This window comes from Heptranchias perlo, unplaced genomic scaffold (assembly GCF_035084215.1).
Source record: "Heptranchias perlo isolate sHepPer1 unplaced genomic scaffold, sHepPer1.hap1 HAP1_SCAFFOLD_261, whole genome shotgun sequence".
In the NCBI taxonomy this organism is placed as follows: Eukaryota; Metazoa; Chordata; class Chondrichthyes; order Hexanchiformes; family Hexanchidae; genus Heptranchias; species Heptranchias perlo.
The window spans coordinates 361168-433256 of NW_027139273.1; positions in this window are offsets into that span (position 1 = coordinate 361168).

Consider the following 72089-nt stretch of genomic DNA (forward strand, 5'->3'; position numbering starts at 1 on the left):
AGCCTGACATCTGTAGTGGGTATGTTGTTAGAGGGTATTCTGAGGGACAGGATCTACAGGCATTTGGAGAGGCAGGGACTGATTAGGAACAGTCAGCATGGTTTTGTGAGAGGAAAATCATGTCTCACGAATTTGATTGAGTTTTTTGAAGGGGTAACCAAGAAGATAGATGAGGGCTGTGCAGTAGATAAAGCAGCCCGCTTGATTGGCACCCCATCCACCACCCTAAACATTCACTCCCTTCACCACCGGCGCACTGTGGCTGCAGTGTGTACCATCCACAGGATGAACTGCAGCAACTCGCCAAGGCTTCTTCGACAGCACCTCCCAAACCCGCGACCTCTACCACCAAGAAGGACAAGGGCAGCAGGCGCATGGGAACAACACCACCTGCACGTTCCCCTCCAAGTCACACACCATCCCGACTTGGAAATATATCGCCGTTCCTTCATTGTCGCTGGGTCAAAATCCTGGAACTCCCTAACAGCACTGTGGGAGAACCGTCACCACACGGACTGCAGCGGTTCAAGAAGGTGGCTCACCACCACCTTCTCAAGGGCAATTAGGGATGGGCAATAAATGCCGGCCTTGCCAGCGACGCCCACATCCCGTGAACGAATAAAAAAAATTTTAAAAAAAGACGTGGTCTACATGGACTTCAGCAAAGCCTTTGACAAGGTACCGCATGGTAGGTTGTTACATAAGGTTAAATCTCATGGGATCCAAGGTGAGGTAGCCAATTGGATACAAAATTGGCTTGACGACAGAAGACAGAGGGTGGTTGTAGAGGGTTGTTTTTCAAACTGGATGACTGTGTCCAGCGGTGTGCCTCAGGGATCGGTGCTGGGTCCGCTGTTATTTGTTATTTATATTAATGATTTGGATGAGAATTTAGGAGGCATGGTTAGTAAGTTTGCAGATGACACCAAGATTGGTGGCATTGTGGACAGTGAAGAAGGTTATCTAGGATTGCAACGGGATCTTGATAAATTGGGCCAGTGGGCCGATGAATGGCAGATGGAGTTTAATTTAGATAAATGTGAGGTGATGCATTTTGGTAGATCGAATCGGGCCAGGACCTACTCCGTTAATGGTAGGGCGTTGGGGAGAGTTATAGAACAAAGAGATCTAGGAGTACAGGTTCATAGCTCCTTGAAAGTGGAGTCACAGGTGGATAGGGTGGTGAAGAAGGCATTCAGCATGCTTGGTTTCATTGGTCAGAACATTGAATGCAGGAGTTGGGATGTCTTGTTGAAGTTGTACAGGGCATTGGTGAGGCCACACTTGGAATACTGTGTACAGTTCTGGTCACCCTATTATAGAAAGGATATTATTAAACTAGAAAGAGTGCAGAAAAGATTTACTAGGATGCTACCGGGACTTGATGGTTTGACTTACAGGGAGAGGTTAGACAGACTGGGACTTTTTTCCCTGGAGAGTAGGAGGTTAAGGGGTGATCTTATAGAAGTCTATAAAATAATGAGGGGCATAGATAAGGTAGATAGTCAAAATCTTTTCCCAAAGGTAGGGGAGTCTATAACAAGGGGGCATAGATTTAAGGTGAGAGGGGAGAGATACAAATGGGTCCAGAGGGGCAATTTTTTCACTCAAAGGGTGGTGAGTGTCTGGAACGAGCTGCCAGAGGCAGTAGTAGAGGCGGGTACAATTTTGTCTTTTAAAAAGCATTTGGACAGTTACATGGGTAAGATGAGTATAGAGGGATATGGGCCAAGTGCAGGCAATTGGGACTAGCTTAGTGGTATAAACTGGGCGACATGGACATGTTGGGCCGAAGGGCCTGTTTCCATGTTGTAACTTCTATGATTCTATGATACTGTGTTACTATTATACTATACTATGTTACTTTGATGCTGTGTTACTCTGTTAATGACACTGTGTTACTATGATGCTATGTTATTATGATACTATACTGTTACTATGATACTGTGTTACTGTGATACTGTGTTACTATGATACTATACTATGTTACGATGATACTGTGTTACTATGATACTATACTATGTTACTGGGCTAGTAATCCAGAGGCCTGGACTAAAATCCAGAGTCATGAGTTCAAATCCCGCCACGGCAGCTGGCGAATTTAAATTCAATTAATTAATTAAATTCAATTAATTAAATAAAAATCTGGAATGAAAATACTAGTATCAGTAATGATGGCCATGAAACTACCGGATTGTCATAAAAACCCATCTGGTTCACTAATGTCCTTCAGGGAAGGAAGCCTGCCGTCCTTACCTGGTCTGGCCTATATGTGACTCCAGACCCACAGCAATGTGGTTGATTCTTAATTGCCCTCTGAAATGGCCCAGCAAGCCACTCAGTTGTAAAATCTCGCTACGAAAAGTCATAATAAGAATAAAACCGGACAGACCACCCGGCATCGGACCACTAGGCACCGGACACGACAACGGCAAAACACCAAGCCCAGTCGACCCTGCAAGGTCCTCCTTACTAACATCTGGGGACTTGTGCCAAAATTGGGAGAGCTGTCCCACAGACTAGTCAAGCAACAGCCTGACATAGCCATACTCACAGAATCATATCTTTCAGCCAACGTCCCAGACTCTTCCATCACCATCCCTGGGAATGTCCTGTCCCACCGGCAGGACAGACCCACCAGAGGTGGCGGTACAGTGATATACAGTCAGGAGGGAGTGGCCCTGGGAGTCCTCAACATTGACTCTGGACCCCATGAAATCTCATGGCATCAGGTCAAACATGGGCAAGGAAACCTCCTGCTGATTACCACCTACCGTCCTCCCTCAGCTGATGAATCAGTCCTCCTCCATGTTGAGCACCACTTGGAGGAAGCACTGAGGGTAGCAAGGGCACAAAATGTACTCTGGGTGGGGGACTTCAATGTCCATCACCAAGAGTGGCTCGGTAGCACCACTACTGACCGAGCTGGCCGAGTCCTGAAGGACATAGCTGCTAGACTGGGCCTGCGGCAGGTGGTGAGCGAACCAACACGAGGGAAAAACTTACTTGACCTCGTCCTCACCAATCTACCTGTCGCAAATGCATCTGTCCATGACAGTATTGGTAGGAGTGACCACCGCACAGTCCTCGTGGAGATGAAGTCCCATCTTCGCACTGAGGACACCATCCAACGTGTTGTGTGGCACTACCACCGTGCTAAATGGGATAGATTCAGAACAGATCTAGCAGCTCAAAACTGGGCATCCATGAGGCGCTGTGGGCCATCAGCAGCAGCAGAATTGTATTCCAGCACAATCTGTAACCTCATGGCCCGGCATATTCCTCACTCTACCATTACCAACAAGCCAGGGGATCAACCCTGGTTCAATGAGGAGTGTAGAAGAGCATGCCAGGAGCAGCACCAGGCGTACCTAAAAATGAGGTGCCAACCTGGTGAAGCTACAACTCAGGACTACATGCATGCTAAACAGCGGAAGCAACATGCTATAGACAGAGCTAAGCGATTCCACAACCAACGGATCAGATCAAAGCTCTGCAGTCCTGCCACATCCAGTCGTGAATGGTGATGGACAATGAAACAACTAACGGGAGGAGGAGGCTCTGCAAACATCCCCATTCTCAATGATGGCGGAGTCCAGCACGTGAGTGCAAAAGACAAGGCTGAAGCATTTGCAACCATCTTCAGCCAGAAGTGCCGAGTGGATAATCCATCTCAGCCTCCTCCCGATATCCCCACCATCACGGAAGCCAGTCTTCGGCCAATTCGTTTCACTCCATGTGATATCAAGAAACGGCTGAGTGCACTGGATACAGCAAAGGCTATGGGCCCCGACAACATCCCAGCTGTAGTGCTGAAGACTTGTGCTCCAGAACTAGCTGCGCCTCGAGCCAAGCTGTTCCAGTACAGCTACAACACTGGCATCTACCCGACAATGTGGAAAATTGCCCAGGTATGTCCTGTCCACAAAAAGCAGGACAAATCCAATCCGGCCAATTACCGCCCCATCAGTCTACTCTCAATCATCAGCAAAGTGATGGAAGGTGTCATCGACAGTGCTATCAAGCGGCACTTACTCACCAATAACCTGCTCACCGATTCTCAGTTTGGGTTCCGCCAGAACCACTCGGCTCCAGACCTCATTACAGCCTTGTCCAAACATGGACAAAAGAGCTGAATTCCAGAGGTGAGGTGAGAGTGACTGCCCTTGACATCAAGGCAGCATTTGACCGAGTGTGGCACCAAGGAGCCCCAGTAAAATTGAAGTCCATGGGAATCAGGGGGAAAACTCTCCAGTGGCTGGAGTCATACCTAGCACAAAGGAAGATGGTAGTGGTTGTTGGAGGCCAATCATCTCAGCCCCAGTGCATTGCTGCAGGAGTTCCTCAAGGCAGTGTCCTAGGCCCAACCATCTTCAGCTGCTTCATCAATGACCTTCCCTCCATCATAAGGTCAGAAATGGGGATGTTCGCTGATGACTGCACAGTGTTCAGTTCCATTCGCAACCCCTCAGATAATGAAGCAGTCCGAGCCTGCATGCAGCAAGACCTGGACAACATCCAGGCTTGGGCTCATAAGTGGCAAGTAACATTCGCTCCAGTTAAGTGCCAGGCAATGACCATCTCCAACAAGAGAGAGTCTAACCACCTCCCCTTGACATTCAACGGCATTACCATCGCCGAATCCCCTACCATCAACATCCTGGGGGTCACCATTGACCAGACACTTAACTGGACCAGCCATATAAATACTGTGGCTACGAGAGCAGGTCAGAGGCTGGGTATTCTGCGGCGAGTGACTCACCTCCTGACTCCCCAAAGCCTTTCCACCATCTACAAGGCACAAGTCAGGAGTGTGATGGAATACTCTCTACTTGCCTGGATGAGTGCAGCTCCAACAACACTCAAGAAGCTCGACACCATCCAAGATAAAGCAGCCCGCTTGATTGGCACCCCATCCACCACCCTAAACATTCACTCCCTTCACCACTGGCGCACTGTGGCTGCAGTGTGTACCATCCACAGGATGCACTGCAGCAACTCGCCAAGGCTTCTTCGACAGCACCTCCCAAACCCGCGACCTCTACCACCTAGAAGGACAAGAGCAGCAGGCGCATGGGAACAACACCACCTGCACGTTCCCCTCCAAGTCACACACCATCCCGACTTGGAAATATATCACCGTTCCTTCATCGTCGCTGGGTCAAAATCCTGGAACTCCCTTCCTAACAGCACTGTGGGAGAACCTTCACCACACGGACTGCAGCGGTTCAAGAAGGCGGCTCACCACCACCTTCTCGAGGGCAATTAGGGATGGGCAATAAATGCCGGCCTCGCCAGCGACGCCCACATCCCATGAACGAATAAAAAGAATGATACTATACTATACTGTTGCTATGATACTGTGTTACTATGATACTGTGATGCTATACTATGTTATTATGATACTGTGTTGCTATGATACTATACTATGTTACTATGAAACCATACTATGTTACTATGATTGTGTGTTACTATGATACTATGCTGTTACTATGATACTGTGTTTCTATGATACTATACTGTGTTACTATGATACTATGTTACTCTGATACTATACTGTTACTATGATACTATGTTACTATGCTACTATATGATGTTAATATGATACTATACTATACTGTGTTACTATACTACGTTACTATGATACTGTGTTACTTTGATACTATGATACTGTACAATGTAACTATGATACTATACTGTGTTACTATGATACTATATGATGTTGCTATGATACTATACTATGATACTATACTATGATACTATACTGTGATACTATACTATGTTACTATACTATGATACTATACTATGTTACTATACTGTGTTACTATAATACTATACGATGTTACTATGTTACTGTGTTACTATGATACTTTTCCTTTCTGTCTCTTTTTTCTCGTAATTCAATCTATCTTTCCTCTCTTTCTGTACCTGATTTGACATTGAATTCACCCCCTTGAATTCACTTTCCTGCTCAGTCCTTCCGCTGTTTATTTTCTAAACCTTAAATCTGATTGGTTAAGGAGATACCCAGTTACATGCCCTGTTCACTCAGGTCCCAGATGCCCTGTTTCCCTCGCTGCCCCGTTGCCAGCTCACACTTTCAACAACTTTGTGGGCAAAAATGTTTTGAGCTGAAGGTGTAGGGGCAAGTCTAACAAACGACAGATGCCATTAAATGCCCTGCTACAGCAAAATCTGGCCCACAGTATTCAGCATGGGGATGCAGCTAAGGGTAGCATTCCAGGGACAGGACTGCACCAACCTCTCAACATGATCATCAACTGCTCTGTCAATGTCCAATTGTCTGCCCACCAACAAGAACATTCTGCATACAAATGTACATTATCCAGCGACTACCCACAATCTAAATATCTTAAAGGAATCATGGGCCTTTAACCACAGGATCAGGATAAGGGAAACTTAGTTCATGACACAATTACACAACCCCTGTAGACCTCAGTAAAGAGCGTGAACTCATCAGGCAGATATCTGAGCTCCTTTAACAGCAATTCAATGGGTGCTGTACACCATGCCCTGGGGGAGCTGCATGCCACATAGTACAGCCACAGGAAGGGGGATAGACTTGGCTGTGTATAGGGAGCTGTCACAAGCCAAGAGAGGGGAGGAGAACAAGACGACGGTGATGGTGAGCCACCAGAAACAGAAGAAAGTGCAGAAAGAGGCATGGTTTCATCAGGTTGTCACTGGTCAGGTCAGGCATGCAAAGCACCTCGCAGCATTAATATCATAAAGGCTTAAACCTTCCTGTTGCATTCCCTGTGCCTACTTTTTTAAAACCATTTCTTATCATTGTTCTTATATTTTAAAGATAAAGTCACAAACAAACCAATGCCTACAAAGTTTCAGTTCCATGTTATTTTTATTTCTGGTAACTGTTTAAGGTGACACTGTCCTTTATCCTGGTGAAATGTGTTTGAATGCACCGTGATCTTTGGAGTGAACTACTCTTATCACAAGGAGCAGGTGTGAAGGCTTCCTCAGAGGTCTCCTTAGGACTTTCTTCTGACTGCTGTACCCCAGAAATAGCACCGTCCTGCCCCCGCCGGGGGGAGAGGGGAGAGTGTCTGTACCCCAGAAATAGCACCGTCCTGCCCCCGCCGGGGGGAGAGGGGACAGTGTCTGTACCCCAGAAATAGCACCGTCCTGCCCCCGCCGGGGGGAGAGGGGACAGTGTCTGTACCCCAGAAATAGCACCGTCCTGCCCCCGCCGGGGGGAGAGGGGACAGTGTCTGTACCCCAGAAATAGCACCGTCCTGCCCCCGCCGGGGGGAGAGGGGACAGTGTCTGTACCCCAGAAATAGCACCGTCCTGCCCCCGCCGGGAGAGAAGGGACAGTGTCTGTACCCCAGAAATAGCACCGTCCTGCCCCCGCCGGGGGGAGAGGGGACAGTGTCTGTACCCCAGAAATAGCACCGTCCTGCCCCCGCCGGGGGGAGAGGGGATAGTGTCTGTACCCCAGAAATAGCACCGTCCTGCCCCCGCCGGGGAGAGAAGGGACAGTGTCTGTACCCCAGAAATAGCACCGTCCTGCCCCCGCCGGGGGGAGAGGGGAGAGTGTCTGTACCCCAGAAATAGCACCGTCCTGCCCCCGCCGGGGGGAGAGGGGACAGTGTCTGTACCCCAGAAATAGCACCGTCCTGCCCCCGCCGGAAGAGAGGGGACAGTGTCTGTACCCCAGAAATAGCACCGTCCTGCCCCCGCCGGGGGGAGAGGGGAGAGTGTCTGTACCCCAGAAATAGCACCGTCCTGCCCCCGCCGGGGGGAGAGGGGAGAGTGTCTGTACCCCAGAAAAAGCACCGTCCTGCCCCCGCCGGGGGGAGAGGGGAGAGTGTCTGTACCCCAGAAAACAAGGTCTTCTAATATAGTAGCACTCCTGATGCATATCTGACGGTGTTCTGACAGTGCATCAACAACAGCAGTTCTTAAAGGGCTGCTGGGCATTGCTAAAGCTGTCCTGCCACTGAAGGAGAAATGGCTACAGCAACAAAGCGAAGGAAAACTCCACCCTATTACGTTCTTTGCTTTTTATTCATCATTTTCTTACTCATTCACTATCCCCATACAGACACACAGTGGGATGCTGCAGCATACCTCACTGGAATATCTTGCCATACAAGCTGTCTTAAGGGGTCTTTTTACTGCCATCACAGATGTCCTTGTTCGATCCTCTAGCTGTCCAGTCTCAAGCGAGGAGCTCACAGCACCTCGGTACAGGGATGACATAAAAAAGGAAATAAGGAAAGCAAAGAGAGGGCATGAAAAAATATTAGCTAGTAAGATTAAAGAAAACCCAAAGATGTTTTATCAGTACATTAAGAACAAGAGGATAGCTAAGGAAAGGGTGGGACCTATCAGGGATGATAAGGGTAACTTGTGTGTAGAAGCAGAGGATGTGGGTAGGGTTTTAAATGAATATTTTGTCTCCGTATTCACAAAGGAAAGGGATGATCCGAATGTAGTAGTTAAAGAGGAGAGGTGTGAAATATTGGATAAGGTAAACATAACGAGAGAGGAAGTACTGGAGAGACTGGAATCCTTGAAAGTTGATAAGTCACCAGGGCCGGATGGATTGTTTCCTGGACTATTGAAGAAAGCCAGGGAGGAAATAGCGGATGCTCTGAGGATCATTTTCCAATCCTCACTAGATACAGGGGAGGTACCGGAGGACTGGAAGACTGCAAACGTAGTACCATTGTTTAAAAAGGGTACGAGGGAAAGGCCAAACAATTATAGGCCGGTCAGTCTTAACTCGATGGTGGGCAAACTATTAGAATCAATTCTGAGAGATGGGATAAACTGTCATTTGGAAAGGCATGGTTTAATCAGGGATAGTCAGCATGGATTTGTTCAGGGAAGGTCATGCCTTACAAATCTGATTGAATTCTTTGAGGAAGTGACGAGGAGGATTGATGAGGGTAGTGCAGTGGATGTTGTCTACATGGATTTTAGTAAGGCATTTGACAAGGTCCCACATGGCAGACTGGTCAGAAAGGTAAAAGCCCATGGGATACAGGGAAATGTGGCGAATTGGATCCAAAATTGGCTCAGTAACAGGAAACAAAGGGTAAAAGTCGATGGATATCTTTGCGAATGGAAATCCATTTCCAGTGATGTGCCACAGGGCTCAGTGTTGGGTCCCTTGCTGTTTGTGGTATATATTAATGATTTGGACTTGAATGTAGGGGGCATGATTGGCAAATTTGCAGACAACACAAGAATTGGCCGTGTAGTTGGTAGTGAAGAGGATAGCTGTAGACTCCAAGAAGATATCAATGGGTTGGTGGAGTGGGCGGAAAAGTGGCAAATGGAGTTCAACCCGGAAAAGTGTGAGGTAACGTACTTAGGGAGGGCAAACAGTAAAAGGGAATATGCAGTAAACGGAAATATATTGAGAGGGGTCGAGGAAGTGAGAGACCTTGGAGTGCATGTGCACAGGTCCCTGAAGGTGGCAGTACAGGTAGATAAGGTTGTGAAGAAGGCATACGGAATGCTCTCCGTTGTTAGCCGAGGTAGAGAATACAAAAGCAGGGATGTAATGATGGAACTGTATAAAATGCTGGTAAGGCCACAGCTGGAGTATTGTGCGCAGTTCTGGTCACCACATTACACGAAGGATGTAATTGCTCTGGAGAGAGTGCAGAGAAGATTTACAAGAATGTTGCCAGGGCTTGAAAATTGCAGCTACGAGGAGAGATTGGATAGGCTAGGGTTGTTTTCCTTGGAACAGAGGAGGCTGAGGGGTGACTGGATTGAGGTACAACAAAGGCTATGGGCCCCGACAATATCCCGGCTGTAGTGCAAAAGACTTGTGCTTCAGAACGAGCTGCGCCTCTAGCCAAGCTGTTCCAGTACAGCTACAACACTGGCATCTTCCGACAATGTGGAAAATTGCCCAGGTATGTCCTGTCCACAAAAAGCAGGACAAATCCAAACCGGCCCATTACTGCCCCATCAGTCTACTCTCAATCATCAGCAAAGTGATGGAAGGTGTCGTCGACAGTGCTATCAAGCGGCACTTACTCACCAATAACCTGCTCACCGATGCTCAGTTTGGGTTCCGCCAGGACCACTCGGCTCCAGACCTCATTACAGCCTTGGTCCAAACATGGACAAAAGAGCTGAATTCCAGAGGTGAGGTGAGAGTGACTGCCCTTGACATCAAGGCAGCATTTGACCGAGTGTGGCACCAAGGAGCCCTAGTAAAATTGAAGTCAATGGGAATCAGGAGGAAAACTCTCCAGTGGCTGGAGTCATACCTCGCACAAAGGAAGATGGTAGTGGTTGTTGGAGGCCAATCATCTCAGCCCCAGGACATTGCTGCAGGAGTTCCTCAGGGCAGTGTCCTAGGCCCAACCATCTTCAGCTGCTTCATCAATGACCTTCCTTCCATCATAAGGTCAGAAATGGGGATGTTCGTTGATTATCTAGGATTGCAACGGGATCTTGATCAATTGGGCCAGTGGGCCGATGAATGGCAGATGGAGTTTAATTTAGATAAATGTGAGGTGATGCATTTTGGTAGATCGAATCGGGCCAGGACCTACTCCGTTAATGGTAGGGCGTTGGGGAGAGTTATAGAACAAAGAGATCTAGGAGTACAGATTCATAGCTCCTTGAAAGTGGAGTCACAGGTGGATAGGGTGGTGAAGAAGGCATTCGGCATGCTTGGTTTCATTGGTCAGAACATTGAATGCAGGAGTTGGGATGTCTTGTTGAAGTTGTACAGGGCATTGGTGAGGCCACACTTGGAGTACTGTGTACAGTTCTGGTCACCCTACGGGGGCAGGACGGTGCTATTTCTGGGGTACAGACACTGTCCCCTCTCTACCGGGACTTGATGGTTTGACTTACAGGGAGAGGTTAGACAGACTGGGACTTTTTTCCCTGGAGAGTAGGAGGTTAAGGGGTGATCTTATAGAAGTCTATAAAATAATGAGGGGCATAGATAAGGTCGATAGTCAAAATCTTTTCCCAAAGGTAGGGGAGTCTATAACGAGGGGGCATAGATTTAAGGTGAGAGGGGAGAGATACAAAAGGGTCCAGAGGGGCAATTTTTTCACTCAAAGGGTGGTGAGTGTCTGGAACGAGCTGCCAGAGGCAGTAGTAGAGGCGGGTACAATTTTGTCTTTTAAAAAGCATTTGGACAGTTACATGGGTAAGATGGGTATAGAGGGATATGGGCCAAGTGCAGGCAATTGGGACTAGCTTAGTGGTATAAACTGGGCGACATGGACATGTTGGGCCGAAGGGCCTGTTTCCATGTTGTAACTTCTATGATTCTATGATTCTATGATTCCAAGTGTTCAGTTCCATTCACAACTCCTCAGATAATGAAGCAGTCCGTGCCCACATGCAGCAAGACCTGGACAACATCCAGGCTTGGGTTGAAAAGTGGCAAGTAACAGGCAATGACGATCTCCAACAAGAGAGAACCTTACCACCTCCCCTTGATATTCAACGGCATTACCATCGCCGAATCTCCCACCATCAACATCCTGGGGGTCACCACTGACCAGAAACTTAACTGGACCAGCCATATAAATACTGTGGCGACAAGAGCAGGTCAGAGGCTGGGTATTCTGCAGCGAGTGACTCACCTCCTGACTCCCCAAAGCCTTTCCACCATCCACAAGGCATAAGTCAGGAGTGTGATGGAATACTCTCCACTTGCCTGTATGAGTGCAGCTCCAACAACACTCAAGAAGCTCGACACCATCCAGGACAAAGCAGCCCACTTGATTTGCACCCCATCCACCACCCAAAACATTCACTCCCTTCACCACCGGCGCACCGTGGCTGCAGTGTGTACCATCCACAGGATGTACTGCAGAAGCTCGCCAAGGCTTCATTGACAGCACTTCCCGAACCCGTGACCTCTACCACCGAGAAGGACAAGGGCAGCAGGCACATGGGAACAACACCACCTGCACGTTCCCCTCCAAGTCACACACCATCCCGACTTGGAAATATATCGCCGTTCCTTCATCGTCGCTGGGTCAAAATCCTGGAACTCCCTTCCATTTACTGCTCATCCCTAATTGCCCTTGAGAAGGTGGTGGTGAGCCGCCTTCTTGAACCGCTGCAGTCCGTGTGGTGACGGTTCTCCCACAGTGCTGTTCAGTCGGGAGTTCCAGGATTTTGACCCAGCGACGACTAAGGAACGGCGATATATTTCCAAGTCGGGATGGTGCGTGATTTGGAGGGGAAGTGGCTTTGGGATTGGGGCCCACATTATCACATATGTGCCTTCAATAATGCCCTGCACTTTGAGGAATGCAGACAGAGAGTTCAAGTACAGGACTCTTTAGTAAAGTAATGAAAACACCACATCTGTCACCTGCATGATGCATCAGGGCATTGCTAATTGGCACATATTACAGACATCACCTTCGTTCGCTTGGAAAGAACCAGTGGCAAAAAAAACTGACAGCAGCATTCACCTTGGCAGCACTGTCCTTGAGATCTTTTCAATGTCTGGCTCCTGGACCTGCACAGTTTGCTCATGATCTCCTTCATTTCCTTTTGTCACAAAATACTGCAGCTGGACTGGCCCAGTGCCACACTGGTTCAGGCCCCATTCCAAAGACATGAGCACAAGATCAGTGCTGTGCTGCGGGAGTGCTGCACTGTCGGAGGTGCCGTCTTTTGGGTGAGATGTTAAATCGAGGCCCGTCTGTCTGAGTCCCACAGCATTATTCAAAGAAGAGCAGGGGAGTTCTCCCCGGTGCCCTGGCTAATAGTTATCCCTCAGCCAACATCACTAAAACAGGTTATCTGGTCATTGTTTCAGTGCTGTTTGTGAGAGCTTGCTGTGCGCAAATTAGCTGCTGCATTTCCTACATTACAACAGTGACTACACTTAGAATCATCGAATGAATCATAGAATCATAGAATCATAGAAGTTTACAACATGGAAACAGGCCCTTTGGCCCAACATGTCCATGTCGCCCAGTTTATACCACTAAGCTAGTCCCAATTGCCTGCACTTGGCCCATATCCCTCTATACCCATCTTACCCATGTAACTGTCCAAATGCTTTTTAAAAGACAAAATTGTACCCGCCTCTACTACTGCCTCTGGCAGCTCGTTCCAGACACTCACCACCCTTTGAGTGAAAAAATTGCCCCTCTGGACCCTTTTGTATCTCTCCCCTCTCACCTTAAATCTATGCCCCCTCGTTATAGACTCCCCTACCTTTGGGAAAAGATTTTGACTATCGACCTTATCTATGCCCCTCATTATTTTATAGACTTCGATAAGATCACCCCTTCTGAAAGTTCCTGTCTAATACCATCAAAATTGGCCTTTCCCCAATTTAGAATTTTAACTTTTGGGCCAGACCTATCCTTCTCCATAGCTATCTTAAAACTAATGGAATTATGATCACTGGTCCCAAAGTGATCCCTCACTAACACTTCTGTCACCTGCCCTTCCTTATTTCCCAAGAGGAGGTCAAGTTTTGCCCCCTCTCTAGTCGGGCCATCCACATACTGAATGAGAAATTCCTCCTGAATACACTCAACAAATTTCTCTCCATCCAAGCCCCTAATGCTATGGCTGTCCCAGTCAATGTTGGGAAAGTTAAAGTCCCCTACTATTACCACCCTATTTTTCTTGCAGCTGTCTGTAATCTCCTTACATATTTGCTCCTCAATTTCCCGTTGACTATTTGGGGGTCTGTAGTACAATCCTATCAAAGTGATCTCTCCCTTCTTATTTTTCAGTTCTACCCATATGGACTCAGTGGGCGAACCCTCGGATATATCCCCTCTCACTACTGCCGTGATGTTCTCCCTAATCAAGAACGCAACTCCCCCTCCTCTCTTACCTCCTGCTCTATCTTTCCTATAGCATCTGTACCCTGGAACATTGAGCTGCCAGTCCTGCCCCTCCCTTAGCCATGTTTCAGTAATAGCTATAACATCCCAGTCCCATGTACCCATCCATGCCCTGAGTTCATCTGCCTTGCCCATCAGACTTCTTGCATTGAAATAAATGCAGTTTAATCTAGACTTCCCTTGGTCTTTGCCCTGCTTTCTCAGACCATCTGTCCGGTCATGTTCTGTACACTCTCCCTTACTGCCTTTTGTTTCTGTCACCACTTTATTTCCCACTGACTTCCTGCATCGGTTCCCATCCCCCTGCCACATTAGTTTAAACCCTCCCGAACAGCACTGGCAAACACTCCCCCTAGGACATTGGTTCCAGTCCTGCCCAGATGCAGACCGTCCAATTTGTACTGGTCCCACCTCCCCCAGAACCGGTTCCAATGGCCCAGGAATTTGAATCCCTCCAGCTTGCACCATCTCTCAAGCCACGTATTCATCTTAGCTATCCTGTCATTCCTACTCTGACTAACCCGTGGCACTGGTAGCAATCCTGAGATTACTATCTTTGAGGTCCTACTCTTTAGTTTAACTCCTAACTCCCTAAATTCAGCTTGTAGGACCTCATCCTGTTTTTTACCTATATCGTTGGTGCCTATATGCACCACGACAACTGGCTGTTCACCCTCCCCCTCCAGAATGTCCTGCAGCCGCTCCGAGACATCCTTGACCCTTGCACCAGGGAGGCAACATACCATCCTGGAGTCTCGGTTGCGTCCGCAGAAACGCCTGTCTATTCCCCTTACAATCGAGTCCCCTATCACTATAGCTCTGCCACTCTTTTTCCTGCCCTCCTGTGCAGCAGAGCCAGCCACGGTGCCATGAACCTGGCCACTGCCACCTTCCCCTGGTGAGCCATCTCCCCCAACAGTATCCAAAACGGTATACCTGTTTTGGAGGGAGATGACCGCAGGGGACCCCTGCACTGCCTTCCTACTCTTCCTCTGTCTGTTGGTCACCCATTCACTATCTCCCTCAGTAATTTTTATCTGCGGTGTGACCAACTCACTGAACGTGCTATCCACGACTTTCTCAGCATCGCGGATGCTCCAAAGTGAGTCCATCCGCAGCTCCAGAGCCGTCAAGCGGTCAAACAATAGCTGCAGCTGGACACACTTCCCGCAGGTGAAGGAATCAGGGATACAGGAAGGAGCCCTGAATTCCCACATCCCACAAGAGGAACATGACACGGCGCTGGGATCTCCTGCCATGACTTAACCCTTAAATTAGCTTAAGAACAACTACAATGTCAAGAGAAAAAAAAAGGAAAGAAAAAAACTACTTACCACTCCCTTTAAGGAGTTTACTCCTTTAAATTGTTCTCAATTTAGAGAATGTTAACTACACTGGGGACCTTGATTCACTAAAAAATAAACGCTACTTCCTATAAGACCTGCAGACCTTCCCTTTCCTTTTACTTCAGTTACTGTAGATAAGGAGAAATACTCACCTGAACCTACTCACCAATCAGGTGCCTCCCCTGTGTCGCGTCCCGATCTGATTCCTGACGTCACTTCGAACTCGGTCGCAGCTCCACTCGGCTCCTCTCAGCGCTCTGAAATCCCGCCTTTTGGTTACAGCACAGGAGGCCATTTGGCCCATCAAGTCTGTGCCGGCTCTTTGTAAAAGCAATCCAGTTAGTCCCATTCTCCCGCTCTTTCCACATAGCCCTGCAAATTTTTTCCCTTCAAGTATTTATCTAATTCCTTTTTGAATCCTTTTGATAGGGCTTTAAACTAAGAAGGGGAGAGGAGGGGGGGTGGTGGGGAAGGGGTCAGGTGAGGGAAATTTAGAAATCTAAAGAGAAAAGTCAAGGCAACAGAGCAGTGTAGTGATTTCGGTAAAGGTAAGCTGAGTGTGAGAGGAAGGGACAGAGAGTTTAACAGAAATAGTGCATCAATGAATGAGGTCAAAGCAGGGAATAATGGTAAAAAGTTCAAATTAAAGGCTCTTTATCTGAATGCACGGACCATTTGTAACAAGATAGATCAATTAATGGCACAAATAAAGATAAATGGGTTTGATCCAATAGCCATTACAGAGATGTGGTTGCAAATGACCAAGGTTGGGAACTAAATATTCCAGGGTACTTGACATTCCAAAAAGACAGGCAGAATGGAAAAAGAGGGGGTGTAGTCTTGATAATGAAGGACGACATAAAGACAGTGGTGAGAAAGAGTCTTGGCTCAGAAGATCAGAAAGTAGAATCAATATGGGTGAAGATAAGAAATAACAAGAGGCAGAAAACACTGGTGGGAGTAGTTTATAGGCCCCCTAATAGTAGCTATACCGTTGGACAGAGTATTAATCAAGAAATAAGAGGAGCTTGTAGCAAAGGTAATGCAGTAATCATGGGGGACTTTAATCTTCATATAGACTGGGCAATTCAAATTGGCAAAGGTAGTCTGGAGGACAAGTTCATGGAATGCATTTGAGACAGTTTCCTAGAGCAATACGCCATGGAACCAACCAGGGAACAGGCTATTTTAGATCTTGTCTTGTGTAATGAGATAGGGTTAATTAGTAATCTCACAGTAAAGGATCCTCTGGGGAAGAGTGATCATAATATGGTAGAATTTCACATTGAGTTTGAGAGTGACATACTTAAGTCTGACATTGGAGTCTTAAATTTAAATAAAGCCAATTACATAGGTATGAGGGGTGAGTTGGCTAAGGTAGATTAGGAAATTAGATTAAAAGGTATGACTGTAGATAAGTAGTGGCAAACATTTAAAGAAATATTTCAGAATTCTTAATGAATATACATTCCATTGAGAAATAAACACTCAACAGGAAAAGCGATCCACCCATGGCTAACTAAAGAAGTTAATGATAGTATTAGATTAAAAGAGGCTTATAATGTTACCAAGAAGTGTAGTAAGCCTGGGGATTGGGAGAGTTTTAGAAACCAGCAAAGGATGACCAAAAAATTGATTGAGGGAGAAAATAGAATGAGAGTAAACTAGCAAGAAATATAAAAACAGATTGTAAGAGCTTCTACAAATGTGTAAAAAGAAAGAGTAGTGAAGGTAAAGTTTGGTCCCTTAGGGACTGAGACAGGAGAAATTATAATGGGGAATAAGGAAATGGCAGAGATGTTAAACAAATATTTTGTACCTGTCTTCACAGTAAAAGACACAAATAGCATATAAAAAAATAGTGGGGAACCAAGTTCAAATGAGAGTGAGAAACTTAAAACAATTAATATCAGTAGAAAAAAAGTACTAGACAAACTAAAAGCCGACAAATCCCCTGGACCTGATGGCCTACATCCTCAGGTTCTAAAAGAGGTGGCTGCAGAGACAGTGGATGCATTGGTTGTGATCTTCCAAAATTCTCTAGATTCTAGAACGGTCTCCGTGGATTGGAAAGTAGCAAAAGTAACACCGCTATTCAAGAAAGGAGGGAGAGAGAAAACAGGGAACTACAGGCCAGTTAGCCTGACATCAGTCTTCAGGAAAATGCTGGAATCCATTAAGTGGTAACAGGGCACTTAGAAAATCATAATATGATTAGGCGGAGTCAACATGGTTTTATGAAATGGAGATCGTGTTCAACAAATTCATTAGAGTTTTTTTGAGGATGTAACTAGCAGGGCAGATAAAGGGGAACCAGTGGATGTAGTATATTCGAATTTTCAAAAGGCATTCAATAAGATGCCACATAAAAGATTGCTAAGCAAGATAAGGGCTCATGGGATCGGGGGTAATATATTAACATGGATTGAGAATTGATTAACGGACAGAAAGCAGACAGTAGGGATAAACGGGTCATTCTCAGGTTGTCAGGCTGTAACTAATGGGGTGCCACAAGGATCAGTGCTTGGGCCTCAGCTATTTACAATCTACATTAATGATTCAGATGAAGGGACCAAGTGTAATGTATCCAGGTTTGCTGACAATACAAAGGAATGTGGGAAAGTAAGCTGAGAGCAGGACACAGATTCTGCAAAAGGATTGACAGGTTAAGTGAGTGGGCAAGAAGGTGGCAGATGGAGTATAATGTGGGGAAAGTGTGAGGTTATTCACTTTGGTAGGAAGAATAGAAAAACAGAATATTTTTTAAATGGCAAGAAACTAATAAATGTTGGTATTCAGAGACATCTGGATGTCCTCGTACAAGAAACACACAAAGTTAACATGCAGGTACAGCAAGAAATTAGGAAGGCAATAAAAATAGAAAATGCTGGAGAAGCTCAGCAAGTCAGGCAGCATCTGTGGAGAAAGAAACAAAGAATGACTTTCTGAGCTTCTCCAGCATTTTCTGTTTTTATTCAGATTTCCAGCATCCACAGTATTTTACTTTTCAATTAGGAAGGCAAATGGCATGCTGACCTTTATTGCAAGAGGGTTGGAGTATAAGAGTAGGGAAGTCTTACCACAAATGTACAGGGCTTTGGTGAGACCTCACCTGGAGTACTGCAAATAGTTTTGGTCTCCTTATCTAAGGAAGGATATACTTGCCTTAGAGGTGGTGTAACAAAGGTTCACTAGATTAATTCCTGGGATGAGAGGGTTGTCCTATGAGGAGAGGTTGAGTAGAATGGGCCGATACTCTCTGGAGTTTAGAAGAATGAGAGGTGATCTCATCGAAACATATAAGATTCTGAGAGGGCTTGACAGGGTAGATGCTGAGAGATTGTTTCCCCTGGCTGGAGAGTCTAGAACTAGAGGGCATAGTCGCAGGATGAGGGGTCGGCCATTTAAGACTGAGATGAGGAAGAATTTCTTCACTCAGAGGGTTGTGATTCTTTGGAATTCTCCACCCCAGAAGGATGTGGATGCTCAGTCGTTGACCATATTCATGTCTGCGATGGATGGATTTTTGGGCTCTAGGAGAATCAAGGGATTGAATGGCGGAGAAGGCTTGAGGGGCCGTATGGCCTACTCCTGCTCCTATTTCTTATGTTCTTCAGTCATGATTGAATCTGCCTCCACCATCCCCCCGGGCAGTGCATTCCAGATCCTAACCACTCGCTGGGGAAAAAAGTTTTTCCTCATGTCACCTTTTGCCAATTACCTTAAATCTTTGTCATCTGGCTCTTTACCCTTCCGCCAATGGGAACAGTTTCTCTCTCTATATTCTTTCTAGACCCTTCGTGATTTTGAATACTTCTATCAAATTTCCTCTCAACTGTCTCTGTTCCAAGGAGAACAACCCCAGCTTCTCCAGTCTATCCACGTAACTAAAGTCCCTCATCCCTGGAATCATTCTGGTAAATCTTTTCTGCACCCTCTCTAAGGCCTTCACATCTTTCCTAAAGTGCGGTGCCCAGAACTGGACACAATACTCCAGTTGTGGTTGAACCAGTGTTTTATAAAGGTTCATCATGACTTCCTTGCTTTTGTACTCTATGCCTCTATTTATAAAGCCCAGGATCCCGTATGCTTTTTTAACCGCTTTCTCAACCTACCCTGCCACTTTCAACGACCTGTGCGCATATACCCCCAGATCTCTCTGTTCCTTCACCCCTTTTAGAGTTGTGCCCTCTAGTTTATATTGCATCTCCTCATTCTTCCTACTGAAATGTATCACTTCGCATTTTTCTGCGTTAAATTTCATCTGCCACATGTCCGCCCATTCCACCAGCCTGTCTATATCCTCTTGAAGTCCATCACTATCCTCCTTACTGGGGATCTGGGGATTTGAGGATTGAGATGCATGGCTAACAAAAGAAATTAAGGATAGTATTAGATCCAAAGAGGAGTCATATAAAGTTTCCAGAAAAAGTAGCAAGCCTGAGGATTGGGAGCAGTTTAGAATTCAGCAAAAAAGGACCAAGAGATTGATTAAGAGGGGAAAAATAGAGTATGAGAGTAAACTTGCAAGGAACATAAATTTGGACTGTGAAAGCTCCTACAGGTATGTAAAAAGAAAAAGATCACTGAAGACAATTGTAGGTCCTTACAGTCAGAAACAGGAGCATTTATAATGGGGAACAAGGAAATGGCAGAGCAATTAAACAAATACTTTGGTTCTGTCTTCACGGAAGAGGATACAAATAACTTCCCAGAAATGCGAGGGAACCAAGGGTCTAGTGAGAAGGAGGAATTAAAGGAAATTAGTATTAGTAAAAAATAGTGCTGGGGAAATTAATGGGACTGAAAGCCGATAAATCCCCAGGGCCTGATAATCTGCATCCCAGAGTACTAAAAGAGGTAGCCATGGAAATAGTGGATGCATTAGTTGTCATCTTCCAAAATTCTATAGATTATGGAACAGTTCCTGCAGATTGGAGGGTGGCAAATGTAACCCCACTATTTAAAAAAGGAGGGAGAGAAAAAACAGGGAACCACAGACCAGTTAGTCTGACATCAGTAGTGGGGAAAATGCTAGAGTCTATTATAAAGGATGTGATAACAGGACACTTAGAAAATATCAACGGGATTAGACAAAGTCAACATGGATTTATGAAAGGGAAATCGTGTTTGACAAACCTACTGGAGTTTTTTGAGGATGTAACTGGTAGAATAGATAAGGGAGAACCAGTGGATGTGGTTTTCTTGGATTTTCAGAAGGCCTTTGATAAAGTCCCGCATAAGAGGTTAGTGTGCAAAATTAAAGCACGTGGGATTGGGGGGAATATACTGGCATGGATTGAAAATTGGTTAACAGACAGGAAACAGAGAGTCTTTTTCAGGATGGCAGGCAGTGACTAGTGGGGTACCGCAGGGATCAGTGCTTGGGCCCCAGTTATTCACAATATATATCAGTGATTTGGATGAGAGAACCAAATGTAATATTTCCAAGTTTGCTTACGACACAAAACTAGGTGGGATTGTGAGTTGTGAGGAGGATGCAAAGAGGCTTCAAGACGATTTAGACAAGTTGAGTGAGTGGGCAAATACATGGTAGATGCAGTATAATGTGGATAAATGTGAAGTTATCCACTTTGGAAGGAAAAACAGAAAGGCAGAGTATTATTTAAATGGTGATAGGTTGGGAAATGTTGATGTACAAAGGGACCTGGGTGTCCTTCTACACCAGTCACTGAAAGCAAACATGCAGGTGCAGCAACCAGTTAGGAAGGCAAATGGTATGTTGGCTTTCATTGCAAGAGGATTTGAGTACAGGAGCAAGGATGTCTTACTGCAGTTATACAGGGCCTTGGTGAGACCACACCTGGAGTATTGTGTCCAATTTTGGTCTCCTTACCTAAGAAAGGATATACTTGCCATAGAGGGAGTGCAGCGAAGGTTCACCAGACTGATTCCTGGGATGGCAGGACTGTCGTACGAGGTGAGATTGGGTCGACTCGGCCTGTATTCACTCAAGTTTAGAAGAATGAGAGGGGATCTCATTAAAACTTATAAAATTCTGACAGGGCTAGACAGACTGGATGCATCGAGGATATTTCCCCTGGCTGGGGGGTCCAGAACGAGGGGTCACAGTCTCAGGATACGGGGTAGGACATTTAGGACTGAGATGAGGAGAAATTTCTTCACTCAGAGGGTGGTGAACCTGTGGAATTCTCTACCACAGAGGCTGTGGAGGCCAAGTCACTGAATATATTGAAGAAGGAGCTAGATAGATTTCTAGACACAAAAGGCATCAAGGGGGATGGGGAGAGAGTGAGAATATGGTGTTGAGATAGAGGGTCAGCCATGATCATATTGAATGGCCTACTCCTGTTCCTATTTTTTTCTCTATGGAAGATTATGACCAGTACCTCTGCAATTTCCACCCTTACTTCCCTCAGCAACCTGGGATGCATCCCATCCGGACCGGGTGACTTATCTACTTTAAGTACAGCCAGTCTTTCAAGTAACTCCTCTTTATCAATTGTTTGCCCATCCAGTATCTCAACTAGCCCCTCTTTTACTGAGACTCTGGCAGCATCTTCTTCCTTGGTAAAGACAGATGCAAAGTACTCATTTAGTACCACAGCCATGTCCTCTGCCTCCATGAGTAGATCTCCTTTTTGGTCCCTAATCGGCCCCACCCCTCCTCTTACTACCTGTTTACTGTTTATATGTAGAAGACTTTTGGATTCCATTCAAAAGTACTTCATTGGCTGTAAAGCACTTTGAGGTGGTGAAATGCAAGTCTTTCTTTCTTCTGCTGCAGATGTGTTGTGACTGGGTCTTCAGTTGAGTGCTAACTGTAACATCCCACACTCAGTCTCGCTGTAAACACACAGAGTAGACTGTGTGCATTAAAAACCAGGAGGAAAAATATTAACTTTCATTGAATGTATTCTTTGTGCATTGAGTTATTGATCCCCCTTCCCTCGTGACCATGCCTTGAAGTGATGGGAAGGTTTGTGTGCTCCTGTGACCCTGAGAGCTACACTGGTGGGAGTGGAACCGGTCGGGCCACCCAAGCCAGACAGGTGGAAAGGTCGGAGCAGTGCACTGCCTTCCTGGTAGGGGTGAGACAGGCTAATGACCTGTCCATGGAAAAAAACCTTTAATTACAGAAATAACCCAGAGACAAGATGAGTCTATTACAGACTGACAAATATAAACATCAACTGTGGGAAACGGCTGGATTGCTGGATATGAGGGGAGATGATATCGGAGTCCAATATCCTACTCTGTTCAGACAGGAGTGGAAGGCTCATGTGTCACTATGCACTGGAGACTTAAAGTAACTAACAAACTAATTCACCCCAGTGTGTTCCATATCAGACGAGGGGGCTTCCTGGAAGAAGCCCACATCAACCCACTGCTTCTTCAGAAAGGAATCTGTATTTCTCTTTGTAGAATGATTAATACCAACCATTTGAAAGGGACCATTGGGTCAGAGAAGGGGAACCACCAGCAGTGTGACAGAGGTGTTCTCTCTGCCTCGTACCCCCAGATTCCCAGCTCTGAACACCATAACACGGATATTGGAGATAGGTCCAGCTGCTGCCAGCCTGCAGTGTGACTCCTAAAGTCACACGGGCCTCCCAATACTGTAATTCCCTCCAACACAGGCATCAATATTTACAAAGAATTACGTAAAAACAGGCCATAGCTTCCTCCTCGCCATATGCCTTTGCCTACTTCTGAACTTTACGGTTACGCAGCCCCTCTGTATAACTGGGAGTAATGAGACCACATAGACTGACCTGAGGTTCATGGACAGACAATACTTTTGCTGTTTTTCACTGCTGAGCTTCATCGGGTCCAGGCAGCAATAGCGGTGTGTGCAGTTTCCACAGCAGAACTGGAAGAATGAGCAGTCAAAGCCAGTGTGCCACAAACAGTCATTGCCTGCAGACACTGTGTGAGAAAGCAGAGGACAGGGATAAAATAACAGAGAAACAGAAAAGAAAGACAATCAAAGGTTTCAGCAATCTTCACTTCAGACAAAATCCTAATGTCTAAAAAAAACACAACTTTCTTTACTTGGAAAGAGTTGATTTTTGACTATTGGGTGAAAGTAAGAAAGTGATATTAAATATCTCGACTTTCAGAAAGTATTTAATAAGGTTCCCAACAGACGAACTGTGACTGAAGTAACAGCTCGTGAGATGTGAGATGAACAGCTGGATAATGGGACACAGAGAATAACAATCGGAATAGTTCCAATTGGGCAGCAATGCCAGATAGGTCCAGGTGTTCCTGATGTTCAGGATACTCAGTAATAGAACAATAGAAAAGATATAGCACAGAAGGGGGCCATTCGGCCCATCGTGTCCGCGCCGTCTTGAAGAACAACCAGGTGCCCATTCTAATCCCACCTTCCAGCACCCGGTCCGGAGCCCTGCAGCTTACAGCACTTTAGGTGCTGGTCCAGGTACTTTTTAAAAGAGTTGAGGGTCCCTGCCTCTACCACCAAGTCGGGCAGCGAATTCCATACACCCACCACCTCTGGGTAAAAAAGATTTTCCTCATGTCCCCTCTAATCCTTAATTATGATATATTAATAATGATCTTGGAAAAGTTATTGCCAGTGGAATGTTTCAGCCAGTGAATGAGAAAAAGCTGTGAGGGAAAGGACAGTCCAAGAAGACTGCTATCATTCAAAGGTTTTTACAAAAACACAATGCACATGCAGCTGAATGAGAACTGGCATTTATTAAGAAATGGTAATACATATTGATCCTAAAATAGCAAACTGTGGTTATAAGGAGGAGTAAGGTGTTCAGATAATGGTATTTATCTATCTATTATTAATAATCTTGTCCATAGCATATTCCTCGTATCCACAAATGTTACTTCTTGTAACACTTTTTATGTCAACATTTATAATTAGAAAGCTGTATGTAAACATTTTATAATGGATAAAACAGCAAAGTGATGGAAGGTGTCGTCGACAGTGCAATCAAGCGGCACTTATTCACCAATAACCTGCTCACTGATGCTCAGTTTGGGTTCCGCCAGGACCACTCGGCTCCAGACCTCATTACAGCCTTGGTCTAAACATGGACAAGAGAGCTGAATTCCAGAGGTGAGGTGAGAGTGACTGCCTTTGACATCAAGGCAGCATTTGACCGAGTGTGGCACCAAGGAGCCCTAGTAAAATTGAAGTCAAAGGGAATCAGGGGGAAAACTCTCCAGTGGCTGGAGTCATACCTAGCACAAAGGAAGATGGTAGTGGTTGTTGGAGGCCAATCATCTCAACCCCAGGACATTGCTGCAGTAGTTCCTCAGGGCAATGTCCTAGGCCTAACCATCTTCAACTGCTTCATCAATGACCTTCCCTCCATCATAAGGTCAGAAATGGGGATGTTCGTTGATGACTGCACAGTGTTCAGTTCCATTCGCAACCCCTCAGATAATGAAGCAGTCTGAGCCCGCATGCAGCAAGACCTGGACAGCTTACAGACTTAGGCTGATAAGTGGCAAGTAACATTCACACCAGACATGTGCCAGGTAATGACCATCTCCAACAAGAGAGAGTCTAACCACCTCCCCTTGACATTCAACGGCATTACCATCGCCGAATCCCCCACCATCAACATCCTGGGGGTCGCCATTGACCACAAACTTAACTGGACCAGCCATATAAATACTGTGGCTACAAGAGCAGGTCAGAGGCTGGGTATTCTGCAGCAAGAGACTCACCCCCTGACTCCCCAAAGCCTTTCCACCATCTACAAGGCACAAGTCAGGAGTGTGATGGAATACTCTCCACTTGCCTGGATGAGTGCAGCTCCAACAACACTCAAGAAGCTCGACACCATCCAGGACAAACCACCACCCTAAACATTCACTCCCTTCACCACTGGCGCACTGTGGCTGCAGTGTGTACCATCCACAGGATGCACTGCAGCAACTCGCCAAGGCTTCTTTGACAGCACCTCCCAAACCCATGACCTCTATCACCTAGAAGGACAAGAGCAGCAGGCACATGGGAACAACACCACCTGCACGTTCCCCTCCAAGTCACACACCATCCCGACTTGGAAATATATCGCCGTTCCTTCATTGTCGCTGGGTCAAAATCCTGGAACTCCCTTCCTAACAGCACTGTGGGAGAACCGTCACCACACGGACTGCAGCGGTTCAAGAAGGCGGCTCACCACCACCTTCTCAAGGGCAATTAGGGATGGGCAATAAATGCCGGCCTCGCCAGCGACACCCACATCCCATGAACGAATTTTTTAAAAATATGTAAACAGTTGCCTGTCATGCTTTGATCAGGAACCAATCAAATCACTCAAAATACTTTTGAGACAAAACTTCATCATTTTTTCCTCAGTAACTGAAATTTCTTCCGTCCAAAAGTAAGTTTTTAATAAAAAAATGTTTAATGTGTTATTTCAAATAGTATGATCAATTTTACCCGTGGAATGTCTTTTGCGTTTTTAATACTTTCATTCAAGGTTTTACTTCAAGGCCTCAGCCTATCCCAAAAGCCTGACCTTCAAATAGATATTCTCATCTCTCAACAGTTGGAAAGTTTCTACGGTATGTGTGGATTCTGGTCATGTAATCTGTGCCTCCAGATAATGCAAGCATTTGAGAGTTCCTTTGATTTTTCCAAAAGACTTTAAAAGAAACAGTTTGAATTTTCATGGCTTTATTTCAGGCACGTGATTTAACACATGCTGATTTCTATTCTGAATGACACGTTACTAACAGCAGTGATCGTGATTTCTTTGTTGACAGGAAGAAAAGAAAACAGATGGTTCATAAAATTATTTTTTAGCCACTCACCTCTTTATTTTGGTTGTATAAGTGGTTAAAAAAAATTCTCCTTTGAACCATTTATGAGGCTTAAGAAAATTTCTATGTTTAAACATTTAGAAACTGCAGAACGAATGAACTTTTGACCACTCAGTCCCATTCCCCCGCTCTTTCCCTGTAGCCCTGCAAATTTTTCCCTTCAAGTATTTATCCAATTCCTTTTTGAAAGCCACGATTGAATCTGCCTCCACCGCCCTTTCAGGCAACGCATTCCAGATCATAACCACTCGCTGCGTAAAAAAGTTTTTCCTTATGTTATCTTTGGTTCTTTTGCCAATCACCTTAAATCTGTGTCCTCTGGTTCTTGACCCTCTGCCAATCGGAACAGTTGCTCTTTATTTACTTTATGTAAACCTTTCATTGTTTTGAACATTTCTATCAAATCTCCTCTCAACCTTCTCTGTTCTGAGAACAACCCCAGCTTCTCCAGTCTATCCACATAACTGAAGTCCCTCATCCCTGGAATCATTCTCGTAAATCTTTTCTGCACCCTCTCGAAGGCCTTCACATCCCATAAAAAGGCGGGATTTCAGAGCGCCGAGAAGAGCAGAGGGAGGGGATCGGAGCAGAGGGAGGGGATCGGAGCAGAGGGAGCGGATCGGAGCAGAGGGAGGGGATCGGAGCAGAGGGAGCGGATCGGAGCAGAGGGAGCGGATCGGAGCAGAGGGAGCGGATCGGAGCAGAGGGAGGGGATCGGAGCAGAGGGAGCGGATCAGAGCAGAGGGAGGGGATCGGAGCAGAGGGAGGGGATCGGAGCAGAGGGAGGGGATCGGAGCAGAGGGAGCGGATCAGAGCAGAGGGAGGGGATCGGAGCAGAGGGAGCGGATCGGAGCAGAGGGAGCGGATCGGAGCAGAGGGAGCGGATCGGAGCAGAGGGAGCGGATCGGAGCAGAGGGAGCGGATCGGAGCAGAGGGAGCGGATCGGAGCAGAGGGAGGGAATCGGATCAGAGGGAGGGGATCGGATCAGAGGGAGGGGATCGGGTCAGAGGGAGGGGATCGGATCAGAGGGAGCGGATCGGGTCAGAGGGAGGGGATCGGAGCAGAGGGAGGGGATCGGAGCAGAGGGAGGGGATCGGAGCAGAGGGAGCGGATCGGATCAGAGGGAGCGGATCGGAGCAGAGGGAGCGGATCGGAGCAGAGGGAGGGGATCGGGTCAGAGGGAGGGGATCGGAGCAGAGGGAGCGGATCGGAGCAGAGGGAGGGGATCGGAGCAGAGGGAGGGGATCGGAGCAGAGGGAGCGGATCGGATCAGAGGGAGGGGATCGGAGCAGAGGGAGGGGATCGGGTCAGAGGGAGGGGATCGGAGCAGAGGGAGGGGATCGGAGCAGAGGGAGGGGATCGGGTCAGAGGGAGCGGATCGGAGCAGAGGGAGGGGATCGGAGCAGAGGGAGCGGATCGGAGCAGAGGGAGCGGATCGGAGCAGAGGGAGGGGATCGGAGCAGAGGGAGGGGATCGGAGCAGAGGGAGGGGATCGGAGCAGAGGGAGGGGATCGGAGCAGAGGGAGGGGATCGGAGCAGAGGGAGGGGATCGGAGCAGAGGGAGCGGATCGGAGCAGAGGGAGGGGATCGGAGCAGAGGGAGCGGATCGGAGCAGAGGGAGGGGATCGGAGCAGAGGGAGGGGATCGGATCAGAGGGAGGGGATCGGAGCAGAGGGAGGGGATCGGATCAGAGGGAGGGGATCGGAGCAGAGGGAGGGGATCGGAGCAGAGGGAGCGGATCGGAGCAGAGGGAGCGGATCGGAGCAGAGGGAGGGGATCGGAGCAGAGGGAGGGGATCGGAGCAGAGGGAGGGGATCGGGTCAGAGGGAGGGGATCGGGTCAGAGGGAGGGGATCGGAGCAGAGGGAGGGGATCGGAGCAGAGGGAGGGGATCGGGTCAGAGGGAGGGGATCGGGTCAGAGGGAGGGGATCGGAGCAGAGGGAGGGGATCGGAGCAGAGGGAGGGGATCGGAGCAGAGGGAGGGGATCGGAGCAGAGGGAGGGGATCGGAGCAGAGGGAGGGGATCGGAGCAGAGGGAGGGGATCGGAGCAGAGGGAGGGGATCGGAGCAGAGGGAGGGGATCGGAGCAGAGGGAGGGGATCGGAGCAGAGGGAGCGGATCGGAGCAGAGGGAGGGGATCGGAGCAGAGGGAGGGGATCGGAGCAGAGGGAGCGGATCGGAGCAGAGGGAGCGGATCGGAGCAGAGGGAGGGGATCGGAGCAGAGGGAGGGGATCGGAGCAGAGGGAGCGGATCGGAGCAGAGGGAGGGGATCGGAGCAGAGGGAGGGGATCGGAGCAGAGGGAGGGGATCGGAGCAGAGGGAGGGGATCGGAGCAGAGGGAGCGGATCGGAGCAGAGGGAGCGGATCGGAGCAGAGGGAGCGGATCGGAGCAGAGGGAGGGGATCGGAGCAGAGGGAGCGGATCGGAGCAGAGGGAGGGGATCGGGTCAGAGGGAGGGGATCGGAGCAGAGGGAGGGGATCGGAGCAGAGGGAGGGGATCGGGTCAGAGGGAGGGGATCGGAGCAGAGGGAGCGGATCGGAGCAGAGGGAGCGGATCGGAGCAGAGGGAGGGGATCGGAGCAGAGGGAGCGGATCGGAGCAGAGGGAGCGGATCGGAGCAGAGGGAGGGGATCGGGTCAGAGGGAGGGGATCGGGTCAGAGGGAGGGGATCGGAGCAGAGGGAGGGGATCGGAGCAGAGGGAGGGGATCGGGTCAGAGGGAGGGGATCGGAGCAGAGGGAGCGGATCGGAGCAGAGGGAGTGGGGGCCTTCAGGCGACAGCTGCGACAGAGTTCGAAGTGACGTCAGGAATCAGAAAGGGACGCGACACAGGGGAGGCACCTGATTGGTAAGTAGGTTAAGGTCAGTATTTCTACTATTCAACAGTAACTAAAGTAAAAAGAAAGGCAAGGTCTGCAGGTCTTATAGCAAGTAGTGTTTCTTAGTGAATCAAGGTCCCTGGCGTAGTTAACATTCTCTAAATTAAGAGTAATTTAAAGGAGTAAACTCTTTAAAGGGAGTAACGAACGAGCTTAATCTAAAGCAAGTGATGGAAGCAGAGCTCGCACCCGTGATATGTGGGAAGTCATGGACACTACCGGTGTCCCTGGCGACTATGTGTGCAGGAAGTGTGCCCACATGCAGCTACTGGCCAACCGTATTTCGGAGCTGGAGCTGCGGGTGGATTCACTGTGGAGCATCTGCGATGCTGAGACTATCGTGGATAGCACGTTCAGTGAGGTGGTCACACCGCAGGTAAAGATTACGCAGGCAGAAAGGAAATGGGTGACCGCCAGGCAGAGTAAAAGGACTAGGCAGGTAGAGCAGGAGTCCCCTGGGGCCATCTCCCTCTCAAACAGATATACCGCTTTGGATACTGTTGGGGAAGATGGCTTATCAGGGGAAAGCAGCAAACGCCAAGTTCGAGGCACCACGGGTGGCTCTGCTGCACAGGAGGGGAGGAAGAAGAGTGGCAGGGCTATAGTGATAGAGGATTCGATTGTAAGGGGAACAGATAGGTGTTTCTGCGGCTGTAAACGTGACTCCAGGATGGTATGTTGCCTCCCTGGTGCTAGGGTCAAGGATGTCACGGAGTGGCTGCAGGACATTCTGGAGGGGAAGGGTGAACAGCCAGTAGTCGTGGTCCATATCGGTACCAACGATATAGGTTAAAAAAAAAGGGATGAGGTCCTGCAAGGTGAATTTAAGGAGTTAGGAGATAAATTAAAAAGCAGGACCTCAAAAGGTTGTGATCTCAGGATTACTACCAGTGCCACGTGCGAGTGAGTATAGGAACAGGAGAATAGACAGGATGAATGCGTGGCTGCAGGGATGGTGTTGGAGGGAGGGATTTAGATTCCTGGGACATTGGGACCGGTTCTGGGGAAGGTGGGACCTGGACAAGCGGGACGGGTTACACCCGAGCAGGACCGGGACCAATGTCCTCGCGGGGGTGTTTGCTAGTGCTGTTGGGGAAGGTTTAAACTAGAGTGGCAGGGGGATGGGAACCTGAGCGGGGAGTCAGAGGAGGGGGAAACAAGGATAGAAACAAAAGACAGAAAGGGAAGAAGCAATAGTGGAAGGCAGAGAAAAGAAGGGTGAGAAACAAATAGGGCCAGAGTGCAAAATAAAACTAAGACTAGCAATCTTAAAAAGACAAGTCTAAAGGCATTGTGTCTTAATGCGCGGAGCATTCGCAATAAGCTCGATGAATTAACAGTGCAGATAGATATTAATGAGTATGATATAGTTGCGATTACGATCCACAGAAGGCAGTGGAGGCAGAGTCATTAGATGTATTCAAGAAGGAGATAGATATATTTCTTAATGCTAAAAGGATCAAGGGATATGGGGAAAAAGTGGGAACAGGGTACTGAGTTAGACGATCAGCCATGATCATTTTGAATGGCGGAGCAGGCCCGAAGGGCCGAACGGCCTACTCTTGCTCCTATTTTCTATGTTTCTATGGAGACATGGCTGCAGGGTGACCAAGGATGGGAACTGAACATCCAGGGGTATTCAATATTTAGGAAGGACAGGCAAAAAGGGAAAGGAGGTGGGGTAGCATTGTTAGTAAAGGAGGAAATCAATGCAATAGTGAGGAAGGATATTGGCTCGGAAAATCACGATGTGGAATCTGTATGGGTGGAGCTAAGAGACACCAAGGGGCAGAAAACATTGGTGGGGGTTGTCTATAGGCCCCCAAACAGTAATGGAGATGTCGGGGAGGGCAATAAACAGGAAATTAGAGACGCATGCAAGAAGGGTACAACTATAATCATGGGTGACTTTAATCTACATATAGATTGGTCAAACCAAATTAGCAATAATACTGTGGGGGAGGAATTCCTGGAGTGTGTACGTGATGGTTTTCTAGACCAATACGTTGAGGAACCAACGAGAGAACAGGCGATCCTAGACTGGGTATTGTGCAATGAGAAAGGATTAATTCACAATCTTGTTGTGCGGGGTCCCTTAGGGAAGAGCGACCATAACATGATAGAATTCCTCATTAAGATGGAGAGTGAAGTACTTGAATCCGAAACTAGGGTCCTGAATCTAAATAAAGGAAATTACGAACGTCTGAGGTGTGAGTTGGCTATGATAGATTGGGGAACTTTACTAAAAGGGATGACGGTGGATAGGCAATGGCTAATATTTAAAGAACGTGTGCAGGAATTACAACAATTATTCATTCCTGTCTGGCGCAAAAATAAAACAGGAAAGGTGGCTCAACCATGGCTTACAAAAGAAATTAAGGATAGTATTAGATCCAAAGAGGAGACATATAAAATTGCCAGAAAAAGCGGCAAGCCTGAGGATTGGGAGCAGTTCAGAATTCAGCAAAGGAGGACAAAGAGATTGATAAAGAGGGGGAAAATAGAGTATGAGAGTAAACTAGCAGGGAACATAAAAACTGACTGTAAAAGCTTCTATAAATATGTCAAGAGAAAAAGATTAGTGAAGACAAATGTAGGTTCCTTACAGTCAGAAATGGGGGAAATTATAATGGGGAACAAAGAAATGGCAGAACAATTAAACACATACTTTGGTTCTGTCTTCACAATGGAGGACACAAATAACCTGCCAGAAATGTTAGGGAACCAAGGGTCCAGTGAGAGGGAGCAACTGAAGGAAATCAGTATTAATAAATAAATAGCGCTAGGGAAATTAATGGGGCTAAAGGCTGACAAATCCCCAGGGCCTGATAATCTACATCCCAGAGTACTAAAGGAAGTGGCCCTGGAAATAGTGGATGCATTGGTGATCATCTTCCAAAATTCTATAGACTCTGGGACTGTTCCTGCAGATTGGAGGGTGGCAAATGTAACCCCACTACTTAAAAGACGAGGGAGAGAAAAAACAGGGAATTACAGACCGGTTAGCCTAACATCAGTAGTGGGGAAAATGCTAGAGTCTATTATAAAAGATGTGATAACAGAACACTTGGAAGGCATTAACGGGATTGGACCAAGTCAGCATGGGTTTATGAAAGGGAAATCATGCTTAACAAATCTACTGGAGTTTTTTGAGGATATAACTAGTAGAATAGATCAGGGAGAACCAGTGGATGTGATGTATTTGGATTTTCAGAAGGCTTTTGATAAGGTCCCACACAAGAGGTTAGTGTGCAAAATTAAAACACATGGGATTGGGGGGAATATACTGGCATGGATTGAGAATTGGTTGACAGGCAGGAAACAGAGAGTAGGAATAAACGGGTCTTTTTCCGGGTGGCAGGCAGTGACTAGTGGGGTACCGCAGGGATCAGTGCTTGGGCCCCAGCTATTCACAATATATATCAATGATTTGGATGAGGGAACTAAATGTAACATTTCCAAGTTTGCAGATGACACAAAGCTGGGGTGGAATGTGAGCTGTGAGGAGGATGCAAAGAGGCTCCAATGTGATTTAGACAAGTTGGGTGAGTGGGCAAGAACATGGCAGATGCAGTATAATGTGGATAAATGTGAGGTTATCCACTTTGGTTGTAAAAACACAAAGGCAGATTATTATCTGAATGGTGATAGATTGGGAAAAGGGGAGGTGCAACGAGACCTGGGTGTCCTTGTACACCAGTCGCTGAAAGCGAGCATTCAGGTGCAGCAAGCAGTTAGGAAGGCGAATGGTATGTTGGCCTTCATTGCAAGAGGATTTGAGTACAGGAGCAGGGATGTCTTTCTGCAGTTATACAGGGCCTTGGTGAGACCACATCTGGAGTATTGTGTGCAGTTTTGGTCTCCTTATCTGAGGAAGGATATCCTTGCCATGGAGGGAGTGCAATCAAGGTTTACCAGACTGATTCCTGGGATGGCAGGACTGATGTATGAGGAGAGATTGGGTCGACTAGGACGATATTCACTCGAGTTTAGAAGAATGAGAGGTGATTTCATCGAAACATATAAAATTCTAACAGGACTAGACAGACTAGATGCAGGGAGGATGTTCCCGACGGCTGGGGAGTCCAGAACCAGGGGTCAGAGTCTCAGGATACGGGGTATGCCATTTAGAACCGAGATGAGGAGAAATTTCTTCACTCAGAGGGTGGTAAACCTGTGGAATTCTCTACCACAGAAGGCAGTGGAGGCCAAGTCATTAGATGTATTCAAGAAGGAGATAGATATATTTCTTAATGCTAAAGGGATCAAGGGATATGGGGAAAAAGCAGGAAGAAGGTACTGAGTTAGACAATCAACCATGATCATTTTGAATGCCGGAGCAGTCCCGAAGGGCCGAATGGCCTACTCTTGCTCCTATTTTCTATGTTTCTATGTTTCACATCTTTCCTAAAGTGCAGTGTCCAGAATTGGACACAATACTCCAGCTGTAGCCGAACCAGTGTTTTATAAAGGTTCATCATGACTTCCTTGCTTTTGTACTCTATGCTTCTATGTATAAAGCCCAGGATCCTGTATGCTTTTTTAACCTCTTTCTCAACCTATCCTGTCACTTTCAATGATTTGTGCACATATACCCCCAGATCTCTCTGTTTTGGACACTCTTTAGAATTGTACCATTTAGTTTATATTGCTTCGCCTCATTCTTCCTGCCAAAATATATCACTTCACATTTTTCTGAGTTAAATTTCATCTGCCATGTATCTGCCCATTCCACCAGCCTGTGTCTCTCCTCTTGAAGTCTATCACTATCCTCCTCACTGTTCACTACACTTCCAAGTTTTGTGTCATCTGTAAATTTTGAAATTGTGCCCTGTACACCGAAGTCCAAGTCATTAATATATATCAAGAAAAGCAGTGGTCCCAGCACCGACCCCTGGGGAACACCACTGTACACCTCCCTCCAGTCCGAAAAACAACCATTCACCACTACTCTCTGTTTCCTGTCACTTAGCTAATTATGTATCCATGCTGCCACTGCCCCTTTTATCTAATGGGCTTCAATTTTGCTGACAAGCCTATTATGTGGCACTTTATCAAACACCTTTTGGAAGTCCAGATACACAACATCAACCACATTGCCCTCATCGACCCTCTCTGTTACCTCATCAAGAAACTTAATCAAGTTAGTTAAACTCGATTTGCCTTTAACAAATCCGTGCTGGCTTTCCTTTATTAATTCATATTTGTACAAGTGATTATTAACTTTATCCCGGATTATCGTTTCTAAAAGCTTCCCCACCACCGAGGTTAAACTGACTGGCCTTTCGTTGCCGGGTTTACCCTTACGCCCTTTTTCAAAAAAGGGTGTAAATTTTTTTTTTATTCATTCATTCATGGGATGTGGGCGTCGCTGGCGAGGCCGGCATTTATTGCCCATCCCTAATTGCCCTTGAGAAGGTGGTAGTGAGCCGCCTTCTTGAACCGCTGCAGTCCGTGTGCTGAAGGTTCTCCCACAGTGCTGTTAGGTAGGGAGTTCCAGGATTTTGACCCAGCGACGATGAAGGAACGGCGATATATTTCCAAGTCGGGATGGTGTGTGACTTGGAGGGGAACGTGCAGGTGGTGTAGTTCCCATGTGCCTGCTGCTCTTGTCCTTCTAGGTGGTAGAGGTCGCGGGTTTGGGAGGTGCTGTCGATGAAGCCTTGGCAAGTTGCTGCAGTGCATCCTGTGGATGGTGCACACTGCAGTCACTGTGCGCCGGTGGTGAAGGGAGTGAATGTAAATAATATAAGACCATCAGAGATAGGAGCAGGAGTAGGCCATTCGGCCCCTCGAGCCTGCTCCTCCATTTAATGAGATCGTGGCTGATCTGATTTTTACCTCAACTCCACTTCCCATCTTTTCCCCATATCCTTTGACTCCCTCGCTGATCAAAAATTTGTCTAACTCAACCTTGAACGTATTCAATGACTCAGCTCCACAGCTTTTTGGGGTAAAGAATTCCAAAGATATGGGTTGCCAATCAAGCGGGCTGCTTTGTCCTGGACGGTGTCGAGCTTCTTGAATGTTGTTGGAGCTGCACTCATCCAGGCAAGTGGAGAGTATTCCATCACACTCCTGACTTGTGCCTTGTAGATGGTGGAAAGGCTTTGGGGAGTCAGGAGGTGAGTCACTCGCCGCAGAATACCCAGCCTCTGACCTGCTCTTGTAGCCACAGTATTTATGTGGCTGGTCCAGTTAAGTTTCTAGTCAATGGTGACCCCCAGGATGTTGATGGTGGGGGATTCGGCGATGGTAATGCCGTTGAATGTCAAGGGGAGGTGGTTAGATTCTCTCTTGTTGGAGATGGTCATTGCCTGGCACTTGTGTGGCATGAATGTTACTTGTCACTTATCAGCCCAAGCCTGGATGTTGTCCAGGTCTTGCTGCATGCGGGCTCGGACTGCTTCATTATCTGAGGGGTTGCAAAGGAACTGAACACTGCAATCATCAGCGAACATCCCCATTTCTGACCTTATGATGGAGGGAAAATCATTGATAAAGCAGCTGAAGATGGTTGGGCCTAGGACACTGCCCCGAGGAACTCCTGCAGCGATATCCTGGGGCTGAGATGATTGGCCTCCAACAACCTCTACCATCTTCCCTTGTGCTAGGTATGACTCCAGCCACTGGAGAGTTTTCCCCCTGATTCCCATTGACTTCAATTTTACTAGGGCTCCTTGGTGCCACACTCGGTCAAATGCTGCCTTGATGTCAAGGGCAGTTACTCACACCTCACCTCTGGAATTCAGCTCTTTTGTCCATGTTTGGACTAAGGCATTTATTATTTATATGACTATAGAAGACTTTTGGATTCCCCTTTACGTTGGTTGCCAGTCTATTCTCATACTCTCTCTTTGCCCCCCTTATTTCCTTTTTCACTTCTCTGTACTTTCTATATTCTGCCTGGTTCTCACTTGTATTAACAACCTGACATCTGTCATTCGGCCCCTTTTCTCCTTCATCTTACTCTGTATCACCAGGGAGCTCTGGCTTTAGTTGCCCTACCTTTCTCCCTCGTGGACTGTACCCAAACCATCTCCTCTTTAAAGGCCGCCCATTGTTCAATTACAGTCTTACCTGCCAGTCTTTGATTCCAATTTACCCGGGCCAGATCCGATCTCAACCCACTAAAATTGGCCCTCCTCCAATTAAGTATCTTTACTCTAGATTGCTCCTTGTCCTTTTCCATAACTAATCTAAACCTTATGATACTATGATCACTGTTCCCTAAATGTTCCCCCACTGACACTTGCTCCACTTGACCCACCTCATTCCCCAGAACCAGATCCACCAATGCCTCCTTCCTCGTTGGGCCGGAAATGTACTGATCAAGGAAGTTCCCCTGAACACACTTCAGAAATTCCTCCCCCTCTTTGCCCCTTATATTATTACTATCCCAGTCTATATTGGGATAGTTGAAGTCCCCCATTATCACTGCTCTATGATTCTTGCACCTCTCTGAAATTTCCCTGCAAATTTGTTCCTCTATCTCCTTCCCACTAGTTGGTGGCCTATAGAATACACCCAGTAGTGTAATGGCACCTCCATCGTTTCTTAACTCTAACCAAATAGATTCTGTCCTTGACCCCTCCAGGACATCCTTTCTCTCCAGCACTGCAATATTCTCCTGAATCAATACTGCAACCCCCTCCCCCTCCTTTTTTTCCTTCCCTATCTTTCCTGTATCCCGGAATATTTAGTACCCAATCCTGCCCTTTTTTGAGCCTGGTCTCCGTTATCGCCACCACATCATAATCCCATGTGACTATTTGCGTCTGCAGCTCACCGACCTTATTCACCAGGCTTCGTGTGTTTACAACATGCACTGTAAACCTAGCTTAGACCTTCTCGTATTCTCTCTCAGTCTGACCCCACCTATTTCTTGCTCTAGTGCTATCTGTCTCTCCTGATCCTTTGTGCACCTTGTTTCTCCTTTCCATTGCTACATCCTGGTGCCCACCCCCCTGTCAATTAGTTTAAACCCCGCCTCCCCCACAGCACGAGTGAACCTCCCCGTGAGGACATTGGTCCCGGCCCTGTTGAGGTGCAACCTGTCCGGCCTGTACAGGTCCCACCTCCCCCAGAACCGGTCCCAATGCCCCAGGAATCTTAAGTCCTCCTTCTTACACCAAGGGCTTGATTTGCAAAGGGCGGCAGGATGGTAGCTTGTGTGGGGGGGGGGGTCAATGGGCGCGCGGGTAACCTGACTAATAAAATCTTACCATTTCCCACGCTATCGCTAGTTAATTGGTGGCCCTTAACGTGGCTTCCGGGTTTGCCGTCCGAAAGCTGCGCAGTGGGCTGACTGCCCACTCCCATGACAGGCTGTCGGCTGGAGTGTCTGTATTTAAAGGGCCATTGCTCCAAACACTTTTGCTGCAGCAAATACCAAAAAACACAATGGAGCAGCCCAAGGGCAAGGCGGCTCCAAGGTTATAGTCCAACTGTTTTATTTGAAAATCACAAGCTTTCGGAGGCTTTCTCCTTCGTCAGGTGAGTGTGGGATTCGGATTCCATGGAAGGTTACCGCATTTATAGTCAGAGAACAATACCTGGTGATTACAGATAATCTTTCCAACTGCCCGTTGTCAAGGCAATCAAAGTGTTCAGACAGAGAGATGTTACCTACAGGACCACCGAATACACAAACGGCCAGAACAAAAGACAGAGAGAGAGAGAGAAACATCCGAAAGGAAGAGAGACAGAGAATGACCCATTGTATTAAAAACAGATAACTTTTTTTCGCTGGTGGGGTTACTTGTAGCGTGACATGAACCCAAGATCCCGGTTGAGGCCGTCCTCATGGGTGCGGAACTTGGCTATCAATTTCTGCTCGACGATTTTGCGTTGTCGTGTGTCTCGAAGGCCGCCTTGGAGAACGCTTACCCGAAGATCGGTGGCTGAATGTCCTTGACTGCTGAAGTGTTTCCCGACTGGGAGGGAACCCTCCTGTCTGGCGATTGTTGCGCGGTGTCCGTTCATCCGTTGTCGCAGTGTCTGCATGGTCTCGCCAATGTACCATGCTCCGGGGCATCCTTTCCTGCAACGTATGAGGTAGACAACGTTGGCCAAGTCACAGGTGTATGAACCATGTACCTGGTGGGTGGTGTCCTCTCGTGTGATGGTGGTATCTGTGTCGATGATCTGGCATGTCTTGCAGAGGTTACCGCGGCAGGGTTGTGTGGTGTCGTGGACGCTGTTCTCCTGAAGGCTGGGTAATTTGCTGCGAACGATGGTCTGTTTGAGGTTGGGTGGCTGTTTGAAGGCGAGGAGAACATGGCATAGTTTCTCCGCTCTGGGGAAGTACTGGACGATGAAGGGTACTCTGTTGGTTGCGTCCCGTGTTAGTCTTCTGAGGAGGTCTATGCGATTTTTCGCTGTGGCCCGTCGGAACTATCAATCGACGAGTTGTGCGTCATATCCCGTTCTTACGAGGGCGTCTTTCAGCGTCTGTAGGTGTCCATCGCGTTCCTCCTCGTCTGAGCAGACCCTGTGTATTCGCAGGGCCTGTCCATAGGGGATGGCCTCTTTGACGTGGTTAGGGTGGAAGCTGGAGAAGTGGAGCATTGTGAGATTGTCCGTGGGCTTGCGGTAGAGTGAGGTGCTGAGGTGCCCGTCTTTGATGGAGATTCGTGTGTCCAAGAAAGAAACCGATTCTGAGGAGTAGTCCATGGTGAGCTTGATGGTGGGATGGAACTTGTTGATGTTATCGTGTAGTCTTTTCAGTGATTCTTCGCCATGGGTCCATAGAAAGAAAATGTCGTCGATGTATCTGGTGTATAGCGTTGGTTGGAGGTCCTGTGCAGTGAAGAAGTCGTGCTCGAACTTGTGCATGAAAATGTTGGCGTATTGGGGTGCGAATTTGTGTTGGGCTGTTCCGTGTGTTTGGGTAAAGAACTGGTTGTCGAAGGTGAAGACATTGTGATCCAGGATGAAGCGGATGAGTTGTAGGATGGCAATTGCAGCAAGTTGAGTTATAATTGCAGCAAGACCTCCTCACTCTTATACTCCAACCCCCTTGCAATAAAGGCTAACATAACATTTGCCTTCCTAACTGCTTGCTGTACCTGCATGTTAACTTTCTGTGATTCATGTACAAGGACACCCAAATGCCTCTAAATACCAACATTTCTTAGTCTCTCAACCTTTTAAAAAATATTCTGCTTTTCTATTCTTCCTACCAAAGTGAATAATCTCACATTTCCCCACATTATACTCCATCTGCCACTTTCTTGCCCACTCACTTAACCTGTCAATCCCTTTCCAGACTCTTTGTGTCCTCCTCACAGCTTACTTTCCCACCTAGCTTTGTATCATCAGCAAACTTGGATACATTACACTCGGTCCCTTCATCTAAGTCATTAATGTAGATTGTAAATAGCTGAGGCCCAAGCACTGATCCTTGTGGCACCCCACTAGTTACAGCCTGACAACCTGAGAATGACCCGTTTATCCCTACTCTCTGTTTTCTGTCCGTTTACCAATCCTCAATCCATGCTAATATATTACCCCAACCCCATGAGCTCTTGTGTAACAACCTCTTGTGTGGCACCTTATCGAATGCCTATTGAAAATCTAAATATACTACATCCACTGGTTCCCCTTTACCTGCCCTGCTAGTTACACCCTCAAAAAACTCTAATAGATTTGTCAAACACGATTTCCCTTTCGTAAATCCATGTTGACTCCGCCTAATCATATTCTGATTTTCTAAGTGCCCTGTTACTACAGCCTCAATAATAGATTCTAGCATTTTCCTGACGACTGATGTCAGGCTGACTGGCCTGTAATTCCCTGTTTTCTCTCACCCTCCTTTTTTGAATAGCAGGATTACATTCGCTACCTTCCAATCCACTGGGACCGTTGTAGAATCTAGAGAATTCTGGAAGATCACAACCAATGCATCCACTGTCTCTGCAGCCACCTCTTTTAGAACCCGAGGATGTAGGCCATCCGGTCCAGGGGATTTGTCGGCTTTTAGTCCCATTAATTTCTCCAGTTGTTTCTCTTTACTGATATTAATTGCTTTAAGTTCCTCACTCTCCCTAGACCCTTTGGTTCCCCATTATTTCCTGTATTTTTTTTTGTGTCTTCTACTGTGAAGACAGATACAAAATATTTGTTCAAAGTCTCTGCCATTTCCTTATTCCCCATTATAATTTCTCCTGTCTCAGCCTCTAAGGGACCCACATTTACTTTTGCTACGCTCTTCCTTTTTTACACACTTGTAGAAGCTCTTACAGTCCATTTCTATATTTCTTGCTAGTTTACTCGCAGATTCTATTTTCTCCCTCTTTATCAATTTGTTGGTCATCCTTTGCTGATTTCTAAAACCCTCCTAATCTTCAGGCTTACTACTCTTTTAGGCAACATTGTTAGCCTCGTCTTTTAATCTAATACTATCCTTAACTTCTCTAATATAATACTATAAATCTAAAACTCACTTTCACAGCCACATCTCTTTCCTCAGCTACTGTCTCCAGCTCCGACTGATTCCATGTGGTTTCCAACTTAAATTCCACCCTTCATGTTTTGGATCCACCCGTGATTACAGATATCTCCGTGATATTCAGCGTTCCTCGAACCACTGCTCTCGTCACTTCCCGCGATCCAAGCTCACGCCATGCGCTGCCACATGCACGCTCTGGACCGCGCTCTCCAGCAGCACCGACTCGCTCTATGTCCTGGTCCACAGTTCCACTTCATCGTTCGCCTCATCCCGCACTTCAACAAAAAACTTTACTTCTTCCTTTCAGGTGTCAGGGACCGCAAGCTTCAACAGCTCTTAGATCCCAACGCCCCTCCTGATCCTTCTTCCCCATCACTTTCCTCTGACTCCATCCTTCCCTCCTATCTCACCCCTTGTCATGTTTTCACCATCCCCTCTGACCTCGAACCATCAGTCCTCAGCAAAGGCCTTAGCTCCATCCCCTTACACCCCTACTTCAAAGAGTTTCAAGCTGGACACGATGTCGAGCTCTTCTTCCGTTGCCTTTGCCTCTGCGCCCACTTCTTTGGCCAGGAGTCTTCTCCCCACCCGTCTTCAGAATTCTCATTCCACCTGGCCTCCCTCTGGTCTCTTATCTTCTCTTGATCTTTTCATTGGGAACTGCCGGCGTGACATCAGCTGTCTCAATTTCTCTACTCCCCTCACCCACTCTAACCTCCCTCCCACTGAACTCACAGCACTCTGTTCTCTCAGATCCAACCCTGACTTTGTCATTAAACCTGCTGACAAGGGCAGCGCTGTTGTTGTGTGGCGAACAGACCTCTACATTGCAGAGCCTGAAGGCCAACTCTCCAACGCCTCTTCCGACCTCCCCCTGGACAATGACCCCACTGCCGAACATCAAGCGATAATTTCCCAGACCATCACTGACCTCATCTCCTCTGGAGATCTTCCCTCCACGGCCTCCAACCTCATCGTCCCCCAGCCCCGCACAGCCCGCTTCGACCTTTCAAAGTTCTCTAGATTCAGGAACTGTCCCTCTGGATTGGAAAATTGCACATGTTACTCCGCTTTTTAAGAAAGGAGAGAGAGGGAAACCAGGGAATTATAGACCAGTTAGCCGAACATCTGTTGTGGGGAAAATGCTGGAGTCTATAATTAAGGATAGGGTGACTGAACACCTCGAGAATTTTCAGTTAATCAGAGAGAGCCAGCATGGATTTGTGAAAGGTAGGTCGTGCCTGACAAACCTGATTGAATTTTTTGAAGAGGTGACAAAAGTAGTGGACAGGGGAATGTCAATGGATGTTATTTATATGGACTTCCAGAAGGTCTCACAGAAGAGACTGTCAGCTAAGATAGAAGCCCATGGAATCGAGGGAAAAGTACGGGCTTGGTTAGGAAGTTGGCTGAGCGAAAGGTGACAGAGAGTAGGGATAATGGGAAGGTACTCACATTGGCAGGATGTGACTAGTGGAGTCCCGCAGGGATCTGTCTTGGGGCCTCAATTATTCACAATATTTATTAACGACTTACATGAAGGCATAGAAAGTCTCATATCTAAGTTTGCCGATGACACAAAGATTGGTGGCACTGTAAGCAGTGTAGATGAAAACATAAAATTACAAAGGGATAGTGATAGAAAACATTGAAAAAACATAGAAAATAGGAGCAAGAGTAGGCCATTCGGCCCTTCGGGACTGCTCCGCCATTCAAAATGATCATGGCTGATCGTCTAACTCAGTACCCTGTTTCCGCTTTTTCCCCATATCCCTTGATTCTTTTAGCATTAAAAAATATGTCTATCTCCTTCTTGAATATATCTAATGACTTGGCCTCCACTGCCTTCTGTGGTAGAGAATTCCACAGGTTCACCACCCTCTGAGTGAAGAAATTTCTCCTCATCTCGGTTCTAATTGGCATACCCCGTATCCTGAGACTGTGACCCCTGGTTCTGGACTCCCCAGCCATCGGGAACATCCTCCCTGCATCTAGTCTGTCCAGTCCTGTTAGAATTTTATATGTTTCGATGAGATCACCTCTCATTCTTCTAAACTCGAGTGATTAGAGGCCTAGTCGACCCAATCTCTCCTCATACGTCAGTCCTGCCATCCCAGGAATCAGTCTGGTAAACCTTCGTTGCACTCCCTCCATGGCAAGGATATCCCTCCTCAGATAAGGAGACCAAAACTGCACACAATACTCTGGATGTGGTCTCACCAAGGCCCTGTATAACTGCAGTAAGACATCCCTGCTCCTGTACTCAAATCCTCTTGCAATGAAGGCCAACATACCATTCGCCTTCCTAACTGCTTGCTGCACCTGAATGCTCGCTTTCAGCGACTGGTGTACAAGGACACCCAGGTCTCGTTGCACCTCCCCTTTTCCCAATCTATCACCATTCAGATAATAATCTGCTTTTCTGTTTTTACAACCAAAGTGGATAACCTCACATTTATCCACATTATACTGCATCTGCCATGTTCTTGCCCACTCACCCAACTTGTGTAAATCACATTGGAGCCTCTTTGCATCCTCCTCACAGCTCACATTCCACCCCAGCTTTGTGTCATCTGCAAACTTGGAAATGTTACATTCAGTTCCCTCATCCAAATCATTGATATATATTGTGAATAGCTGGGGCCCAAGCACTGATCCCTGCGGTACCCCACTAGTCACTGCCTGCCACCCGGAAAAAGACCCGTTTATTCCTACTCTCTGTTTCCTGTCTGTCAACCAATTCTCAATCCATGCCAGTATATCCCCCCAATCCCATGTGCTTTAATTTTGCACACTAACCTCTTGTGTGGGACCTTATCAAAAGCCTTCTGAAAATCCAAATACATCACATCCACTGGTTCTCCCCAATCTATTCTACAAGTTACATCCTCAAAAAACTCCAGTAGATTTGTTAAGCATGATTTCCCTTTCATAAACCCATGCTGACTTGGTCAAATCCCGTTAATGCCTTCCAAGTGTTCTGTTATCACATCTTTTACGATAGCATTTTCCCCACTACTGATGTTAGGCTAACTGGTCTGGAATTCCCTGTTTTTTCTCTCCCTCCTTTTTTAAATAGTGGGGTTACATTTGACACCCTCCAATCTGCAGGAACTGTTCCATAATCTATAGAATTTTGGAAGATGATCACCAATGCATCCACTATTTCCAGGGCCACTTCCTTTAGTACTCTGGGATGTAGATTATCAGGCCCTGGGGATTTGTCAGCCTTTAGCCCCATTAATTTCCCTAGCGCTATTTATTTACTAATACTGGTTTCCTTCAGTTGCTCCCTCTCACTAGATCCTTGGTTCCCTAACATTTCTGGCAGGTTATTTGTGTCCTCCATTGTGAAGGCAGAACCAAAGTATGTGTTTAATTGTTCTGCCATTTCTTTGTTCCCCATTATAACTTCCCCCATTTCTGAATGTAAGGGACCTACATTTGTCTTCACTAATCTTTTTCTCTTGACATATTTATAGAAGCTTTTACAGTTAGTTTTTATGTTCTCTGTTAGTTTACTCTCATACTCTATTTTCCCCCTCTTTATCAATCACTTTGTCCTCCTTTGCTGAATTCTGAACTGCTCCCAATCCTCAGGCTTGCTGCTTTTTCTGGCAATTTTATATGTCTCCTCTTTGGATCTAATACTATCCCTAATTTCTTTTGTAAGCCACGGTTGAGCTACCTTTCCTGTTTTATTTTTGCACCAGACAGGAATGAATAATTGTTGTAATTCCTGCACATGTTCTTTAAATATTAGCCATTGCCTATCCACTGTCATCCCTTTCAGTAAAGTTCCCCAATCTATCATAGCCAACTCACACCTCATACTTTCGTAATTTCCTTTATTTAGATTCAGGACCCTAGTTTCGGATACAACTACTTCACTCTCCATCTTAATGAGGAATTCTATCATGTTATGGTCGCTCTTCCCTAAGGGACCCCGCACAACAAGATTGTTAATTAATCCTTTCCCAGTCTAGGATCGCCTGTTCTCTAGTTGGGTCCTCAATATATTGGTCTAGAAAACCATCACGTACACACTCCAGGAATTCCTCCTCCACAGTATTATTGCTAATTTGGTTTGACCAATCTATATGTAGATTAAAGTCACCCATGATTATAGTTGTACCCTTCTTGCATGCGTCTCTGATTTCCTGTTTAATGCCCTCCCCTACATCTCCATTACTGTTTGGGGGCCCATAGACAACCCCAACCAACATTTTCTGCCCCTTGGTGTTTCTTAGCTCCACCCATACAGATTCCACATCGTGATTTTCCGAGCCAATATCCTTCCTCACTATTGCATTGATTTCCTCCTTTACTAACAATGCAACCCCACCTCCTTTCCCCTTTTGCCTGTCCTTCCTAAATATTGAATATCCCTGGATGTTCAGTTCCCATCCTTGGTCACCCTGCAGCCATGTCTCCATAATTGCAACTATATCATACCCGTTAATATCTATCTGCACTGTTAATTCATCTAGTTTATTGCGAATAGATTAGGTGAATGGGCAAAACTGTGGCAAATGGAATTCAATGTAGACAAATGTGAGGTCATCCACTTTGGGTCAAAAAAGGATAGAACAGGATACTTTCTAAATGGTAAAAAGTTAAAAACAGTGGATGTCCAAAGGGACTTAGGGGTTCAGGTACATAGATCATTGAAGTGTCATGAACAGGTGCAGAAAATAATCAAGAAGGCTAATGGAATGCTGGCCTTTATATCTGGAGGACTAGAGTACAAGGGGGCAGAAGTTATGCTGCAGCTATACAAAACCCTGGTTAGACCGCACCTGGAGTACTGTGAGCAGTTCTGGGCACCGCACCTTCGGAAGGACATATTGGCCTTGGAGGGAGTGCAGCGTAGGTTTACTAGAATGATACCCGGACTTCAAGGGTTAAGTTACGAGGAGAGATTACACAAATTGGGGTTGTATTCTCTCGAGTTTAGAAGGTTATTAAGGGATGATCTGATCGAAGTTTATAAGATATTAAGGGGAACGGATAGGGTGGATAGAGAGAAACTATTTCCGCTGGTTGGGGATTCTAGGAGTAGGGGGCACAGTCTAAAAATTAGAGCCAGACCTTTCAGGAGTGGTAGAAGTTTGGAACTCTCTTCCACAAACAGTAATTGATACTAGCTCAATTGCTAATTTTAAATCTGAGATGGATCGCTTTTTGCCAATTAAGGGATATGGGCCAACCCCAATTTGTTAGGGCATCTGCAATGTGCTTACCTACTTCCTTTAAAACCCTGGGAAGGAAACCATCTGGTCCTGGGGATTTGTCACTCTTTAGTGCTATTATTTTCTTCATTACTGTTGTTTTACTTATGTTAATTTTATCGAGTTCCTGTCCCCAATTCAGTATTAGTTTTCTTGGGATTTCCGGCATGCTATGCTCTTTTTCTACTGTAAATACTGACGCAAAGTAATTATTCAACATGTCCGCCATTTCCCCATTGTCAATGACAATATCCCCACTTTCAGTTTTTAAGGGGCCAACACTGCTCCTGACCACCCTCTTTTTCCTAATATAACTTCAAAAGTTCTTCATATTGGTTTTGATATCCCTGGCAAGTTTCTTTTCATACTCTCTTTTTGTAGCTCTTACTATCTGTTTTGTGACCCTTTGTTGATCTTTGTATCTTTCCCATTCGCCAGGATCTGTGCCATTTTTTGCCTTTTTGTATGCCCTTTCCTTATGTCTTATACTGTCCCTTACCTCTTTAGTTGTTCATGGCTGTTTTTTTTGGCAAGTAGAGTTCTTGCCCCTCAGGGGTATAAACTGATTCTGTATCACGTTAAATGTTTCTTTAAACATTTCCCACTGATCATCAGTCGTTTTACCCATTAACAGATTTGCCCAGTTTATTGTGGACAGTCTCTGTCTCATCCCATTGAAGTTGGCCTTACCCAAGTCTAGAATCTTAGCAGCTGATTCACTTTTTTCCCTTTCAAACATTACATTGAACTCGATCATGTTATGATCGCTATTGGATAGATGTTCACGCACAGTTAAGCTGTTAACTAAATCTGGTTCATTACTCATTATTAAATCTAGTATGGCTTGCCCCTTGTTGCCTCTCGGACATACTGCTGTAGAAAACTATCCCGGACACACTCAAGAAATTCACTACCTTTCTGACAGTTGCTTTTCCCAATCTATGTGAAGGTTAAAGTCCACTATGCCTTTGTTACAAGCTTGTCTAATCTCTGCATTTATACAATCTAGCACTTCAGAGCTGCTGCCAGGGGTCCTATACACAACTCCCACTGTAGTCTTAGATCCTTTCCTATTTCTCAATTCAACCCATAAGGTCTCTGTTGGCTGCTTACCTCTCGTTAGATTCTCCTTTATCATTGAAGTGATTTTATCTCTAATCACTAAGGCTACTCCTCCCCCTCTTCCATTTTCCCTATCTCTCCTGTAGACCTCTGGCTCTGTATTTGCTTGAAAACTTTAACTCTTTAACATCTTCCAGTTCTGACGAAAGGTCTTCGACCTGAAACGTCAACTCTGTTTCTTTCTCCACAGATGCTGCCTCACTTGCTGAGTATTTCCAGCATTTTGTTTTTATTTCAGATTTCCAGCATCCGCAATATTTTGCTTTTGCCTTAACTTCTCTAGTTAGCTATGGTTGGATCATTTTTCCAACCATAGCTAACTATGGAGTTTTTATTCCTCATGGGAATCTATATTCATTGAGAATAATGAATTGTTGCTTTAAATTGTTGCTGTTGTATCTTTTAATCTAATTTCCCAATCTACCTTAGCCAACTCATCCCCCATACCTATGTATGTTTTGTTTAAATTTAAGTTTCGGACTTAACTACATCACTCTCAAACTCAATATGAAATTCTATCATATTATGATCACTCTTCCCCAGAGGATCCTTTATTATGAGATTACTAATTATCCCTGTCTCATTACACAACACTGGATCTAAAATACCCTGTTCCCTAGTTGGTTCCTCAACATATTGTTCTAAAAAAAACTGTCTCGAATGCTTTCCATGAATTCGTCCTCCAAACTACTTCTGCCAATTTGGTTTGTCCAGTCTATATCAAGATTAACGTCCCTCACGATTATTGCATTACCCTTGTTACATGCTCCTCTAATTTCCTGATTTACACTCTGTCCAACACTACAACTACTGTTACGGGGGCCTATAAACTGCTCCCACCAGTGTTTTCTGCCCCTTCTTATTTCTTAGCTCCACCCATACTAATTCCACATCCTGATTTTCTGAGCTAAGACCCTTTCTCACTACTGCCTTTATCTCATCCTTTATTATCAGGGCTACCCGCCCCCCCTTTCCATTTTGCCTATCTTTTCTAAAAGTCAAGTACCCTGGAATATTTAGTTCCCAACCTTGGTCACCCTGCAACCAAGTATCAGTAATGTTTACTAGATCAAACCCATTTATCTCTATTTGTGCCATTAATTCATCTATCTTGTTACGGATGCTTCGTGGATTCAGATATCGTGCCCTTAATTTTAACTTTTTACTGTTCTTTGATGTGACCTTAGTCACTAATGCCCTATTACCTTTATTAAACTCTCTGTCCCTTCCTGACATACTCTGCTTCTTTTTACCCAAATCGCTACTCTGCTCTACAGCCTTGACTTTTCTTTTTAGACCTATAAACGTACCCTTTCCTGAACCCTCCCCTCTTATTAGTTTAAAGCCCTATCTACCGCCCTAGTTATTTGATTCGTCAGGACACTGGTCCCAGCCCGATTTAAGTGGAGCCCATCCCAACGGAACAGCTCCCTCTTTCCCCAGAACTGATGCCAGTGCCCCATGAATTGAAAGCCCTGCTTCCCACACCACTCTTTCAGCCACACATTTAACCATCTAATCCTGTTTGTCCCTATGCCAATTTGCACGTGGCTCAGGTAGTAATCCAGAGATTATTACCTTTGAAATTCTGCTTTTTAATTTAGACCCGAACTCCTCAAACTCTCTCAGCAGAACCTCATTCCTAGTTCTACCCATGTCATTGGTTCCTACATGGACCACGACAACTGGATCCTCCCCCTCATGCTCCAAGTTCTTCTCCAGCCACAAGGAGATGTCCTTAACCCTGGCACCAGGCAGGCAACACAGCTTTCGGGACTCCCAGTCACGGCTGCAGAGAACAGTATCTATCCCACTAACTGTAGTATCCCCACATTCCTTTTTACTCTCCCCATTTGACTGGCCTCCTGTTCCACGGTACCGTGGTCAGTTTGCCCGTCCTCCCTGCAGTCTTTGTTCTAATCCACGCAGGTAGCAAGTACCTCGTACCTGTTGGACAAGGGCAAAGGCTGAGGCTCCTCCACCACTGTTCTGGGTCTCCTTACCTGCCTGACTCTCGGTCACATCTTCCTGACCACTAACCAAATCTAAACCACTACCTAACCTAAGGGGTGTGACTGCCTCCTGCCTCCAAGTGTCCAGGTAACTCTCCCCCTCCCTAATGCATCGCAATGTCTGCAGCTCGGGCTCTGAGCCGAAATTCCTCGAGTTGCAGACACTTGCAGATGTGGTTGCCTGGGATCACACTGCTCTCCTCAAACACCCACATGCTGCAGTTTAATGGTGCTCCAGAGGGCAAATTTTCCACTTTTCCAATTCTGGTACAGACTAGGAGTCCATCTCAGAACATTGTGCACCTCCAGCCTGTGATTACATAGAATTATATAGAATTTGCAGCACAGAAACAAACCATTTGGCCTAACTGGTCTATGCCGGTGTTTATGCTCCACACGAGCCTCCTCCCACCCTATCAACATATCTTTCTATTCCTTTCTCCCTCATGTGTTTATCCAGCTTCCCTTGAAATGCATCTATTCTATTCACCTCAACTACTCCTTGTGGGAGCGAGTTCCACATTCTAACCACTCTCTGGGTAAAGAAGTTTCTCCTGAATTCCCTATTGGATTTATTAGTGACCCGAGTTCTCATCTCCCCCACAAGTGGAAACATCTTCTCTACATCCACCCTATAAAACCCTATCATAATCTTAAAAAGACCTCTAATAGGTCGCCCCTCAGCCTTCTCTTTTCTAGAGAAAAGAGCCCCAGCCCGTTCAATCTTTCCTGATAGTTATAACCTCTCAGTTCTTCCTTGTAAATCTTTTTTGCACCGTCTCCAGTGCCTCTATATCCTTTTCAGAATATGGAGACCAGAAGTATGTTCAGTACTCCAAGTGTGGTCTAACCAACGTTCGATATAAGTTTAAGATAACTTCCTGCTTTTCGGCGCGGACACGATGGGCCGAATGGCCTCCTTCTGCACTGTAAATTTTCTATGATTCTATGATTCAATTCTATCCCTCTAGAAATGAACCCCACTCCCCTGCTCTTTCCCCATTCCCCTGTAAATTTTTTCTTTTCAAGTATTTATCTAATTCCCTTTGAAAGTTACTATTGAATCTGCTTCCACCGTCCTTTCAAGCAGCGCATTCCAGATCATAACAACTCGCTGCGTTAAAAAAAATCACCTCATCTTCCTGCCTGGTTCTTTTGTCAATTATCTTAAATTTGTGTCCTCTGGTTACCAACCCTCCTGCCAGTGGAAAGAGTTTCTCCCTATCTACCCCATCAAAATCCCTCATAATTTTGAACACCTCTATGAAATCTCCCCATAACCACCTCTGCTCTAAGGAGAACAACCCCTGTATCAAACACTGGCATAGACCAGTTGGGCCAAATAGCTTGCTTCTGTGCTGTAAATTCTATGTAATTCTATGTATGTAAGTGGGACTAATTTGTCAGCTCTTTCAAAGAGCTAGTACAGGCACATTGGGCCGAATGGCCTCCTTCTGTGCTGTATGATTCTGTGATTCTATAAGAGTAACTACATCACACTTGGACTTGAAAGCCTTTGGATCAGACTGCCATTTAATGTAGTGGGGACTGCGTTTGACTATTCCAGATTGCTGACTCATCAGGGATACAAGGATAAGGAGAGAGGGCAGGGAACAAGGAAAATGGTACCAGTGGGAGGGTGGAAAATCTAAATGGCAGGTGAGTTACACAATCTGACTGGCTTTCACCTGTTGATATCCATTAGTGTTTTATGAAGGATCTGTTGAAATAATTATTAAGGGCTAAAGTGCACTTTCTAGACCACTTCTTGGTCTCTGAGTACATTCACTGAACTATCTAATATGCAACATTCCCACAGGATTGGCTCTAACAATGCAATAGCAATAAGCTTAAAATGAATCAGTAGGATGCCTGACGTAAAAAGTGGACAATTAAAATGTTCAGTGTCTCCAGGCTGTAAAGTACCTGGAGGTCATGGGCTGGATATGGTAATAGAAAGGGAAGTATACTTTAGTCATTTTCAACCATTTCCTTCATTTTTTTTCCTACTGGCACTTAAGTTCTCTTGAATAGATGGAAATGATATACTTCACCCCAGGGTCCCACGGACCCACTATGGGCACTGATGGATTTCCCAATGGACAATATGAGCTGATCAGAGAGAGCAATGTGGATTGGTAACTGTAAACAATTTTACAACACCAAGTTATAGTCCAGCAATTTTATTTTAAATTCACAAGCTTTCGGAGGCTTCCTCCTTCCTTCCTCCTTACCTGAGGAAGGAGGAAGCCTCCGAAAGCTTGTGAATTTAAAATAAAATTGCTGGACTATAACTTGATGTTGTAAAATTGTTTACAATTGTCAACCCCAGTCCATCACCGGCATCTCCACATCATGGATTGGTAACGGGTGAGTCACGTCTAACAAACCTGGTTGATTTTTTTGAGGAGGTAACTAACATGGTAGATAAGGGAGTGTCTATGGATGTTATTTATATGGATTACCAGAAGGCATTTGATAAAGTTCCACATAAGAGACTGTTAACAAAAATGAGAGTGGATGGAATTGGAGGCAACCTATTGACGAATAAGGACTCGGTTAGGAGGTAGGAGACAGAGAGTAGGGATAATGGGCAGGTACTCGAATTGGCAGGATGTGACTAGGGGTGTCCCCCAGGGATCTGTACTGGGGCCTCAGCTTTTCACTATATTTATAAATAACTTGGATGAAGGAATAGAGAGCCTTATATCCAAATTTGCTGATGACACTAAGTTAGGTGGCACTGTAAATAATGTAGATGGGAGCAGAAAGTTGCAAATAACATTACAGATTAAATGAGTGGGCAAAACTGTGGCAGATGGAGTTCAATGTGGGGAAGTGTGAGATCATCCATTTTGGAGATCAGAGTATTTTCTAAATGGCGAGAAGCTCGTAACTGTATATGAGCAGAGAAATTTAGGGGTCCAAGTACAGAAATCACTAAATGGTAGTGGACAGTTACGAAAAATAATTAAAAAGGCTAATGGAATGTTGGCCTTTATCACAAGGGGGCTGGAATACAAAGGGGTGGGGGTTATGTTACAGCTGTACAGAGCTCTGGTTAGGCCCCATTTAGAGTACATCGTTCAGTTCTGGGCACCACACCTCAGGAAGGATATATTGGCCTTGGAGGGGGGGCAGCGCAAATTCACCAGAATGATACTGGGGCTAAAAAGGGTTAAATGATAAGAACATAAGAAATAGGAGCAGGAGTAGGCCATATGGCCCCTCGAGCCTGCTCCGCCATTCAATAAGATCATGGCTGATCTTCGACCTCAACTCAACTTTCCTGCCCGATCCCCATATCCCTTGATTTCCCAAGAGTGTAAAAATCAACCTTGAATATACTCAACGACTCAGCATCCACAGCCCTCTGGGGCAGAGAATTCCAAAGATTCACCACCCTCTGAGTGGAGAAATTCCTTCTCATCTCAATCTTGAATGGCCGACCCCTTATCCTGAGACAATGCCCCCTAGTTCCAGACTCTCCAGCCAGGGGAAACAACCTCTCAGCATCTACCCTGTCAAGCCCCCTCAGAGTCTTATATGTTTCAATGAGATCACCTCTCATTCTTCTAAACTCCAGAGCGAATAAACCCATTCTACTCAACCTCACCTCATAGGACAACCCTTTTATCCCAGGAATCAATCTAGTGAACCTCCATTGCACCGCCTCTAAGGCAAGTATATCCTTCCTTAGATAAGGAGACCAAAACTGTACATGGTACTCCAGGTGAGGTCTCACCAAAGCCCTGTACAATTGTAGTAAGACTACCTTACTCTTGTACTCCAACCCCCTTGCAATAAAGGCCAACATGCCATTTGCTTTCCTAAATTCCTGTTGTATCTTCATGCTAACTTTTTGTGTTCTTGTACCAGGACACACGTCTCTCAGAACACCAACATTTAATAATAGAGTCATAGAGTTATACAGCACGGATAGAGGCCCTTCGGCCCATCGTGTCCGCACCGGCCATCAGCCCTGTCCACTCTAATCCCATATTCCAGCATTTGGTCCGTAACCTTGTATGCTATGGCATTTCAAGTGCTCATCCAAATGCTTCTTGAATGTTGTGAGGGTTCCTGCCTCCACAACCCTTTCAGGCAGTGAGTTTCAGACTCCAACCACCCTCTGGGTGAAAAAGTTCTTTCTCAAATCCCCTCTAAACCTCCCGCCTTTTACCTTGAATCTATGTCCCCTTGTTATAGTACCCTCAACGAAGGGAAAAAGCTCCTTAGTATCCATCCTATCTGTGCCCCTCATAATTTTGTACACCTCAATCATGTCCCCCCTCAGCCTCCTCTGCTCCAAGGAAAACAAACCCAATCTTCCCAGTCTCTCTTCATAGCTGAAGCGCTCCAGCCCTGGTAACATCCTGGTGAATCTCCTCTGCACCCTCTCCAAAGCGATCACATCCTTCCTGTAGTGTGGCGACCAGAACTGCACACACTACTCCAGCTGTGGCCTAACCAGTGTTTTATACAGCTCCATCATAACCTCCTTGCTCTTATATTCTATGCCTCGGCTAATAAAGGCAAGTATCCCATATGCCTTCTTTACCACCTTATCTACCTGTTCCGCCACCTTCAGGGATCTGTGAACTTGCACACCAAGATCCCTCTGACCCTCTGTCTTGCCTAGGGTCCTCCCATTCATTGTGTATTCCCTTGCCTTGTTAGTCCCTCCAAAGTGCATCACCTCGCACTTTTCCGGGTTAAATTCCATTTGCCACTGTTCCGCCCATCTGACCAACCCATCTATATCGTCCTGCAGACTGAGGCTATCCTCCTCGCTATTTACCACCCTACCAATTTTTGTATCATCAGCGAACTTACTGATCATACCTTTTACATTCATATCCAAGTCATTAATGTAGACCACAAACAGCAAGGGACCCAGCACCGATCCCTGTGGTACCCCACTGGCCACAGGCTTCCAGTCACAAAAACAACCTTCGACCATCACCCTCTGCCTTCTGCCACTAAGCCAGTCTTGTATCCAAAGTGCCAAGGCACCCTGGATTCCATGGGCTCGTACCTTCTTGACCAGTCTCCTGTGGGGGACTTTATCGAAGGCCTTACTGAAATCCATGTATACCACATCCACTGCGTTACCCTCATCCACACGCCTCGTCACCCCCTCAAAAAATTCAATCAAACTAGTCAGACATGATCTTCCCTTGACAAAGCCATGTTGACTATCCCTGATTAATCCTTGCTTCTCCAAGTGGAGACTAATTTTGTCCTTCAGAATTTTTTCCAATAATTTTCCTACCACTGATGTTAGGCTCACTGGCCTGTAGTTCCCCGGTTTTTCCCTACTCCCCTTCTTGAATAATGGTATTACATTAGCGGTTCTCCAGTCCTCTGGCACATCCCCTGTGGCCAGAGAGGTTCTGAATATATGTGTCAGAGCCCCCGCAATCTCCTCCTTTGCCTCACACAGTAGCCTGGGATACATTTCGTCCGGGCCTGGGGATTTATCCATTTTTAGGCCTGCTAAAACCGCCAATACCTCCTCCCGCTCGATGTTAATATGTTCGAGTATATCACAGTCCCCCTGCCGTATTTCTATGTCTACATCGTCCTTCTCCATAATCTCACCATTTAAAAAATATTCTCTTTTCTTCCTACCAAAGTTAATATAACCTCACATTTCCCCACATTATACTCCATCTGCCACCTTCTTGACCACTCAGTTAATCTGTCTATATCCCTTTGCAGACTCTCTGTCCTCCTCACAGCTTACTTTCCCAGCTAGCTTTGTATTGTCAGCAAACTTGGATGCATTACACTCGGTCCCTTCATCCAAGTCATTAATATAGATTGTAAATAGCTGAGGCCCAAGCACCAATCCTTACGGCCAAGTTACAGCCTGCCAACCTGAAAGTGACCCGTTTATCCCTACTCTCTGTTTTCTGACTGTTAACCAATCCTCTATCCATCCTAATATGTTACCCCGAACTCCATGAGCCGTTAGGACAGGTTGCACAGACTCGGCTTGTATTCCTTTCAATATAGAAGATTAAGGGGTGACCTAATTGGGGTGTTTAAGATGATAAGGCCACCAAACAGTAGTGGTAATGTTGGGCACGGTATAAAGCAGAAAATTAGAAATGCATGTAGCAAGGGTAATACAGTAATCATGGGGGACTTTAATCTATATATAGACTGGGCAAATCAAATTAGCACTAATACTGTGGAGGACAAATTCCTGGAATGTATACGAGATGGTTTTCTAGATCAGTTTGTTGAGGAACCAACTAGGGAATATGCTATTTTAGATCTAGTATTGTGCAATCTTGTTGCAAAGGAGCCCTCAGGGAAGAGTGACCATAATATGATGGAACTCTTCATTAAGTTTGAAAGTGATGTAGTTCAATCCGAAACTAGGGTCTTAAATCTAAACAAAGGAAACTACGAAGGAATGAGGCGCAACTTGGCTGTGGTTGATTGAAGAACTACATCAAAAGGTATGACGGTATCATAGAATCGTAGAAATTTTACGGCACAGAAGGAGGCCATTCGGCCCATCGTGTCCACGCCAGCTGAGAAACGAGCCATCCAGCCTAATCCCACATTTGATGCACAGCCCTGTAGGTCACGGCTCTTCAGGTGCACACCCAGGGATTTTTTAAAATGAGTTGAGGGTTTCAGCCTCTAGCACCCTTTCAGGCAGTGAGTTCCAGACCCCCACCACCCACTGGGTGAACAATGTTTTCCTCATTTCTGCTCTAATCCTTCTACCAATCACTTTAAATCTATGCCCACTGGTTATTGACCCCTCCGATAAGAGAAATAGGTATTTCCTATCCACTCTATCTAGGCCCCTCATAATTTTATACACCTCAATTAAATCTCCCCTCAGCCTCCTCTGTTCCAAAGAAAACAACCCCAGCCTATCCAATCTTTCCTCATAGCTAAAATTCTCCAGTCCTGGCAACATCCTCGTAAATCTCCTCTGTACCCTCTCTAGTGCAATTACATCCTTCCTGTAATGTGGTGACCAGAACTGTACACAGTACTCAAGCTGTGGCCTAACTAGTGTTTTATACAGTTCCAGCATAACCTCCCTGCTTTTATATTCTATGTCTCGGCTAATAAAGGAAAGCATTCCATATACCTTCTTAACCACCTTATCTACCTGTCCTGCTACCTTCAGGGATCTGTGGACATGCACTCCAAGGTCCCTCTCTTCCTCTACACCTCTCAGTATCCTCCCATTTATTGTGTACTCCCTTGCCTTGTTTGCTCTCGCCAAATACATTACCTCACACTTCTCAGGATTGAACTCCATTTGCCACTTTTCTACCCATCTGACCAGTCCGTTGATATCTTCCTGCAGTCGACAGCTTTCCTCCTCACTATCAACTACACGGCCTATCTTTGTGTCATCTGCAAATTTCTTAATCATGCCCCCTACATTTAAGTCCAAATCGTTAATGTATACCAGAAAAAAGGAAAGGATTGAGTACCGAGCACTGCGGCACCCCACTGGAAACAGCCTTCCAGTCGCAAAAACACCCGTCGACCATTACCCTTTGCTTCCTGCCACTGAGCCAATTTTGGATCCAATTTGCCACATTCCCTTGGATCCCATGGGCTTTTACTTTTTTGACCAATCTGCCATGTTGGACCTTGTCAAAAGCCTTGCTAAAATCCATGTAGACTACGTCAATTGCGTTACCCTCATCGACCCTCCTTGTCACCTCCTCAAAAAATTCAATCAAGTTAGTCAGACACGGCCTCCGCTTAACAAATCCATGCTGACTGTCCTTGATTAGTCCGTGCCTTTCTAAGAGACAGTTTATCCTATCCCTCAGAATTGAGTCAATAATTTGCCCACCACCGAGGTTAGGCTGACTGGCCTGTAATTACTCAGTCTATCCTTTGCTCCCTTTTTAAACAATGGTACAACATTAGACAATGGCGAACATTTAAAGAATTAATACATAATTTGCAACACATATATATTCCTTTAAGGCACAAAAGCCCAACAGGAAAAGTGGTCAAACTGTGGCTAACAAGAGAAATTAAAGATAATATTAAATCAAAGGAAGAGGAATATAAAGTTGCCAGAAAAAGCAGTAAGCCTGAGGACTGGGAGCATTTTAAACTTCAGCAAAGGAGGGCCAAGAAATTGATAAAGAGGGAAAATAGAATATGAGAGTAAACTAGCGAGAAACATAAAAATGGACTGTAAAAGCTTCTATAGGTATGTAAAAAGGAAAAGACTGACGAAGGCAAATGTGGGTCCCTTACAGAGAGGGGAGAATTTATAATGGGGAATAAGGAAATGGCAGAGAAATTAACAAATACTTTGGCCCCGATATGACCAGGGAGGCAGAATGGCAGCGGGGGTGCGACTGGGTGCGTGGGTAACCTGCCCGGTGAAACCCGTCCGTTGCCCACGTGATCGCAGGTAAATTGGAGCCACTTAATGTAGCTTCTGGGTTTCCCATCAGAAGCCTGCGCAGCGGGCGGACTGCGCACCCGCATCACAGGCTGTCAGCTGGAGGAGCCCTATTTAAAGGGGAACTCCTCCAATGACTGATCCTGCAGCAAAGAATGACACAGGACCATGGAGCAGCCCAGGGAAAGGCTACTCCCAGATATAATGATGCCTCACTCCTGGTGCTACTGGATGGGGTGAGGAGGAGGAGGGATGTCTTGTACCCGGAGGACGGGAGGAAGTGGCCTGCCTCTGCCACCAAGAATGCGTAGCTCGAGGTGGCTGAGGAGGTCACCAGCAGCAGCAACATCTCCCGCACCTGGATCCAGTGCAGGAAGGGTTTCAATGACCTAACCAGGTCAGCAAAAGTGAGCACACTTACTCATTCTCCTGCACTCCGTCTTCCACATCACCGCCCCCACCCCACAACTCCTTCTGCACTGCCAACACTACTCCATCACATCACCCCTCACACCCACTCAAAGCTCATCCTCAACTTACCTGCACTTCCTCACCTCCCCAGTACTCATCCCACCACTACCACTCAACCCAATCCTCATACAATGTCATGGCTCTGTCTCATACTCACCCTCTGATGCATCTCTTTCACGGTCAGCCTCACCCAAACCAATGCATTCAGCGATTGGCCATGTCACCATCACTCACTCATGCCTCTCTACTTTCTCCCCTAATAGGAGGAGAGCCCAGAATGCACGGGAGAGGGCGAGGACCGGAGGGGAGGCCGCAACATCAGGTCGTCCTCACAGATGCGGAGCAGGAGGCTCTCGAATTGAGCCACACCCTCGAGTGCCTGTCTGTCGGGGACGCCGAGACTGCCACCCGACAAACGGCTGGTGACGGAACTTTAACATTCAGCACTCACAATAGAAAATGATGTTAACATGCCTTGCCATCTTCAGCACCTCAACATCTGTCATCATGCTTAATATTGCCTTCTGTTCTCTTACAGGGCCTTCAGCGACCGCCGTGACCACGGAGGGCAATTCTTCAGAGGACCTGCCGGCCTCTGAGGGGGCACCGTCACATCTGAGCGAGCCATCCACCAGCGCAGATACTCACACCTCGGTGGGTCCCCGTCCTCAGTTAGTTGGGGTCACACCTGGTGAGTCACCACACATGTGAGCACGAGCAGACACTGGTGGAAGGGGCAGCTGTGGAGAGTCCGTGTCGGTGGGAGCACTCCTCTCCAGGCTCTGCTCAGCTGGACACAGATGCTGAACCCTGGGGGCCATCCTTTAAAAGGAGAATGATCGAGGGGCAGCAGCACATTTGCGAGGTGCTGGAACAGGTGCCACGCGCAGTCTCCACAATCGCGCAGAGGATGGAGGAGTCCAACTCCTGCATGAGTGGAATGGTGGCACAGGTACAGGAGGGAACCTCTGAGATACTGTCACAGGGAATTGAGGGAATCTCTGAGATAGTGTCGCGGGTAAGTGTGGGAATGTCTGCGATGGAGGGAAGGCCAGCCTCCAGGGAGCTTCAAGCACGGCTCAACAATGAGTCCATTGAGGCCCTGACAAAGGCCCTTCAGACTCAGAGTGAGCAACATTCTGCCACCTTAAACAGGCAGGCAGATACACGGGCACTGGCCTTACAAGGCTTCACACATGTCCTCTAAACTGTCGTCCAGCAGAGTGGTAGGAGTGGTGTGGGCCTGGCCCCGGGGAGGGATGATGGCAAAAGGGGACATGGAATTGGGGACGCCACTCAAAGCCGCATCTCACCCGTTGCCCCCCTCACAACCAGTACCCACAATGCTGCCTCCTCTCCAGGCGGTCGAGTCTGACCTGCACAGGTGCAGGTGGAGGAGTCTTTGGAGGGGCCCTCACGGGCACCGAAACCCAGAGGGCGTCGGCCCAAAGCATCTAATCAGTCAGGGCATGAACAAGAGTAACCTGCCACTACCTCTGCTGCAGCCACAGGGGAAGCACTTCAGACAAAGTTTTGGCTGGAACACCTTTGTCTTTCCACTCAAAATTATTAATTTATACCCTAAACTCTGCTGTGCAAACACATTTACCTACTTTGCGGACCCCCTCAGACTCACACCGTCAGGTTGGGGGGTCACCATGGCTGCATTCACCACTACATCCAAGGACGACCAACATCATCAGCCTCACCAGGCACGGTGTCCACCTCCGCCACGTGGAGCTCCACAACACAGTGCTGCACCACAGGCACCTGCACAAAATAGTCGTGCAACTACACATACACCCACTGTAGGGTGATCCAATGGGTGGCATCAAGTGTGGGTGTTCATGGAGAACCCCATGAAAGGGACTTATTACACAAACCAGTCAAGAATGGCCAAGACGTTGCAGTAGTGGTGACAATATAATATTTAATATGCGTTGAACAAAAATGAAATATAAATAAAAAGCATGACAAACCATCAAAAACCCTTGTGCATCCCCTTTTTGCTCACAAAACCTTTGCCTTTCGCTTCCGACTACTCCTACAGAGTGCCCTGCTGCAATAAATGAGGTTTTCCCCCCCAACTGTCAAATAATCCTTTGCATCTCCCACTGGCTGCTGGATGAAACACGTCTGCTCCAACAGGGAGTGTTTCCCACAGCACGGGAAACACACTGAGGATCCTTCAAAATTGCACCCCTGCCAAAATCTCCACTCAATGAGGTCTGTCAAGTACCTCAACTATCTAAATAACTATCTAAAGCAGCATCCCGCTGGCTTTAATTGCTGGTGGGAGGAACTGCACGCACACCCGAACGAGTCACTGGGAAACCCCGGAAGTGAGTGGGATGGAGCCGGGCTCCGAACCCGCTCCGGGAATCCACCATTTTAGGAGCCCCCCACGCTCCCAATGCACCCGCTCGGCCATCCAAAAATCATCCCCTTTGTGTCTGTCTTCCCTCTATACCCATCTTACCCATGTAACTGTCCAAATGCTATTAAAAAGCATTTGGACAGTTACATGGGTAAGATGGGTATAGAGGGATATGGGCCAAGTGCAGGCAATTGGGACTAGCTTAGTGGTATAAACTGGGCGACATGGACATGTTGGGCCGAAGGGCCTGTTTCCATGTTGTAACTTCTATGATTCTATGATTCTAAGACACAAAAAACCTCCCAGAAATACTAGAGAACCAAGGGTCTGGCAAGAATGAGGAACTGAAAGAAATTAGTATTAGTAAAAAAAAATAGTACTAGAGAAATTAATGCAACTGAAAGTCGATAAATCCCCAGGACCTGATGATCTTCATCCTGGGGTTTTGAAAGAGGTGGCTATAGAGATAGTGGATGCATTAGTTGTCATCTTCCAAAATTCTATAGATTCTGGAACAGTTCCTGCAGATTGGAGGGTGGCAAATGTAACCCCACTATTTAAGAAAGGAGGGAGAGAGAAAACAGGGAACCACAGGTTAGCCTAACATCGGTAGTAGGGAAAATGCTAGAATCTATTATAAAGGATGTGATAACAGAACATTAGAAAATAATAATAGGATTTGGCAGAGTCAACATGGATTTATGAAAGGGAAATCATGTTTGACAAACCTATTGGAGTTCTTTGAGGATGTAACTAGTAGAATAGATAAGGGGGAACCAGTGATGTGATGTATTTGGATTTTCAGATAACAAAGTTAGAGCACATGGAATTGGGGATAATATACTGGCATGGATTGTGAATTGGTTAACAGACAGGAAACAGAGAGTAGGAATAAATGGGTCTTTTTCGGGGTGGCAGGTGGTGACTAGTGGGGTACCTCAGGGATCAGTGCTTGGGCCCCAGCTATTCACAATCTGTATCAATGATTTGATGAGGGAACCAAATGTAATATTTCCAAGTTTGCTGATGACACAAAACTAGATGGGAATGTGAGTTGTGAGGAGGATGCAAAGAGGCTTCAAGGGGATATAGACAGGCTAAGTGAGTGGGCAAGAACATGGCAGATGGAATATAATGTGGAAAAATGTGAAGTTATCCACTTTGGTAGGAAAAACAGAAATGCAGAGAAATGCAATTAAAGATTGGGAAATGTTGATGTTCAAAGGGACCTGGGTGTCCTTGTACATGAGTCACTGAAAGCTAACATGCAGGTGCAGCAAGCAATTTTTTAAATATTTGTTCATGGGATGTGGGCGTCGCTGGCGAGGCCGGCATTTATTGCCCATCCCTAATTGCCCTCGAGAAGGTGGTGGTGAGCCGCCTTCTTGAACCGCTGCAGTCCGTGTGGTGACGGTTCTCCCACAGTGCTGTTAGGAAGGGAGTTCCAGGATTTTGACCCAGCGACGATGAAGGAACGGCGATATATTTCCAAGTCGGGATGGTGTGTGACTTGGAGGGGAACGTGCAGGTGGTGTTGTTCCCATGTGCCTGCTGCCCTTGTCCTTCTCGGTGGTAGAGGTCGCGGGTTTGGGAGGTGCTGTCGAAGAAGCCTTGGCGAGTTGCTGCAGTGCATCGTGTGGATGGTGCACACTGCAGCCACAGTGCGCCGGTGGTGAAGGGAGTGAATGTTTAGGGTGGTGGATGGGGTGCCAATCAAGCGGGCTGCTTTATCTTGGATGGTGTCGAGCTTCTTGAGTGTTGTTGGAGCTGCACTCATCCAGGCAAGTGGGGAGTATTCCATCACACTCCTGACTTGTGCCTTGTAGATGGTGGAAAGGCTTTGGGGAGTCAGGAGGTGAGTCACTCACCGCAGAATACCCAGCCTCTGACCTGCTCTTGTAGCCACAGTATTTATATGACTGGTCCAGTTAAGTTTCTGGTCAATGGTGACCCCCAGGATGTTGATGGTGGGGGATTCGGTGATGGTAATGCCGTTGAATGTCAAGGGGAGGTGGTTAGACTCTCTCTTGTTGGAGATGGTCATTGCCTGGCACTTGTCTGGCGCATTAGGAAGGCAAATGGTGTGTTGGCCTTTACTTCAAGAGGATTTGAGTACAGGAGTAAAGATGTCTTACTGCAATTATATAGGGCCTTGGTGAGACTGCACCTGGAGTATTGTGTACAATTTTTGTTCTCCTTACCCAAGAAAGGATATACTTGCCATGGAGGGAGTGCAACGAAGGTTCACCAGACTGATTCCTGGGATGGCAGGATTGTCGTATGAGAAGAGATTGGGTCAACTAGGCCTGTATTCTCGAGAGTTTAGAAGAATGAGAGGTGATCTCATTGAAACGTACAAAATTCTTACAGGGCTCGACAGGGTAGATGCAGGGAGGATGTTTCCCCAGGCTGGGGAGTCTAGAACCAGGGGTCACAGTCTCAGAATAAGGGGTAGGCCATTTAGGACTGAGATGAGAAATTTCTTCACTCCGAGGATGGGGAATCTTTGGAATTCTTACCTCAGCCTGTGGAGGCTCAGTCATTGAGTACATTCAAAACAGACAGCGATAGATTTCCAGTTATTAAAGGCATCAAGGAATATGGGGATGGTGCAGGAAAATGGCGCTGAGGTAGAAGATCAGCCATGATCTTGATGAATGGCAGAGCAGGCTCGAGGGGCCGGATGGCCTACTCCTGCTCCTATTTCTTATGTTCTTATGATTAAGGGAGTTGATAGGGTAGATAGAGAGAAACTATTTGCTCTGGTGGGGCAGTCCAGAACAAGGGAGCTTAAACCTTAAAATTAGAGCTAGGCCGTTCAGCGATGATGTCAGGAAACACTTCACACAAAGGGCAGTGGAAATCTGGAACTCTCTCACCCAAGAAGTTGTTGAGGCTGGGGATCAATTGAAAATTTAAAAACTGAGATTGATTGATTTTTGTCAGGCAAGGGTATTATGAGTTATGGAACCAAGGCAGGTAAATGGAGTTAAGATACAGATCAGCCGTGATCTAATTGAATGACTCAAGGGGCTGTTTCTATGTTCTAATGGGGATGCCCCTCTATGACATGTTAGAGGAGAGCCTAAAGGCAGGTCAGGCTACACGAGAGAAGCAGGATGGGGATGCAAACAAAACTCAAAATTTCCTGATGACAGCAAGGAGGGGAGGGGGTAAAAACGTAGACTAAATGGTGTTAGCCTGTAGGGAAAGAGTTTGGGGGAGGCTGGTGGACAAATTGTTGAAACCGTGAGCAGTAATGGTTAATATATCAAATAGGATCTTGGGTCGTGCAGCATGTGAAATAGAAGACAAATCCAGGGTGTGATATTCAGCCTGTACAGGACACTGGTTCAACCCCATCGAGAGTACTGTGTACATTGTGGGCACCATATTCCAGGAAGGATATCATAGCACCAGGAAAGGGGCAGCAGAGGGCAGTCCATCTGACACCAGAGCAGTTCATGTTTCCAATATTTATTCTCCTTTCCTAGTCTCATCTTGTCAGCATTGAATTTCATCTGCCATTTATCTAGAATCATAGAAAGGTTACAGCACGGAAGGAGGCCATTCGGCCCATCGAGTCCGTGCCAGCTCAATGCAAGAGCATCCAGCAAGTCCCACTCCCCCGCCCTTTCCCCGTAGCCCTGCACATTTTTTCCTTTCAAGTATTTATCCAGTTCCCTTTTGAAGGCCATGATTGAATCTGCCTCCACCACCCCCTCGGGCAGTGCATTCCAGATCCTAACCACTCGCTACGTAAAAATGTTTTTCCTCATGTCGCCTTTGGTTCTTTTGCCACTCACCTTAAATCTGTGCCCTCTGGTTCTTGACCCTTCCACCAATGGGAACAGTTTCTCTCTATCTACTGTCTAGACCCTTCATGATTTTGAACACCTCGATCAAATCTCCTCTCAACCGTCTCTGTTCCAAGGAGAACAACCCCAGCTTCTCCAGTCTATCCACGTAACTCAAGTCCCTCATCCCTGGAATCATTCCAGTAAATCTCTTCTGCACCCTCTCTAAGGCCTTCACATCTTTCCTAAAGTGCAGTGCCCAGAACTGGACACAATACCCCAGCTGGGGCCGAACCAGTGTTTTATAAAGGTTCATCATGACTTCCTTGCGTTTGTACTCTATGCCTCTATTTATAAAGCCCAGGATCCCGTATGCTTTTTTAAACACTTTCTCAACCTGTCCTGCCACCTTCAATGATTTGTGTACATATACCCCCAGATCTCTCTGTTCCCGTACCCCTTTTAGAGTTATGCCCTTTAGTTTATATTGCCTCTCCTCATTCTTCCTACCGAAATGCATCACCTCACATTTTTCTGGGTTAAATTTCATCTGCCACGTGTCCGCCCATTCCACCAGCCTGTCTCTATCCTCTTGAAGTCTATCACTATCCTCCTTACTGTTCACTACCCTTCCAAGTTTTGTGTCACCTGCAAATTTCGAAATTGTGCCCTGTACATAAGAACGTAAGAAATAGGAGCAGGAGTAGGCCAATCGGCCCCTCGAGCCTGTTCCGCCATTCAATAAGATCATGGCTGATCTGATCCTAACCTCAAATCTAAATTCATATCCAATTTTCTGCCCGCTCCCCGTAACCCCTAATTCCCTTTACTTCTAGGAAACTGTCTATTTCTGTTTTAAATTTATTTCATGATGTAGCTTCCACAGCTTCCTGGGGCAGCAAATTCCACAGACCTACTACCCTCTGAGTGAAGAAGTTTCTCCTCATCTCAGTTTTGAAAGAGCAGCCCCTTATTCTAAGATTATGCCCCCTAGTTCTAGTTGCACCCATCCTTGGGAACATCCTTACCGCATCCACCCGATCAAGCCCCTTCACAATCTTATATGTTTCAATAAGATCGCCTCTCATTCTTCTGAACTCCAATGAGTAGAGTCCCAATCTACTCAACCTCTCCTCATATGTCCACCCCCTCATCCCCGAGATTAACCGAGTGAACCTTCTTTGTACTGCCTCGAGAGCAAGTATGTCTTTTCTTAAGTATGGACACCAAAACTGTATGCAGTATTCCAGGTGCGGTCTCACCAATACCTTATATAACTGCAGCAAAATCTCCCTGTTTTTATATTCTATCCCCCGAGCAATAAAAGCCAACATTCCGTTGGCCTTCTTGATCACCTGCTGCACCTGCATACTAACTTTTTGATTTTCTTGCACTCGGACCCCCAGATCCCTTTGTACTGCAGTACTTTCCAGTTTCTCGCCATTAAGATAATAACTTGCTCTCTGATTTTTCCTGCCAAAGTGCATAACCTCACATTTTCCAATATTGTATTGCATCTGCCAAATCTCCGCCCACTCACCCAGCCTGTCCATATCCCCTTGTCGGTTTCTAATGTCCTCCTCACTCTCTACTTTCCCTCCCATCTTTGTATCGTCTGCAAACTTTGATATGTTACACTCGGTCCCCTCCTCCAAATCGTTAATATAGATTGCAAAAAGTTGGGGACCCAGCACCAACCCCTGCGGAACACCACTGGCTACTGGTTGCCAGTCCAAGAATGAACCATTTATCCCAACTCTCTGCTTCCTGTTAGATAACCAATCCTCCACCCATGCCAGAATATTACCCCCAATCCAGTGATTCTTTATCTTGAGCAATAATCTTTTATGTGGCACCTTGTCGAATGCCTTCTGGAAGTCTAAATACACCACGTCCACTGGTTCCCCTTTATCCACCCTGTACGTTATGTCCTCAAAGAACTCAAGCAAATTTGTCAGACATGACTTCCCCTTCGTAAAGCCATGCTGACTTTGTCCTATTAAATTATGTTTATCCAAATGTTCCGCTACTGTCTCCTTAATAATAGATTCCAAAATTTTACCCACCACAGATGTTAGGCTAACTGGTCTATAATTTCCAGCCTTCTGCCTACTACCCTTTTTAAATAAGGGTGTTACATTCGCAGTTTTCCAATCTGCCGGGACCTTTGCCGAGTCCAGAGAATTTTGGAAAATTATTACCAAGGCATCCACAATCCCTACTGCCACTTCCCTCAAGACCCTCAGATGTAAGCCATCAGGTCCAGGGGATTTATCCGCCTTGAGTCCCATTAATTTACTGAGTACCAATTCCTTAGTGATTTTAATCGTATTTAGCTCCTCCCCCCCTGGAGCCCCCTGTTTGTCCAGTGTTGGGATATTCTTAGCGTCCTCTACCGTAAAGACAAACAAAATATTTGTTCAGCATTTTTGCCATCTCCATGTTTCCCACCATTAATTTCCCAGTCTCATCCTCTAAGGGACCTACGTTTGCCTTAGCCACCCTTTTTCTTTTTATATAACTATAGAAACTCTTGCTATCTGTTTTTATATTTTTTGCAAATTTATTTTCATAATCTATCACCCAAGTCCAAGTCATTAATATATATCAAGAAAAGCAGTGGTCCCAGCACCGACCCCTGGGGAACACCACTGTACACCTCCCTCCAGTCCGATAAACAACCGTTCACCACTACTCTCTTTTTCCTGTCCCTGAGCCAATTCCGTATCCATGTTGCTACTGTCCCTTTATTCCATGGACCGTAATGTTGATGATAAGCCGACCATGCGACCTTTTGAAAGTCCATATACACCACATCAACCGCGTTGCCCTCATCTACCCTCTCTGTTACCTCATCAAAAAACTCTATATCAGGTTAGTTAAACACGATTTGCCTTTCCCAATCAATCCACACTCGTCCAAGCGACTGTTAATTCTGTCCCGGATTATCGTTTCTAAAAGTTTCCCCACCATCGAGGTTAAACTGACTGGCCTGTAGTTGCTGGGTTTATCCTTACACCCTTTTTTGAACAAGGGTGTAACATTTGCAATTCTCCAGTCCTCTGGCACCACCCCTGTATCTAAGGATGTTTGGAAGATTATGGCCAGTACCTCTGCAATTTCCACCCTTACTTCCCTCAGCAACCTAGGATGCATCCCATCCGGACCGGGTGACTTATCTACTTTAAGTACAGCCAGCCTTTCTTGTACCTATTCTTTATCAATTTTTAACCCATCCAGTATCTCAACTACATCTTCCTTTACTGAGACTCAGCCCAACTTAAAAGAAACATAGAAAATTGGAGCAAGAGTAGGCCATTCGGCCCTTCGGGACTGCTCCGCCATTCAAAATGATCATGGCTGATTGTCTAACTCAGTACCCTGTTCCCGCTTTTTCCCCATATCCCTTGATCCCTTTAGCATTAAAAAATATATCTATCTCCTTCTTGAATACATCTAATGACTTGGCCTCCACTGCCTTCTGTGGTAGAGAATTCCACAGGTTCACCACCCTCTGAGTGAAGAAATTTCTCCTCATCTTGGTTCTAAATGGCACACCCCGTATCCTGAGACTGTGACCCCTGGTTCTGGACTCCCCAGCCATCGGGAACATCCTCCCTGCATCTAGTCTGTCTAGTCCTGTTAGAATTTGATATGTTTTGATGAGATCACCTCTCATTCTTCTAAACTCGAGTGAATATAGTCCTAGTCGACCCAATCTCTCCTCATACGTCAGACCTGCCATCCCAGGAATCAGTCTGGTAAACCTTCGTTGCACTCCCTCCATGGCAAGGATATCCCTCCTCAGATAAGGAGACCAAAACTGCACACAATACTCCAGATGTGGTCTCACCAAGGCCCTGTATAACTGCAGTAAGACATCCCTGCTCCTGTACTCAAATCCTCTTGCAATGAAGGCCAACATACCATTTGCCTTCCTAACTGCTTGCTGCACCTGAATGCTCGCTTTCAGCGTCTGGTGTACAAGGACACCCAGGTCTCGTTGCACCTCCCCTTTTCCAAATCTATCACCATTCAGATAATAATCTGCCTTTCTGTTTTTACAACCAAAGTGGATAACCTCACATTTATCCACGTTATACTGCATCTGCCATGTTCTTGCCCACTCACCCAACTTGTCTAAATCACATTGGAGCCTCTTTGCATCCTCCTCACAGCTCACATTCCACCCCAGCTTTGTGTCATCTGCAAACTTGGAAATGCTACATTCAGTTCCCTCATCAAATCATTGATATATATTGTGAACGGCTGGGGCCCAAGCACTGATCCCTGCGGTACCCCACTAGTCACTGCCTGCCACCCGGAAAAAGACCCGTTTATTCCTACTCTCTGTTTCCTGTCTGTCAACCAATTCTCAATCCATGCCAGTATATTCCCCCAATCCCATGTGCTTTAATTTTGCACACTAACCTCTTGTGTGGGACCTTATCAAAAGCCTTCTGAAAATCCAAATACATCACATCCACTGGTTCTCCCCGATCTATTCTACTAGTTACATCCTCAAAAAACTCCAGTAGATTTGTGAAGCATAATTTCCCTTTCATAAACCCATGCTGACTTGGTCCAATCCCGTTAATGCCTTCCAAGTGTTCTGTTATCACATCTTTTAAAATAGACTCTAGCATTTTCCCCACTACTGATGTTAGGCTAACTGGTCTGTAATTCCCTGTTTTTTCTCTCCCTCCTTTTTTAAATTGTGGGGTTACATTTGCCACCCTCCAATCTGCAGGAACAGTCCCAGAGTCTATAGAATTTTGGAAGATGATCACCAATTCATCCACTATTTCCAGGGCCACTTCCTTTTGTACTTCCCAATCGATCTCAATCTCTCTGCTCCTGGTGCAACCAGGAAGCTGAACTTGTTTAAATTGGAAACAATTTTACAACACCAAGTTATAGTCCAGCAATTTTGTTTTAAATTCACAAGCTTTCGGAGGCTTCCTCCTTCCTCAGGTGAACGATGTGGAAATGAAATCCTCGAAATGAAGTCGCATTTATAATTCACAGAACAATGCTTGGTGAGTACAGACAGTTTTTTCAACTGCCCGTTGCCAAGGCAATCAGTGTGCAGACAGACAGGTGTTACCTGCCAGGTCTCAGAATACAGCTCCTGAACATTTACCTGAGGAAGGAGGAAGCCTCCGAAAGCTTGTGAAGTTAAAATAAAATTGCTGGACTATAACTTGGTGTTGTAAAATTGTTTACAATTGTTCAGAATATACAAATCACCAAAAAAAAACAACAAACAAAAAAAAAACAGAGATAGAGAGGTAGAAACATAGAAAAGACAGCAACTGACCCGTTATATTAAAAACAGATAACATTTGTTCACTGGTGGGGTAACGTGTAGCGTGACATGAACCCAAGATCCCGGTTGAGGCCGTCCTCATGGGTGCGGAACTTGGCTATCAATTTCTGCTCGACGATTTTGCGTTGTCGTGTCTCTCGAAGGCCGCCTTGGAGTACGCTTACCCGAAGATCGGTGGCTGAATGTCCTTGACTGCTGAAGTGTTCCCCGACTGGGAGGGAACCCTCCTGTTTGGCGATTGTTGCGCGGTGTCCGTTCATCCGTTGTCGCAGCGTCTGCATGGTCTCGCCAATGTACCATGCTCTGGGGCATCCTTTCCTGCAACGTATGAGGTAAACAACGTTGGCCGAGTCACAGGAGTATGAACCATGCACCTGGTGGGTGGTGTCCTCTCGTGTGATGGTGGTATCTGTGTCGATGATCTGGCATGTCTTGCAGAGGTTACCGCGGCAGGGTTGTGTGGTGTTGTGGACGCTGTTCTCTTGAAAGCTAGGTAATTTGCTGCGAACGATGGTCTGTTTGAGGTTGGGTGGCTGTTTAAAGGCGAGTAGTGGAGGTGTGGGGATGGCCATAGCGAGGTGTTCGTCGTCATTGATGACATGTTGAAGGCTGCGGAGAACATGGCGTAGTTTCTCCGCTCCGGGGAAGTACTGGACGACAAAGGGTACTCTGTTGGTTGCGTCCCGTGTTAGTCTCCTGAGGAGGTCTGTGCGATTTTTTGCTGTGGCCCGTCGGAACTGTCGATCGATGAGTCGAGCGTCATATCCTGTTCTTACCAGGGCGTCTTTCAGCGTCTGTAGGTGTCCATCGCGTTCCTCCTCGTCTGAGCAGACCCTGTGTATTCGCAGGGCCTGTCCATAGGGGATGGCCTCTTTGACGTGGTTAGGGTGGAAGCTGGAAAAGTGGAGCATCGTGAGGTTGTCCGTGGGCTTGCGGTAGAGTGAGGTGCTGAGGTGCCCGTCTTTGATGGAGATTCGTGTGTCCAAGAAAGAAACTGATTCTGAGGAGTAGTCCATGGTGAGCTTGATGGTGGGATGGAACTTGTTGATGTTATCGTGTAGTCTCTTCAGTGATTCTTCGCCGTGGGTCCATAGAAAGAAAATGTCGTCGATGTATCTGGTATATAGCGTTGGTTGGAGGTCCTGTGCAGTGAAGAAGTCGTGCTCGAACTTGTGCATGAAAATGTTGGCGTATTGGGGTGCGAATTTGGTCCCCATGGCTGTTCCGTGTGTTTGGGTAAAGAACTGGTTATTGAAGGTGAAGACATTGTGATCCAGGATGAAGCGGATGAGTTGTAGGATGGCGTCTGGAGATTGGCTGTTGTTGGTGTTGAGTACTGAGGCTGTTGCAGCGATGCCGTCATCGTGGGGGATACTGGTGTATAGTGCCGAGATGTTCATCGTGGTGAGAAGTGTTCCTGGTTCAACTGGTCCGTGGGTGCTGAGTTTTTGTAGGAAGTCTGTAGTGTCGCGACAGAAGCTGGGGGTTCCCTGTACGATGGGTTTCAGGATGCCCTCGACGTATCCAGAGAGGTTCTCACACAGGGTTCCGTTGCCTGATACGATAGGACGTCCGGGTGTGTTGGCTTTGTGTATCTTTAGGAGGCAGTAGAAGTCTCCCACGCGGGGAGTACGTGGGATGAGAGTGCGTAGGATGCTTTGAAGGTCTGGATCGAAGGTCTTGATCAGTTTGTTGAGCTGGTGGGTGTGTTCTTTGGTCGGGTCTGCGGGTAACCGTCTGTAGTGTTCCTGGTTGTCCAGTTGTCGGTATGCTTCTTTGCAATAGTCGGTATGCTTCTTTGCAATGTTTAAATTGGAGAAGAAGGGAGTGGATAGATCAGGTAGAACTACTGCACGGAAGGTGGGGAACATTTTGCAATGGCCTGCCCAGGAAGGCGATAGAGACTGACAACATCAGTCATCATAAGAGGGAGTTGGACAGGCAACTGGTGAGATATTGAAGAGGGATGGTGGTGAGCTGTTACTCAATCCTGGGGACACCAGATGAACAGTGATGGTATTTTCTGTCCTATACATCCTATGTTCCCATTTATTTAATGTGTATGTCTCTGCCATTCCTTCATCATCCACTGGGAAATAGTCCTCGATGCATTCTAGAAAGTGTTCTCCACTTTAACTATATTCATTACTTTAGCCCAGTCTATCTGGCCAGAGCTGCAAAGTTTCTAGACCACTTCCTATTTCAACCCTCGTTTCTCCGAAGGTTACTCAATGCTCTCTCTCTGGACCTGGTGTTTTGTGAACTCCTTGGCCTGATTTTCAGGTGCGAAAATTGACAGAATAGCCCAATATCACTGCCCTGTTGTTCTCTACACCCCTCTGAACTGTCTGAAGATCTCCCCCTCTAGATCATCTCCACTGATTGGTGGCCTGCAATGCTCACTGAGAATTGTACCAGTTCCCTTCCTATTCTTTCATTCTATCCGTCTGGATTATGTCTGACCACAGCCCAAGGACATCCTGTGTTCCACACGGATAGAATCCTTCAGTAACCCTGCCACCCATACCCTTCCCCCCCTCCCTATCTCTCCTGAAAATGTTATAACCAGGAATAGTGAGTTCCCAGGCCTGTCTAAACTTAAACCCTGTCCCTCCACAGTTATTAATAATGAATTATTAATATTAATGCCTCTCTTTCTCCAATCGGTTTTGAATGCTGTGTAAATTCACAAAACCACTCAATCTGGACTCCAGGTTTTTGAACTGTTGACTATTATCATTTTTCCTGATTTTCCCCAATTAGTTTATTTTTACTATCCCTTGCCTCTTGTTGGTTTCATCTCTCTCTACCCCAGAGCTTGTTCTTTCCCTTTCTCCTCTGATAGTATTATCTCAGGATTTATTTTAGCTAAACTTTCTATTTCCATCCAATAGCTAATCCTTTCCCAGGCAACATACCATTCGGGACTCGCAGTTACGATGCAATAATAGCTGTCTGTACTCCTGTCTATAGTATCCCCCATGACCAGCACTCTCC